At 41.0% G+C, this 72,089-nt stretch overlaps 1 protein-coding gene across 1 annotated transcript; it reads right to left on the reverse strand.

Annotated features, from left to right (window-relative positions):
* Nucleotides 1–3,842: 3,842 nt before the first annotated feature.
* JCAD (junctional cadherin 5 associated) lies at nt 3,843–45,024 on the reverse strand. The gene is made up of 4 exons (XM_032234611.1): nt 44,849–45,024; nt 14,795–15,115; nt 7,039–10,508; nt 3,843–5,646 (listed from the first exon to the last, which is right to left on the reverse strand). The coding sequence occupies exons 2-4, from the start codon at nt 15,073–15,075 to the stop codon at nt 5,612–5,614; spliced, it is 3,786 nt and encodes a 1,261-aa protein (XP_032090502.1). The 5' UTR covers nt 15,076–15,115; nt 44,849–45,024; the 3' UTR covers nt 3,843–5,611.
* Between the last annotated feature and the right edge of the window lie 27,065 nt (nt 45,025–72,089).

Here is a 72,089-nt window from a genome sequence, read left to right on the forward strand (position 1 = left end):
GAAAAGGCCGCCCAAAGGGTGTGATCTTGGGAGCTCTGGCCTGAGAGAAAATTAGGTCATTCCCCAAGGCTCACATGGTGGCACTAGGATCAAAGTGCAGGGCTGGACTTATGCTTAGGCCCAGTCAGATGCTGCAACTGATCACTTCTGCTCACTATGGCCTAGATGTGAGGAGAATGGTTTCTCTTTTGCCAGTAGAGACAAGTGAGGTAGTTTCTGGATTTTTTGACACATCGAGCTCAAAGGTTTTGCCATCATTGCCTTAGACAGTGATGGCGGTCATGCAGAAACATCACACATGTGTGTGCACGTTCACTGGGACCGCGCTCCGGAAAAGCTGAACTTCCAGGTTCTAGTGCGCATGCGCACCCGATGATCAGCTGGCCGGCAGGCATGCGCATGCCAGTTTTCGGCACTGCCACACACATGTACAGCTGATCATCGCACATGCATGCGCTCCAGAAACCCAGAAGACAAACAGGCAAGGCCATGTGTGCCAGGTGACATGGCTTCACATGCCACGTTGGGCACACGTGCCTTTGGTTCGCCATCACGGCCTTAGATCTTTCTGCAGGGGACAGAGGCGGGCATCCTTTGGTACCCAGTGTTCTCCCTTCCCTTCTTTTTTGCACTTTTAGAAAAAGATAGGAAGCAGGCACACTGAAAAGCAATGGCCGAATCATATTTATTTGTAATTGCGCACGGACACCCACACACCCACAGACACACCTCCTGTTTAGTTGCCTTCTTCCCTTTCCTTGCTGCACTCATTTGTCAAATGCCAAGCTAGAAAACTCTCAGGGCAGATCACCTTTTATAGGTGTTAACAACATATTCTGGTAGTTATAAGTTTGTTTCTGTTGTCTCATCACTCATCATCTAGACTGGGGACAAGAGTCTCTCTCTTGACTTTTGCTTGTACTAGGAGCTTCTTTGACAGCTGCCTGTAAACAGGTGAGCAAAAAATGCCCTTCATCTTTTCATGGGTAGTCCTAGTTGGCTGTGTTTAGATTTCAGAAGAAAACAGAGGGGCGTGTAATCATTCTTTTTACATTGTTATTCCAATGTTTTTTGTGATTGTGTGGCTTCTTTTTTCCTCCCCTCTAACCTTACAAAACCCTCCAGCCCTGGCACTGGTAACTCCAGCCATTGTTTTTGACAACTAAAAACAGTGCCACCTATGTAAAAATTCTCCCTTGTGGCCGAAAAATAACTTGTTTTGCTTCAAGATACAAGTACAGAGACTGCCATCCATATTTCTTAAATCTAGTTATTGTCACCAATTTGTCTTGGGGCTTGTTGTTTCTTGTTTGGGTTTCTTTGCTGCCCAGGATGGAAAATTCCTAACTGGTTTCATAAGTATAATCTTATTCTGATTTTCTTGGCTGATGGATGCCATGTTTATTCCTAATATCTGTCATATAATTTTCCTTTTAAAATATGGTGTTTGCTTAATTGTCCCCCAGCCCTTTTTACTCTGACTGTTCTAACAATGTTGCCAACAAGTTGCACACAATGGGTGGGAGGCTGTTTCACAGAACAGGACTTTCCTTATGATCTGAAAAACCAAAGATAATGGGATTTAGCATTTGTTCCACTCCCTTATAGAGAGGACTAACAGATAATTGAACACGTAATGGCAATTAGCAATAAGCTGCATCTGGTTTTCTTTAGTGGCTGTAGACATTTAACCAGTATTTATGGATACGTCCACTTAGATACCAGAAGTTTGAGTTCAGTTCCTTTATCTTTGAAGACTAAGCATAACTGCCAATCTTTCTATTCCCAATATGTAATTGCTTTGCTAAATATGAACCAGAATATTTTCTTTGCAAGAACAGGAGAGGGAAGAATTATTCTCAATAGGGTTATTGTGTCACCCTTCCCCCTTTCTCTGAGTAGTAGAAATTAAGGGGGAGATGCTGAAAGGCTGGGTTTTTTTTCCCTAGAAAAATGGATGTTAAAATATTTTATCTTGTGTTAGGAATACTACCTGCTCTATGTGCATAAAGTCTTGATGAATTAACAGTCATGACTTTGTCTCTCAACAAAAAATGTAAAATTCTTTCAAGAAAACATTAAACTTTATGGCGTTATTTTCAGCACATTTTGCAAATTCTAAGAGCTGAAATTATGAGATTAAGCAGCGAGTTGTATGGATCAAGAAATGTGATCTTATGCCAATATCTGGGCAAAATCCTGAGATCTAATTAAACATCTCAAATCCTTTCCAGAATTTGCTTTTATTTCCTTGTGCAAAGCACTAAGGAAAATTCAAGCTGGCCTCATCCTGTTGACATGATGGGACTACTTTATCAGTTCTAGTGACATAATACCAAGCCTATTAGATGCAAGAAAGCTGCTTTTCATGGGGGATAAATACCAGAAAAAGGAAGTGTATGTTTTTTCTTTCACCTACATGGTATGGATTGCAAATTATCCTCCCTCTCTGGGAGCCAATAGGGAGTTAATATGAACATAAATAAATCCTATGATGATGTTTTAAATGCATAAACAGTATCAATTAAAGTGAAGGGCAAAGAGTATTTTCTTCCTCAAATTATGTCTGATGGATGCGTCCTTTAATTAATCTGCACCACAGTAGGTCATAAAAGCAAGTATTTTTAGTGGTTTTAGGAAGTGGGCCTTAACATTAAAATGCAGTTAAGAATTGCTCCGTAATTACAATTGGTTGCTTCTCTGATCAACTGATGGTTCAAAAAGTTCATTTTGTAACTTATTTTCAGTAACTTGATTTACTTGGTTTTGGGCTACTTAAAACGAACAAGGAAACGTGCCTACTATTGTCCTTGTATAAATAATTCTCAACTTATGATTTTAATTGAGCCCAGAAGTAATCATAAGTTGTTGCAGTCATAAATCAAAATACACTTGTTGATGGGAAGTAATTTTTCAGATTTTTCACAATGATGATTAAGTAAATGCGACAGTCACTAAGTGAACCCATTTGTTTGAAGGAGTATCTTTTTGCAGGAAACTAGTCAATGACTTAAGTCGCAATCACGCGATTGCAGAATGCCACAACCAGTTGCTACCCCAGCTGACATGCATTCTTATGACTGGAGGTGCGGAACAACTCTTTTCAATAGCCAGAGGTGTCATTATGTGAGGACTACCAATAATAACTCCCTTGAATGCCCTGTCCCCAGTAAATCATTAGATCAGTGTTTCCCAACATCAAACACTTTAAGTGTGTGGGCTTCTGCTCCCAGAATTCTCTAGCCAGCATGCTGAAAAACAATGCATTGGATCCAAGCTGAATGATGTTTGTGAATATACCTTATGTACACACCTAATACTTAGCACCTGAATGACAATGAATACTGTATCCATGTCAATTGTTTCCAAAGGATCAAAAACCAAAAATATCTAGGATCCTTTACTGAACTATCTTTTTTTTTTAACCAGGTAAAATCTGGTTAGAAGCAAACAACTGGTATTTTTTACTGCTGAAAGTACAAAATAGAATTGGGAACAAACCTAAGTAAGAAACTATACATTATTTTGCTTAATGTATAATAAATTTTAAATATTGGATAAGTTTCTAAGAGCAGAGGTTTTAAATAAGGGGTTATATAGCTGCTGGAAAAAAAAAGCAAGCTATTTTGCCAAATAACAAAAAGTTCTTTGTGGGTGAATGTGTGTATATGTGCATATCTATCTCTGTGTGTACCTATTAATCTGAAATACTTAATAGATAACATGGTTTTGATAGAACAACAAAAAGACACAAAACAAGCAGGCATGAATGCTATTTCCAGAAGTATATTAGCAAATAAAAAGAATAACAAACAAATTAGATACATAAACATTGAGTAAATTAAACTGCTATTACTCCTGGAGAAATGAATAAGGTTTGCCCTACATCTAACTTAAAGTATCTTTTTAAGTGACAAAAATAATTCTTTGTGTGCTTACAAGTATCCGTATAAACCTATACGGATTGCCATTAAACAAAATAGATATAAATACAACATTCAAACATAAAGGCAGGGCAATTCTTTGAGTTTCTGTACCAAGATGGGTGCTTACAGATCAGGCTCAAGAGTTTCAAATAGAGGCACAAATCATAACATCAAAAAAAGTGGCACTGAGCATCAATGACTGAAATTACATATTCTTTTGTTGCTTATTGCTAGAGTTGCCATAAAGGCAAGTGAAAACAGGCGTTATTCCCTTGTTATTACATCGTAATAGTCTCAGATTTTCTCCAAGAATTAAATAGTGGCAAAGGACTCCTATTTCTATTGATGGGTACATTTGTAGTACAAGGCTTCAGTATTTGCAAATTTACAAACAAAATTTACATACTTAAGGATGCAAACATATTAAACTAATCTTTTTAATTTTTGGCAATTAACTTGGTGGAAAGTAATCAATTGAACCAACACCAGCAACATCCTCATCTAAAAGGACCAATCCAAGCAATAAGAAAATTAAGCCTGTCTAGGTTTAAGGTACCTTATTCATAAGACTATTTATATACACATAAACAAATATTATAATACACAGCCTCGCAGCTGCAGAGAAGGGCTAATGTGGAATGTGTAGAAGATGAACAAATAAATTCTTCTTAAGTAGTTTCTTTGAGAAACTCACCTAAGAAGAGCAGAGGGGGGGGGAGGGGGGAGACTTTACCAATGAAAGAATTGGTAAACTGCCTACATTATAGAAAAATTACATCACATTTTGCAATAAGGTTGCTTGGATTAGAAAAGGATGTGTGGTGTAACAAACAAGCAAGTTGGTTGGTGCATAGACTGTTGAGCCCAAACTACACAGAGAAAATATTCTACACAGAATAAACTACACAAGATTGAGGGGGCAGAACAGCAGCCCAAGTGGAGTTGATCCTGGTTTAAGTTGATCAGAGGGCGGCAAAGTGATCTGCCATATTTTGGGTTCACCTTCTCCAAAGGGTGCATTTGCCTGCATTGTCTTGGCATGCAAGGAGGAAGAAATTCCACTCAAAGCCGCTTCAGACCAAGTCCCAATTGATTTCACAGTTGGTCAGTCGGCATTCAGTCCTGCTGTCAGGCATCTCCTTGAACCGAAAAGGCAACAGTGGTTCTCTTTGCAACCCGTTTTTATGGCCAATGTTCAACAAGGCTAAGAGTGCAGAAGTTTGGATATTTAACTTAGAAATTCACATTCTTTCTTCAAAAATAATTTTCTTAATCTCTCCTGTTTACATTTTTTTTACAGAGGAATAAGCAACCCTTTCCCTGAGCCCCTCCCAAATTTTATTTACCATTCTGACTGAACACTATTTAACTCAGTTTAAAAATGGCCAATTCATGCCAAGTAGAGGCATTAAATCTTAATGCTTTGAAAAACAGATGGTTCCAGATTAAGAAATCCTTGTGTGCGTGCATACACACACACACACACACTCTCTCTCTCTCTCTCTTTTTTATGCAAGTTCCAGAAAGCATACATTCTCTATAAAGACTTATTTTCCTCCTCTAGCAGATAAAGTGTTTTACCAACACACTCTAAACATTGAGGCTTAAGGATATTTCCACATGGTGCCACTTAGCAAAATGCCTCACAAAGATTTGAAATCTCTTGAAATCCAGCTCTTTTTGTATCACACCCTTTCAACCCGGCTCGGATCATAGACCTCTGTAAAATAGGAAGCGAGCATGATTATTAGTACTAACAATTCATAACAATTATATCTATATACGATCTTTATTATTTCTTATGCGTCTATATAAACATATGTTTTTATTTTACCACTAAGGAATGTCAACAAAGGAATATTAATTAAAGTTTGCCTGCTGATAAGGATAGCAGAATGGAAAACCACTTAAAGGATCCAGAAAATTCTTAAAACACAACACAGTGTATAAATAGACACAATATCTGCATTGTGACTATTCTGGAAGTCAACTGTCTTCATTCTAAAATTATAGCTACTTTTTATAGTTACCTTAGAAGTCATTCCTTAAAAATATAAATGTCTTTGTAACAGGATCATCATTGGAGGAAGAGAGAAAAACTAACCGCATATTTTAGATCACATATGATTATTCTTTACCTAACAGATTGTAAAAATTAATTAAAGCACATGTCATTAAAGCATTCTGTTTGGAGCACATCTTTGAATCTTGCTCTCAATCTCGCCTCCCTCGTGTTACTGGAATCTCTCACCTTTGTTCAAACCCCAAATTCAATATCTAGCTAATACACAACAAAGTTTCTAAGGCATCCTCCCCAATTTGTTGTCTGCCAGGAATGTTAAGATTCCACCTCCCATCTTCTCTGTGATGTTTAGTCATCTTGCTAGGAATGATGGAAGATCAGATTAAAGCAATTCTTATACACTAAATAAATAAAAGAACTAAGCAAAATTAACTGATTCCCCTGGCTCAAAAGTAATACGGAACCACTGTTGGAATAAACAGTATGAAATAAGCAATAATAATAATAAAAAAAATTATATGGAACCATTTGGTTTTAAAAGGACCTTCAGCTTTTAGACATTTACAGAGAGTCTGAAGGCAACTAACAACTCTACAAAAAATATGAAAATGGAGAATCTAGTTTTTATGAGATCTCACATTCAGCATGTGGGGCAACTGTTTTTACTTTAAATGAAGCCCCAGATGATCCAAACATTTCCTCCTCTCTATTTATTTCTGGAAAGCATGAGCATTGCAGGCAAAACTGGAAGTTATTTGAGTTTAAAAACATAAGACTGAGCATGTGAAAAGGAAGATAGCAAATTCCTTCAGGATTACAGCATCTTCCACTCTAGGGTATTTATAATGGTGTATACCTGTAAAAAATAATAATCCCAAACCCAAAACAGCTGGTTTATCTGGTAGGGTACCTATCTAACTATTGACTATCTTCTATTTGCTTGCCAAAAATGAAATTGCAACTGCAGAATTCAGACCTGAGATTCAAACAGGAAACTACATTTTCTTTTTAAGACCCTTCTGGGAAAACATGTATGTATCTCCCAATAATGTGCTCACCATACAAATCCTGGAGAAACTTGTATCTTACCTGAGCTAGGTAAATCCTTTCCACTTTTCTTTGTATTCCTATTGCCTACACGTTCATTTTCATTCAGCGAGATTATACGCTTGGAAACGCAACTGCCTTGGGACAGTTTGCGGGGGAATTCAGTGTGGGCAGCGGCTGCATCATTTCCTTTCCCTTCTGCTTCTTTGTCTTCGTCTCTATCCTCACCAGAGTCGGCATTCTTTATACTGAGACGTCTCATACGGGAAACTGAATCAACTTCTTTCATCCGCGCTATGCGATCCATGGCCGCTCGGCTTACAGCAGAGGCCACTTTGCCTTGTTTGGTCAGAGTTACCTTTGAAGTACTTTTAGTTTTCTTTTCTACATTCGAAGGAAGTGATTTTCTTTCAGCAAGAATAGGCACAGCAGATCCAAGAGAGTGAGCACTGCCTTCTTGGTGTTTGCTAAGGTCAGGAGCCTGCTGAGAACACTTGTTTTCACGTGTCAACTTTTCTTCACCACTGAGCTGGTTTTTCATGGATTCCGAGATGTCTTCTCCAATGAAAGTACTTTTCGGCCAGCCACTCTTTGGCTTTCCTTTGGAAGCAGCCACATTTGTTTTCATTTCAGCTCTCGGTGTCTTTTTGTTTGACAATTTATTGCTCTGTGCCATGTTATCAGAATCAGAGTCTTCATCGGGAAGAATTTTGTTATTGGCCGTTAGGGATTCCACAGGTACCTCTATGCCCAGGATCCTAGATGCTCTTGCGTGAAGAGATTCATTTGATGGAATCTTCTTTGCAGAAGAACCAGAAATGCTCGTTCCTTCATTGACATCCAAGCCAACAGATCTCAAATTCGGCTCAGAGCGCCCTTGGTTCCTTCTTTTAAAAGATAATGGCGCTATAGTTGCTATTTCTGAAGGAGGGGTATTCCTGCCTGATGCCTTTTTCAGCTTATCGGAATCCTTATTCTTATGGTTTTCGGCACTTGTTCCCCTACAATTAATGCTGTTGAATGTTTTAGAATTGTCACTGACCGAGTGACCTGAAACGTTTGATTTCATGAGAGGCAGACCAATAGCCTGTTTAATGACCTTTTTTGCATTATTCTGTCTTTGATTTAGACCAACGTTTCCCTTTTTTTCCTTAACCGATTTATCCATTTCTCTTGCCTCTGATCTAACATTCTTAAGGTCACTAAACGCAGCTCTAGCATCTGAAATCTTTGAAGCATTTTCACTTGCAGGGGTGCTTTTATTGGTTCCCTTTTTAAACACAGGAGTGGCTGGTTTTACATTTCTCGCCTCTGCACTGCATCCATGGTCTTGGCTTATTTCATCCGCTTTATATGCTTTCTCCTCTGCCTTTTTCATTTTCTTCTCCTCTTCTATCTCTTGCTTTTGCTCATTCTCTTTACTGTCCTCATTCTTTTCTTCTTGCTTTTGAAGTTCCTTGTTAAAACTTTCCAGTTCACTTATTGCATCCCAAGGACGGCGGCTAACAGGCTTTAAGAGAAACTGCCCAAAGGCTTCTTTGATACTACAAGGCGATTTCGTTTCTTCTTTTTGGGCAAAACTGGGTTCGTTTTTCCGCACAGGAAGCCCGGTGGATATAGTACGCGACTCATTCTGGCCTGTTTTGGGCTTGACTACCATCTTAGGACACTCAGGCTTGCCCGGTTTGTTAAACTGAGTTTTCCTAGGAGGAGGAATTGGTCTATCTTTCCTGTAACTAGTAGGTATTTTACTTGGTGCCAATTCTGTAGTAGGTGAACCGTACTTTAAGAAGTGGCCATTGGTCAACGTATTTGACTTCTTGATTTGAGAAGCATGGGGGGGCTGCTGTGAGCCATGGAGAGGCTGATGACCTTTGCGGGGTTCCTCTCTGAAACTGGTTTGCGTTTCCTGGTCTTTATACCTATTGCATGGCAATGAACCAGAATACCCAACCTCTTTGTGCTTTGGAGGCTGCTTGCAGCTGAGATCATGCATTTTTTTGAAAAGTTGAAAATCTTGTCTCTCTGACAGACTTTTATTGATCATGTTTCCTGTAAGGGCTTGGAGCTCCAAATCAGAAGAAGATGTACTTAGGAAACTCTGTTCTTTTAGATCTCTATAGCTATGAGTTTCACCCTTCTCACTGACACCCTGGGCTGCACTCTTATTCCTATTACAATTTGGCATTTTCTGTTCATGTTGAAGTGGGACAGATACCAAGCAAAACATGGTTTCATTTGTTTTTTTCTTTAAATGGTTTCTGCCTTGAATCTCAGTTCCAGGTTCAAAGGTTTTCACTTTCGTAAAAACCTCCGAGGAGTATTCTGTTGCACCTGGGCTTTGAGCAGATGGCCATGATTTGGGGTATTCAAAGTTGAGATCATTGCCTGCGTCATAAGAGTCTCTTTGGGTGGACAAGGCACAACTATCCTGATCTATATTGTATTCCCCCAACCATCTGCTGCTACCAGGGACTTGGCTGCCTTTTACAATAATGTTTTTCGGGTATGGTACATCGGCATCTGAATTATTGAACTCCTGATCCACAGCATTTCTATAGAAGACAAGAGTTTTATTTGCATCTTCCGTTTGATCCTCCAACTGATAGTCAGCTGGATGTATTACCTTAATGTGCCGTATTCGAGGGTCATCAAAAGGAATATATTGAATAGAAGACTTGTGTTTGTCCTGACAACTCAGCTGTTTTTTACCATACAAAATAGGCTCTTCACCTTCCATTTGTAGCTGATTAAATGAAGACTCGGAACGAATGCAAATATTTTGCCCCACAACTTGCATTTCCTTAATAAAGCACTCATCATAGTCAGCCACTTCTTTGGGTACATGTTGATTGTTATTTTGCTGACCAGGAGATTTGTAAGATGGAGGAGGTATATACAGCGGGGGTTCCAAGGTAGCATCCTGATTCGTTTCGTCAACTTTGGTCACATAGAAAATGGTTTTACGTTGTTGCTGTTCATCTTGTGGCAGATTGGTTTCCACAACTCCCCTACTCTGTTGATGAAATTCATATGAAGGAGGCTTCAGAGGTCTGCCATATTTGGGCCTAGTTGCTGGGTCAGAGTGTTTCAAAGATTCCAACTCAGGCTTTACTTTATGCTGTTTACCGCTGGCTACAGCAGGAATTTCAGCATAGTTAGTATAATCTGGTGAAAGAAATCTTGGTAAAGACTGGGATTTATGGGAAGCTGCAATGTTTTGTCTTCCTGAATACACATCTTGAAGCGGCCTTTCTTTATTATCTGTATCAGGCTCACGTTGCCTTCTGTTGTCACCAGCAGGTTTCACGGTTTCCCGTTTGTTACTTGTCATATCCTCTAATCTTTCTTCAGCCTCCCACTGACTTTGATTTTCGGCTGCAGCCATTCCTCTTGTTTCATAGTCTGCTCTGTCAGGATAATCAAGAGCACCGAAATCTTGGCACTGTCTTCTCCGGTAGTCAATATTCTTGGAGTGCGAAGACCTACTTAGCTGTGATTGGTCATAAAGCCTGCAAATGAAAGGAAGTACCAGTGAAGAGATTTTTGTAAATGTTTTCTTTTCTCCGGATCTAAGTTAGTAAAGAATCTGAACCAGCCACAACCATGAGACACAGAACTTATTTTCCTTCATATTTCTTAAAAAACAGGACTTTTCACAACAAACCACAAAAGAGTTCAGAATGTAATTATATTTTGTAATCAACATGCATTAATAGATTAAGAGAGTTGGAACGAATTTTGCAGGTCATCTAGTCCATCCCTCCGCCCAAGCAGAAGACCCTAAATCTGTCTCTACTTAGGATCAAACCGACAACCTCCTGATTGTGAGGCAAGAGCTCCATCTCTCTTTCTTCAGCATCATGTATAAATGATAGGAAATTGCTGTGTTACACTCTACCACATAGACTGCCTCCCCCCCACCCCAATATAGCTTGTTAAAATTAACAAGAGTTACAGTTGTGAACCTGGAACAGATTTTAAAACATATATTTTTTAACTATACACATTCTTCTTTTCAGGGCAGCCTACCATCCAGTAAAACTTTATGCTATTTTGCAATCCTAAAATATCAATTGGGGACATGCATCCATGCCCAATTTTTAAGTTGTGGCAAACTGATAGTGCACAATAAAAAAAGAAGTCAGAATACTTTAGCAAAAATGGGGATGCATGAGAAGGTATACATCTGTGGTATGTCAAAATGGGGCTAGAACCTGTGCAGTTATATTCTGTGAATTATGACAGAATTCAGCATTTTCAGTGTATGCAGTTAAATACTTTAGTCTTTGTTCATTAACTTGACCTTCCAATGACCCCTGGAAAAAAGTTTTTCCTCAAGTTTATTGATATCTGTAACAAGAGTTTAAGGCAATGCAAGAAATCAACAGAACTAAAATCTCAGATACCATGGAATAAATTTTGTATAAACTAGAAGAGAATTTTTCCTCTCACTTTGGAGTATATGCTGGCAGGCATATTTATCTAGAAGGAAGATGTTAATTTAAAATCTTAAATTTAAGACAATTTCACCTCTAAAAACAAAAACAAGCAAAGAAACCAACCAACAAACCCAAACCCACCCCTTCTCTTCCACATGTTATCTTCCTAGCGTTGCCAATAAAATCAGTGTTGAAGATATTGTGTGTGAATGTATACGGCTATCACAAGCCATACTTTGCAAAAATAAAATAAAATGTGAAACAGCCAGGAAACTGTGTGTGTACCTCAGTATATAATACAAATACCAGTTCCCCATTGTCCATGTATCAAGCTCCCTTTTTTATATACAACATAATCATCCTTCAAGCAGAAACAAAGGATTAAATTTACCAACTAAACATCTACATTTTTTAAAATTAGCCAAACATTTCAGCATGGTGACTGTGGTCATTTATATTTCCATCCATTTTCAAAAGCTGCCCTCCCAATTTACTGCTTTTTTCAATCACTCGTGTGATTGAATCACTCATTCAATAATTATCCCTCAGACAAAATATACATTACACATCAAGCAAGTTCTCTGCAAATGTCTTGTAACAATTTAAAATGAGCTTTTTCTTAAAAACTGTGTGTAGCTACCATTTCTAAATTGGGTCAATTTTGCATGAAATATTTTTCACATTTAACTCCTCCTCCCCACCCCACAAAAATTGCAGTGAAAGCAAGCAGAGAAGAGATCAGGGCTAATATTTTTGGCTCTGACTATCTGTATTTTCTGCTTTAGTCTTTTAAAACAAGTTTATAAGTTTAAGTTTAATAACATTTATATGCCGCCCAATCCCATAAAACAAATATGAGCCACAACTTTGTTATTAGTTAAGTAGCTACAACAGAACAATCACATATTTCTCCAAATGGGCAATCTTTCGTGTGTAGGTTGTTACAATTGAAAAGTGCACTTATATCTAGCTGCAGGCAAGCACGGAGTTACAGCAACACATTGTATAAAGTGATGAAAAGGCCATTGGCTTAAATAGGACCTCCAAAAGTGGCTGATATTTGCATTAGTGAAATTCAGTTTGTGACTTCCTGCTTTTAATAACATCATGTAGATTTCTATATTAATATGTTTCTGGAGCATTTTTCTCCTAAGTCAACTTTACTTTTTACATTTCCAAAACGGCCCCCCCTCTCCCCACAATAAACCTACTAAATTTAACTGATAAGTCACACACAGATTGCAAATATTATAAATTGACAAATTAAATGATTTGGAAATTAGCTGCAATGTTGGCTCCCAATTCTTGTTTATTTCATTACTAATTATCTTGCTTTCTGGTAATACAAATCTCCCAGTCATTTGATCCATCTAGGAAAAGATTTGGCCAGAGTTGCCAAGATGTAATAAAACTGCTGAGGTTTAACTGGTGTATGTTTTTTTAATATAATTATATTTAACCTCTCTTTCTGAAGTTACAATTCTCTGTTTTCTATAATGTATCCTGTCTAATCATCAAAAGCATAAATTATGAATCTATTACACCATTTTTTACATAAAAGTCATGACAGGTTTTTAGTTACAATAAAAAAATATCAGAGTTCAGTTTCTGATATCATAGGAAGCCTTTTTTTTTCTATAAAAGGATTTTGGCATCAAATATGGTATATTTATCCTGCTATCTTTTATTGATTCATGCTTAAGATAGATGATTAAAAAATAGAAATAGTCTAAAATTTAGATGTAAAAGCATATAACAAGATTAGGAGTCAGTTACAACTTGGTTTTGTATTATTTATTTTACATGTTAACAAACATTTTTTGCTTCTTCTTGGAAGACCATCCTAATTCACAAGAAAAAAAAATCCTAATTCACAAAGAAAGGATTTGTTCCTTGACTTCATGGAGGACTTATGGGCCTGTAAATCCTGAAGCTAAAATAAAATGGTACTGAGATAATTATATGGAAGCCTTTATAATTGAGGTAGTCCTTGTTTAGCAATCACAATTGAGACCAGTCGCTAAGTTAGGAATGACCATGAATTTCCTTTTCTATATCCTTTGAAATGCGCATTCCAGTTCTGCAATAACTAACAAGGAATTAATGTTTCACAGTACTACACAAACAGCCTGGCATATTCTTCATTGTGTGCCTGCTTACTCTCTCGTAATCCCTTTCTCTTTAACTGCTCCATTCTGGAGAGGCAGAGAAAACAGTCAGGCATAGGAGAAATTGTTTAAAGAGATCACCTGTTTTGATAATCTCTAAATAGGGAAGAAAAATATGAGTTAGGCATAGGACTATAATGGCAAATGTGTGACTCAGATGCAGTGAAAGTCCTAACTGCATGCCTTGGGTTGCAAAGTTATTTTTTCAGCACCATCATAACTTTGAATGCACATGGAAGTTTGTGATTCTGTAATCAGAAGAAACCTCACTTACTAATTGCTTTCTGCAAAGACCATTCAAAAAATTTCACAGTCCTGAAAAAAAAAATTGCAACTGAGGCAAGAACACTCACCAATTCCGAGAAGCTATTTAGGAAATTCTTGAGGCCTTTTTAATATTTGTTTTTCTTTTTCATATTTTAATTAAATATTTTGGCTACACACAGAGCAAAACGGAGAGAACATGCTGCATTTTTGTAAAGGCTGCAAGGTAAAGATTTCCCTTGCATGTATGTGCTACTCATTCCCGACTCTAGGGGGCAGGGCTCATCTCCATTTCAAAGCCGAAGACAGCCAGCTCTGTCTGAAGACATCTCCGTAGTCATGTGACTAAACACCGAAAGTGCACAGAACGCTGTTACCTTCCCACCAAAGATGGTCCCTATTTTTCTACTTGCATTTTTACATGCTTTCGAACTGCTAGGTTGGCAGAAGTTGGGACAAGTAACGGGAGCTCATTCCGCTATCCAGCGCTGGGGATTCGAACCGCCGAACTGCCGACTTTTCTGATCGACAAGTTTAGTGTCTTAGCCACTGAGCTACCACGTCCCGCCAAAGGCTGCAAACTGTGGCCCAAATAGAATTACAAACATAACAAATTAAAATACTGCAAAGCTGGTTGTGTTTTTCTTCGGAGTTTCTTGAAGATATCTGGAGAACCGTCCAAGTGCAAATACATGCAAAAACATAACAGTACTTTATTAACTGTGCCTAAATTATTAATATTAAAGAGGTAGGGACCCAGATCACCTGGCCACACTTTTTCTCACTGTAATAAATGTGGTGCGTTCAACCGCTGAAGTACACGTGATTTCCTCTTAGGATGCCTTCAACACAATTAGGTCTCCTGGTGTCTGCTCTTTAACAATGTTTGACAAACAGCTGAGCAAATTAAAAAAAAATACTCACCCTCCTTGCGCATTGCCTGGACCTGGGAAATTTTCGTAGATTGTATTCGTTGTCCGTCCTCGGACGACGAGATTACTCTTGTCGTCATTTTGGTATCCTCTTGCTTTATTGGTCTTGGGTATGGCTCCAGGATGGCTTGGTAAACCATTCCGGGGTGCCTGACCAGACTGCCTACCGGTATCTTCATGCTGATCTCCATTACCTGGATCATCAGATGAATTGGTAGGACTTTTAGATTGCTTGTATCCGTGAGAAATCAGGAGATCTTTTACGCTGAACATACTGCCGTAGTTTTATTCACCACAATATCTCAGTTCGTCACTGAAAAAGAAGGCAAAGAATTTCATGAGTAAGTAGTAGAGTATCCTTGAGATACGACCAGTCACTTAACAACTGTTTGAAGCTATGACCTCCCCACCCCCCCAAAAAAGCTTCATACAACCCTGTTTCAAGTTTATGGCAGCTGCAGTGCCCTTGCAATCATTTGCCCTTACAACCATAGGGCCATTGCAGCATCCTCCCCCATCCGAGCTGTGCAGTGGTTAGAGTGCAGTATTGCCGGCTACTTCTGCTGATCACTGGTTGCTAGCAGTCTGGCAGATCGAATCCCACCAGGCTCAGCCTTGCATCCTTCTGAGGTGCGTAAAATGAGGACCCAGGTTGTTGGGGGGAAATATTCTCTGTAAACCACTTAAAGAGGGCTGTAAAGCACTGTGAAGTGGTATATAAATCTAAGTGCTATTGCTATCTTTCTATTTCCCCCCTCTCCATCCTGCCCTGATGAGACACCCCCCCCCCAGGGCTCCCCATTGCCTCCAGGATGCAGCCACCATTTCTAGGGCACTGATGGTTTCTTGCAGAAATGGCTGGTGTTTTCAGAGTTTTCTGCCCCGATCACATGGCTATTGAGAGATTGCAAACCTTTCCAAGATTTTTTCTGCTTGCCTGACTGCCTTTAGGCCTTCCTTCCTTCCTTCCTTCCTTCCTTCCTTCCTTCCTTCCTTCCTTCCTTCCTTCCTTCTTTCCATCCTTCCTTCCTTCTTTCCATCCTTCCTTCCTTCCTTCCATCCATCCATCCATCCACCCATCCATCCATCCACCCATCCATCCATGGCAGAGGTGGGTTTCTGCTGGCATTACTGCCGGTTTGGTGCATGCACAAATTTCCCTATGAGAGCGCGCGCACACACACACACACACACACACACACACTCATATAGAGAGATATAATTCTCTTCTACATGGTCACTTGGAGCATGTTTGCAATGCTTTTCTTCTTTAGAGCTGAGTTTTTTAATCAGCTGCTCAAGGCAAGCAACCTGCAGAAAGGTTTTCTTCGCTTCCTTCCTTCCTTCCTTCCTTCCTTCCTTCCTTCCTTCCTTCCTTCCTTCCTTCCCTCTGCCTTCAGCTTAGCAGTCACTCATCAAGGTAAGTCACTTACAGATTTTGTCACCCTCTTTCTGGGCATGCAGTAAATGTCCAGTTGAGAAAGAATCAGGACTGGAAGCAGAGATGGAGAGTTTAGGGGTTTTTTGGAGGGGGCAGGGGGAGTCCTTTTGTTGTTATTGCTATTTAATTGAAGAAATTGAGGTTTCTGGGGAGGGGTGGGTTTCTGCCGGCATTACTGCCGGCTTGGTGGGTGCATGATTTTGCATGTGCACATGTGTGTATCGCTTGCACCTGCGCCGTTCCCTATAAATAGGTGGGCACATGCACAGAGCATTTTAAAAGGTCAAAAAAAGAGACAGGGCAACTAGTTTGGGGGTGTGGTGAGCATGCCATCCCTACCAGTTCAGAGACCCAATCACCATTTCCACTACTGCTTCCACCGAACTAGTGCGAACCCGTAGGAACCCATCTCTGTTTCTGGGGGAAGGGGAAGGTCAAGCAAGGGACAAGTTTTGGAAAGCTGCTGCCTTTACAAGCAGCTGGCTGACTTTCCCAAAGCCTAGCAAGAGCCAGACATTTGCAGTCTACTGACAGCCAGCCAGATGTGGGTTGCCAATTTTTCTACTACCGTTCACTTGTGGACATGTGTAGAAGCATCTGGGTGGGTGGGTGGAGCCTCCCACCACAGCAATTACTGGTTCGCCCGATCCGGGCTGAAGCGGGAGCAACCCACCTCTGCATCCAGGTGATTGGGGCAGAGGCCCAGCCTACAAGCATGGCTTCATCATCGGCTAAGCACAGAGGTTGTTTGGAAGTCTCTCTGGCATGAGAACATAGCTCTAGGCCAGTGATGGCAAACCTTTTAGACACCAAGTGCCCAAACTGTGTGCGTGCGCATGCCCAAACTAAAAAGGTGCATGCACACATGCATGGACATGCATGCATGGACATGTGCGCAGATGCGTAGCAGAGACCCGAAGACCAGCTGGCTGGCAGGAGGCTGGGCATCCCTTGCAGTGAAGCAAGAGGCAAAATATTTTTCTTTCATGAGCTTCTGTTTTGTCGTTTGCAGGGAAACGGAAGCTCACGAAAGAAACGGCATGGAAATCTGATCTGTGGCAACGGCCAGCAGAGGGCTCTGTGTGCCATGTCTGGTACATGTGCCATAGGTTCACCATCACCATCATGTAGGCCCTGAGCTAGCAGGGCTCTTCCTCCCTGCTGGGCTGCTTTTGGCTTTGCAAAGCTTTTTGCTGCTTGTCTGCCTCCTTTAAGGTCCCAGCTGGGTGTCAGGCATCCCAGGAACTCCCCCACCTGATACTCCTCTTACACTATATGCTCATTTTAATAGGGGCACCTGGGAGAACAGAGGGGGGAGGGGTACGTGCAAGCACGTGGTCTTCAGGAAGACACAGTTTTCCATTCTTTGAAAATAATTTGCATCCACTTAGGAATCCCAATACTCAAACTCTGTTTTTCTACTGAAGGTGTTTTGAAAATTGTGCAGTGTCTGCTCTGTCTTTTATACACACAGGGAAGAGATTTGGAAGCATGCACGTGCGCGGGGGGGGGGAATGTTCTGGAAACAGGAAAAGTAGCTCCCTGATCCGCATGAGCACCCGGGAAGTGGAGCTTCTGGTTTTTGGCAGGCAGGCATGCACGAAGACAACCCAAATGGTGCACATGCATGCACAGAAATTGGAAGCTCAGCTTCCCGGTGCGTGCATGCATGCTGGGAGCTGCTCTTCTGGTTTCCAGCACTCCTGCAGGGACGTGCAGTCAGGGGAGGCAGGGGAGGCATGTAATTTGTAAGTAATTGTATTATTGTAAGTAATAAGTTTGTGTCTGTGTGTGTGTGTGTTTTACCTGCCTCTCCTGGCTCGTGGGCTGGCATTTTTTTTAATGTTTCGGCAACCCAAAACTGTTAAAGCGAGGAGGCTGACCATTCAGCAGGCATGTTTATAATCATTTTCCGTTTCCTGTCTAAGGAGGACCACTTTAAGTGTGGGGTGTCTTCATTAATATAATCTGCCCATATCTCCGCCTGATGCTGTTTTGTAGGAGAGGGGAGAAAGATGGGCTCTCCCTTGGTGTGGTAGAGCCCTTCCAAAAGTCCTGCCGCTGTGTTGCGGAATGCCTCTATGTCGGATACAGCGGCGGGGCTTTCCGAAAGCCCCGCCAAAGCCCCGCCGCCATGTCCGACATAGGGCAACTTTTGCCTGCTTGCCTCACCAGCCATAAACCTCACCGCACGTCACTGCACTTCTGCATGTGCGACCAGCTTGGCCAGCACACGCTGGAATCCGGAAGAACAATGGGCAATGGCTGGCATGCCCGGAAAGATGCCTCTGTGCCATAGGTTTGCCATTACAGAGCTAGGCTTAAGTTCCCAAACAGAGCCAGAACTAGCACAGAACACAGTCAATTTCAAATAATGGTATTGGGGGAGCGGGGTGGTCACATTTTAAACTACCTTAAAACAGATGTGAAAATCCAGGATGGAGATTATTTTTCCATCCTGTATTATTTTTCAACCATGAACACCTGGAACTGGGCAAGGACTCTGCACAAACGGAATGTGGGGCAGCTGGTTACTAGAACAATTCAATCACAAAATAGAGGATCCATATGGCAACCCGTAAAACAGCCACATGGCTGGTGGGTCACAGGTGCAAGGAAGAACTACGCTTTTCCTGGTGCTACATAAACTCCAGGTACGAGTGGAGCGTACAGCATCCATTTCCTGGCTAACAACACACTCATTTCTGAGCAAAAAATAGTACACAACACTGTCTTGGCCGTTTCCTTTTTTAAAGTGAATTTGTCTGTGGAAGTGAATAGACAAAAGTGCAATGCAAGCAAATCAGTGCCCAAGCTTTTCCTTCAAGAAACATAGCCTTCTATTTCCCTAGCCAAGAAATGTGTAAAGCATCCTTAGTTGACTTGGGTACCACAAAATCAAATGGATTTGCTGGCTGGAGATGATGGATACGTGTTAATTCAACCCAGAAGACATGAAGCTGGGAAAGGCTGATAAATGCAATTTTTTCTTTTTTGGAGGCACAAAAGTTCCAAGGAAAATTTTATAGTATAAGGACAGAGAGAGGGTGGGGAGAGACACCTTCATTTCAAAGTTATCATATACTTCTTATAAAATAAGACTTGAGGGGGGGGGGGAAATGGTTACAACATCTGAAAGGACCAAACACAGGCTAATATTGCAGTGAAACCAAAACTAATTAAAGGGCTAGCATAGTGTAGCTGCCCACTTGTTTACTCTCTGCATTTCTATACTGCTCAATTGTCCAAATTCTTTCTCCACTGCATAAAAACCAAAGTTAGAAAAAACACAAGTATAATATAATAAAACAATGCAAAACAGGTTATTTATTTTTGTAGGTTCCCTATTCAGTCTGTACATCTAAAAACTGCTTTTGTAAACTATTATTTCTACTTCTCAGTAGAAAGAACATTTTTCTAGAATTTTTGTACAACCTGGGAAAAAATGGGGAATAACAATTGGTTAGAGATAGTTGTAAACCGTTGGCAAACCTATGGCACATGTGCTGGAAGTGGTACACAGAGGCATGCTCTGGGCATGACAGCAGTTGCCCGTTGCTCTTCCGGATTCCAGCATGTGCATGCTCACCAACCAGCTAGTCTCCTTGCGCGTGGGAATCCTGGAAACCGTAAAAGCAGCTCCCCGGCATGCTTTTGGTTTCAGCATGCACATGTGTGCCAGCCATCTGGTCTTCAGGAAGACACACATTTTTCATTCTCAAAAAAAAAAAAAAAACTTGCATCCCAATACTCAAACTCTGTTCTTCTAGTCAAGGTGTTTTGTGCAGTGTCTGGTCTTTTATCCACAGAGGGAAAGGTCTATACCAGTGTTGGCAAACCTTTTCAGCACTGAGTGCTGAAATGGGAGTGTGCCGGGGGTGGGTTCCTACCAGTTCTAACCTCTTCTATAGAAGAGGGTCCACAAATCTACGGTGCCGCTTAGAACCAGTTCCAGCTCCCTTCCCCCCCACCCGTCCGCACATCATCAAGATGAAGAGCGAGAGGAGGAATTCTGGGAGTTGAAATCCACAAATCTTAAAGCTGTCAAGTTTGAACACCCCTGGGGTTTGTTCTAAAGGGTTAGGGGTACAAAAGGTCTTGTAACCTGACAGCTTTAAGACTTGCATGCTTCAAATGCCAGAGTTCCTGAGCCAACATTTTGGTTGCTAAGCAAGAGTGTTGTTAAGTGAGTTTCCCCACATTTCACAAGTTGGCCACGCCCACCCAGTCACATGGCTGCCAAGCCACTCCCACTCAGTCATATGACTGGTAAGCCACTCCTACTCAGTCACATGGCTGGCAAGTCACTCCCACAAAGCAGGCCACACCTACAGAAGAGGTTCTAAAAATTTTTGAAACCCACCACTGGAGTATGCGTGTGTGTACAGGGAAATGGTGGAAACCAGAAAAGCAACTTTCCATCCCGCATGCACAGACTGGGAAGCAAAGCTTCTGGTGTCTTGTGTCTTCCAATTTCTAGCATGCATGTGTGCACGAAGACCACCTGGCCAGCGTGTGTACATGCACCAGAAACCAGAAGCTCGGGGACAGCTGCTCTTCCGGTTTCCAGCACTCCTGCATGCACGGCTGGCTGCCGCGCATGCACATACTGGAATCCAGAAAAATGGGTGATGGCTGGCGTGCCCTCTGTGTGCCACTTCCGGTACATGAGCCATAGGTTCATCATAGGTCTAAACCAACTGTTTACAAGTATCTATAACCAATGGTTATTCTCAATTTTTTCCAGTGCGTGCATGCAGCTGATTTTTGCACGCACATGCATGCCAGAAACTGGAAAACAAGGTGGCTAATGCCCATGTGCATGCTGGAAACATGCACGTGTACATGTGCTCCGGGGAGCTGCTTTTCCAATTTCCATCGCTCCCCTGTGTGCACGCACGTGGTCCCATTTTGGCACTCGGTACTGAAAAGATTCACCAACACTGGTATAGACCTTTCCCTTGTGGATAAAAGACAGAGTAGACACTTCACAATTTTTAAAACACCTTCACTAGAAAAGCAGAGTCTGAGTTTGGGACTCCTAATTTGATGCAAGGTTTTTTGTTTTTTTTGAAGCATGGAAAACTGTGTGTCTTCCTGGAGTAGCTTTGTTTTGTTTGCCAATGAGGTCACAGATTTCAGAGATTTCACTTCCTCAGGATGCTGGCTATCTTCCCAGAGTTTCTGATTTGTGAGGGTTCAGCAAGAGGAGTTATGAAAAACTAAGCTGGACTCTTTTGGGCTACCTGTATCTGCACTGGTCATAATCTCCTAAGGATGCTTGACCCTTGCAGTACAGAGAAAAAGTAGCAAGATCAATTCTCTCTTAACAGATCTTGTCTTCCGTCTTTCTCAGGACATAGCAACAGCTGTTCACCAAACTGAGACAGAATGACACCGATAAAAACTTTTGAGATTTCTTCAGAGGAGCCAAACATAGAACCCTCTTAAGCCAGGGGTGTCCAAACTTGGGAACTTTAAGACTTGTGGACTCCAACTCCAGTTGGGGAATTCTGGGAGTTGAGAGTCCACAAATCTTAAAGTTCCCAAGTTTGGACACCCCTGGCTTAAGCAGTAAGCAACTCTGATTTTTCAGCTCATATTTCCCTCCCCTGCCCCTCCCATATGTGAATATCTTCACAACTCTTTCAGTTCAAGGATGATCCTACTCAGAATAATTTACAAGCTCCAGGCCACCTCTCTGTGTCCTCTAAATCCTCTCCCATGCTTCCACTTCTTCCCTCCCGTTAGGGTTGTAATGGGCTTGAAAGCACATCCTCCTTGACCCTTCCTGCTTATCTCCACAAAAATCTCAGCATCCTGTTTTTTTTTAAAAGGCTGACAAGTACAGACACTTTCCATCTCCTTTCCAGATGCAATTAAAGATTTTTTTAAAAAAGAAAATTATCTAGTCCAAATATACCAGACTTAAAAGTTCAAAAAATAACATGTTATCAGTGTCTATATAGATATTTTCATTTTTAATGATGTTGACTGTTGCAGGACTGCATTCAAATAAGGCAACAAGCCAAGTTTGTTTTCATACAAAATGAGGGAAGGGAGAAAGGAAGGAATCCTAATGCAGTGTTCGCTGGCATCCCCTACGGGAGTTGTTGCAGACTTCTTGAGTAGTTGGCATGACAGGGTGTGAGTTTCCTCAAAGCACATTCCTCTTTTCATAGGTTTTCCACAGCACATAAAAACAAATGTTAATCAGAACCCCTCAACATGAATGTACCAAAGTGGCTGCACTGTTCTTTCATATCAATCTATTGCCTATTTTCTCTAAACATTAACAGGGTTGGGAGACACATCAGAGGGACTGAAGTGAAAAGCATAATGAATTTCGTGAAGAAAGCAATTAAAATAAAACTTCAAAAGCAACCAATGGTGGTATGTATCTTGAGCCATGGTGTAAAGGAAAATTTAATCACTTCTGCTGTTATTTACCCTTAACCTACTAATAGCATATGGAGCGGGAAACTCATAGCAGAATTTACTAAACAAGAATGGTGCCAAATGAACTTCTTAGGATATAATATTAAACACAGTTCAAATTCAGTGCTTGAGAAAGCCTGTTTTAAAAAGCACTGCAAATTAGCACCAAATTTGCCAGGAAGATATTTGATGTGAGACATAATTAGTTTAATTAATTTGGGACTCACATTTTAGATTCAGACCCTCAAAATAACTTCTAAAGAGCTATCTGGAGGGATGCGGTGGCTCAGTGGCTAAGACGCCGAGCTTGTCGATCAGAAAGCTTGGCAATTTGGCGATTCAAATCCCTAGTGCAGCATAACGGAGTGAGCTTCTGTTTCTTGTCGCAGGTTCTGCCAAACTAGCTGTGCAAAAGCATGTAAAAAAGCAAGTAGAAAAATAGGGACCACCTTTGGTGGGAAGGTAACAGCGTTCCGTGCACCTTCGATGTTGAGTCAAGCCAGCCACATGATCACGGAGATGTCTTCGGACAGCGCTGGCTCTTTGGCTTTGAGACGGAGATGAGCACCACCCCTTAGAGTTGGGAGGACTAGCACATATGTGCGAGGGGAACCTTTACCTTATAAAGCTACTTTCTAAAAACTTCCTAGTTGTGTCGGAGGTAAACTCCTATAGCTGCTCATCAGTTGCTGACTAAACTGTGTTAAACTTATATCTGACTTGTATCTGAAAACTAGTAAATGGGAATTCAAACTGCAAAGTTATCTCTAGTTAATACCAGTCACAAACTAGATTATTGGGGAATTGCAAGATAAGCTTCAAGAATAAAATGACACATGGCTTTGGCAAAATAGAATGACTGACCAATCTACTTACTATTTCATTGATCAACTGTTTGGTTTGGGTTTAAGCAAATAGGGCACAGGTCCCCAAACTTGGCAACATTAAGACTTGTGGGCTTCAACTTCCAGAAGACTATGCTGGCTGGAGAATTCTGGAAGTTGAAGTCCACAAGTCTTAAGTTGCCAAGTTTGAAGACCTCTGGAATAGGGATACAAGCCTGGTGTCTTTCAAAATCTTGGCATTTGGCCATTGACTGGGTTGAAATGTTCTTCCTGCTGGGCAGAGATTAGACAATGGACACTGGTGGGACAGAATTCCCAGTACAACCTCTGCCCACATGCTCATTTGCCCACTTCATTACAGCCAAGTCCCAAAATGTTTTCACGGATATTATTTTCAAGCTGGGAGGGGACGGCATCATTTTGCCACTTGTGGTACTCCAGCTCTTGAATGCTTGCTCTGCATCCCAATCAGCTGCCCAAATTCAAGGTGAGAAAGGAGGAAATTACAGTATGTGTTTTGTTACTCTCATCTCAAGGCTACACAATTATCTTTATTGCCTACAGCAGTAGAAGTAACACCCTTCTCATTTAAGGAACAAGGATACTGGGATTCAAATAATTTAATTATTACTCTGCCCTAATGATTTCTTCCAACAACCAGTTCACCAAATTGCTCAGAAACTTAACAACTGGTTCTCACGAAGTAAAGCATCAAGTTTTGCAAGATTATATGGCAATTACAACAATTTATTCCAAACTACCTTCACCTGTGTGTGAAGACTCACCAAGATCACTTCTGGTTTACATACTGAGTAGTATGTAAACTAAAGAACAAAGAATCTCTTTTCTGCTAACACTGATGATGTCACCTAGGAATCCACAATAAGCAATATCCCAATCAAAAAACTACCAATGCAGACAAACAAGCTAACAAACCTCAAAGCCATATCAAGGTACCACTAAGCCCACTGCTATCAACATGAATACAGCAAGACATTAGAAAATGAGAGCAAACTCCTTTCCCTTATGGCATTGATGGTGTTATCTAATTGGATAATGAAACATCTGCAAGAAAGCAACCAAAACTTCAGAATATACCAAGGAATCCACAATAAACAATATCCCAATCAAGGAATTACCAAAGCAGACAAACATGCTAACAAACCATATATCGTAATCAAGGCACCACTAAGCCCACTGCTATCAACACTAATAGAGCAAGCCACTGAAGCCTACGAGAAAACCCCAATCCCTGCTAGCATTGATGTCGTTACTGATGCTGTTACCTAGTTGGGTAATAAAACATCAGCAAGAAACCAGGCAAGCTCAGAGAGCACCAAGGACTGCCAACTGAGACAAACAAGCTGACAATAAACCACAGCCTCATCAAGGAAGCATCAGAGCCCCTCCCACCAAACCCCCAGCAGGCCAAGCCACAAGTAAATGAGATAACAAACCCCAATCCCTACTAGCAGTGGTGATGTCACCTATTTGGGTAATGAAATGTCTGCAAGAAAGCAACCAAGTTTATGTGCACCTAGAAATGGACAGTAAACAATATCTGAACCAAGGAACTACTAATACAGATAAACAATCTACAAATAAACCAGTCTAATTAAGCAACTATAAGACCACTGCTACCAACACTGATAGAGCAAGCCCTAAAGGATAAGAGCAAACCCCAATCCTTAACAGACCTAAGGATGTTAGCTATGGAATGTCAGCAACCAAACACAAAGGGCATTTGCAAAAAAGCAAGCAAGTTCAGATTGCACCTAGGAATCCATAATAAGCAATATTCCAATCAAGGAAATCAATCAATCAAAGCCTAATCAAGGCATCACTAAGCCCACTGCTATCAACATGGATGCAGCAAGACATTAGAAAATGAGAACAAACTCCTTTCCCTACTGGCATTGATGATGTTATCTAGTTGGGTAATGAAACATCTGCACGAAAGCAACCAAATCTTCAGAATATACCAAGGAATCCACAATAAACAATATCCCAATGAAGGAATTACTTGATAGAGCAAGCCCTAAAGGATAAGAGCAAACCCCAATCCTTAACAGACCTAAGGATGTGAGCTACATTGGGTATGGAATGTCAGCAACCAAACACAAAGGGCATCAATATCACAGCCAACAATATCCCAATCAGAGAACTACCAGTGCAGACAAACAGGCTAACAAACCTCATAGCGTAATCAAGGGACCACTAAGATCACGGCTATCAACACTGATAAAGCAAGCCACTAGAAAACGAGAGCAAACCCAATCCCTGCTAGCACTGATATTATTAGTTTTGCTATGAAATGCCTGCAAGAAAGCAACCAAGTTCAGAGAACACCAAGAACTGCCAATGGAGAAAAATAAGCTAACAATAAACCACAGCCTAATCAAGGAACCATTAGGACCATTTCCACCAAAACACTGGCATGCCAATTCATAAATAAGCATATAAATATAAGATCAAAGACCACTATCACTGATGATGTCACCTAGTTTGGTAGGGAAACGTCTGCAAGAAAGGACCCAAGTTCAGAGCGCACCGAGAAATCCACAGGAAACTATCCCAATCAAAGAACTACTAAGGCAGACAAACAACCTAACAATAATCCAGTCTAATAATAAAGGAACCATAAGATCACTGCTACCCACACTGATAGAGCAAGCCACTAAAGAATAAGAGCAAATCCTAATCCCCAATAGCTTTGATGATGTTAGCTACTTTGATTATGAAATGTCTGCAAGAAAGCAATGAAGCTCAGAGGGCACCAAGGACTCCACAGAGAACTATATCCCAATCAAAGAACTACCAATGCAGAGAAACAAGCTAACTGTAAACCCACAATAAACCACAGCCTAATCAATGTACCACCAGGACCAATCCTCACCAAAACCTTGGCAGCACAAGCCACATGGGTAATAGCAAACCCCAATCCCTACTAGCAAGTGATGTCAGCTAAACAATATACCAATCAAAGAACTATTAATGCAGATAAACAAGCTAACAGTAAACCACAACCTAAGCAAGGAATCATCAGAACCATTGTAAGCAACAGAGCAAGGCAGTAGAATTTAAAAGCAAGCCCCAATAATTATTAATCCAGATGATGTTGGCTAGTTTAGTTAGGAAATATCTGCAAAAAAGCAACCAAATTAAGAGAACACAAAAGGCCTCTGAACTGCCAAAGAAGCTAACAGTAAATCACAGCCCAATCAAGGAGGCACCAAGATCACTTCTGCCAACACTGAGAGGGCAAACCAGTAGTATGTAAACTAAAGAGCAAAGAACCTCATTTCTGCTAGCACTGATGATGTCACCTAGTTTGGTAGTGAAACGTCTTCCAACAAGTTCAGATTGTACCTAGGAATCCACAATAAGCAATATCCCAATCAAGGAACTACCAATGCAGACAAAGAAGCTAACAGACCTCATAGCCTAATCAAGGGACCACCAAGATCACAGCTATCAACACAGATACAGCAAGCCACTAGAAAATGAGAGCAAACCCCTTCCCCTACTGGCACTGATGATGTTATCTAGTTGGGTAATGAAATGTCTGCAAGAAAGCAACCAAGCTCAGAGAGCACCAAGGACTGCCAACAGAGACAAACAAGCTAGCAATAGTGCCATGATGGCAAACCTATGGCACACATGCTAGAAGTGGGCACATGCACTGTTGCCAGCTGCTCTTCTGGTTTCTGGTGCATGCATGCATACTGGCCAGCTGGTCTTCGCACGCACCAGAAACCCAAAGACCAGCTGACCGCTGCACATGTGCACGCTGGAAATCCGAAGACCAGCTAGCCGGCATGCATATATATCCCAGCCAGCTTGTCCTCAGGTTTCCGGCGCTCCAATGTGCACTCATGCATTCCAGTTTGGGCACTTGGTGCTGAAAAGGTTCGGTCATCACTGCCACAGCCTAATCAAGGAACCATCAGGACTACTCTCACCAAAACACTTGCAAGCCACTGGTATATAAATGTAAGATCAAAGACCAAACCCTACTGTCACCCAGCTTGTTAGTGCAAGCAAGTTCAGAATGCTTCCACAACAAACTATATCCCAATCAAAGAATTACTAATGCATCAATGGTGGGTTGCAGGTTGTACGCCCCGGTACAGGTGTACCGGAGCCTGCCCAGAGCACCGGATACCGTTACGGTACGATGCTCCGGATGGCCCACCCCCCACCCCAAGCTCCTTACATGTCTTTTAAGGCCTCCACACTTCTGCGCATGCGCAATGCTCCGCTGAGCAGCTGGAGCATCGCGGAGGTGGTAAGACACATGTGCACACTGCACGCGTCCATGTGGATGCTGCTGGGCCCGTTCCAACCATACAGGTTGGAACAGGATCTGGAACCCACCACTGTAATGCATTCAATAACAATAAACCAGTCTAATTAAGGAACCATAAGACCACTGCTATGAAAACCAATAGAGCAAGCCACTAAAGAATAAGAGCAAACCTTAATCCCTAATAGTTGTGATGATGTTAGCTAGTTTGGTTATGAAATGCCTGCAAGAAAGCCACAAGGCTCAGAGAGCAAAAAGACCTCACAAGGTCTTTTTGCAAGCAAAATGCAGACAAACAAGCTAACATTAAACCACAGCCTAAGCACAGAGCCAGCAAGACCACTTATACCGACACTAAGAGGGCACTGATTCCAACACTGAATTAGCAAGCTACTAGATACAGTGCCACTCTACTGGCACTGATGATGTCATCTAGTTGGGTAATGAAACGTCTGCAAGAAAGCAACCAAGCTCAGAGTGCACCAAGGACTGCCAATGCACACAAACAAGCTAATAGTAAACCATAGCCTGATGATGGCAAACCTATGCGGGCATGCCAGAGATAGCATGCAAAGCTTTCTTTGTGGGCACAAGGGGGGGAGGGCTGTTGCCAGCTGCTCTTCCGGTTTCCGGTGCATGCAGGTGCACTGGGCAGCTGGTCTTTGCACATACTGGAGTGCCAAAAACCTGAACACCAGCTAGCCGGCACGTGCATGCGACCTGGCTAGCTGGTCTTCAGGTTTCTGGAATTCCGGTGCCAACACATGCGTTCCGGTTTGAGCGCTTGGTGCCAAAACATTTCACCATTAGTAGATAAAGAATAAAGTCCTCTCCCTGCTAGCGCTGATGATGTGACCTAATTTGGGGATGAAACCTCTGAAAGCAACCAAGCTCGGAGCAAAAATAGTCACTGAGCAGCCAAACAAACGAACAATAAGCCACAACTCAAAAAAAAGGAGCGCCAAGCCCCGTACTTTCCAACAGCGTGAGAGCGCAATCTATTAGTAGATAAAAATAAGAGCAAGGTCTACTCCCTACTAGCAGTGAAGATAATTCCTAGTTTGAATGATGAAACACCTGCAAGAAAACTACCAAGGTCAGAGAGCGCTAAGGACCGCAGGGGAAAAAAAACCACAGTATGATAAGGAACTACCAGTACAGACATAACTAACAATAAACCACAGTTTGCATGGACATTGCACGTCCACCAGGAGCTATACATGGACATTGCCACGTGGGGGGATACAGAAATCCCACTGGCTGCGTTAGTGATAAAACTGAATCCATCTATTTTCTTTTAACAGCAAAGCACGTCTAGGGACTGACTTCAGATTACAATTTGTCGATGCACTACTTCTAAGTCAAGATAAACCAGAAGAACCAAAGCAGATATTCCACGATATCATCTTGAACATTTAACAACCATTTCCAATAAAAAAAATATTAGGAACTGTGGAACAACTTGCCTCTCCAGAATGCTCCAACACTGGAAGTTTTAAAGAACATGTTGGATATCCATTTGTCTGAAGTGGTGTAGGGTTTCCTGCCTAAGCAGTGGGTTGGACTAGAAGACCTCCAAGGTCCCTTCCAACTCCGTTATTCTATTTTATCCTGTTTTGAACTAATAGAGAACCATAGGAACCATGAAACCAATTGAAGGCATTAAGGATGAGTGTGAAAAGAGACTGACCAAGAAACAAACATAAGCTAACCAGACACCCCAAGAAATATTGGAAATTGCCAAGAAAAGGAAAAAAGCCAAAACCAAGAAAGAAAGATTTCAAGTAGGAACTTAAGAATTTCAGAAAGCTGTAGAAGAGGTAAAAAGCAGGGATACAGCAGCATCTGTAAAGGCACGGAAGGTGGAAAAAGATGCAGGAAAACCAGAATAGCTGTAACAAAAATGCCAAGTTCCATATTTGAATCCACATGCTTAAAGACACCAGTGGACTGAGAGCAACTAATTCAAACATCAAAGATGAAAGACGTATTTTAATTCTGCCTGAATAACAGAACTCTCAAAATACTGGAGAAGATACTTCCTACTTACAAGAACCTCTAATACTAGAAGGGGAAGTTAGAACAACACTCCATTAACCAAATTTAAATTGAAGTTATTGTATATAAAACAATTAGTCCCTTTTAATAATTTAAACAACACAGCCAAAAGGCAAACAGAATTATTGTCACAAATGAAGCAGTTACCTCCAGAAAAATTTAAAAATTGTAACCAAACAATTCCAGCAAATTTAGAGACTGATGTAATGATCACTAGATTGAAAGAAGTTAGTATACATATCAATACTAAAGATTTAAAAAGTGTACAAATTATATCACACAATATCTTTAAATTGCTTTTAATAATTTAAACAATACAGCCAAAAGACAAACAGAATTATTGTCACAAATAAAGCAGTTTTAGCTGCAGAAAAAATTAAAAATTGTAACCAAACAATTCCAGCAAATTTAGAGACTGATGTAATGATCACTAGATTAAAAGAAGTTAGGATTATACAATGCAAATTAGAGCTATACATAGAAAGGGAGACGCTGGATGTTAAAATAGTTTTGCAAAAAGCTGAGGAACAAAAGAAAACTGAGAAAGCCAAAGAATTCAAGCAAAGAAGCCCAAAGCAGCAAGAAAGAGGTAATTTTCTACCCCAAGGGTTCTTTTTCAAACAGTAACTTGATTTTCCTGGGCCTTTTTTCCCTTGAAAAACTTGAAAAAAAACCAAGAAAGTCCAAGCTGTCTTTTGAAAAGCACCTTTCAGGTTGATATGACTGAGAATTTCTTAGCATTTTTTTTTTAGCAACAGTCACGAGGAGTAGGACTCACAAGGAGTAGTAACTGGAATAGCAGTAGTAGAAAAACGTTTGTTTGAATCAACCATGTCAAGTTGTGGAATGTTTTTACAAAAATGGGAAACCCATAAAATCTCATTTTTCTTACATAAAGTCTTTACACAGGACAGAAATCTCAGTCCAGACAGAACGTGATAAAACATATTGGCTCCATAATGGCAAAACAGCACTACAAGGCTGTTGTCACATGTTCTTTCAATTAAACCCAATTTAATGGGCTCCCAACCCAAAAGAGCCGACAAACCACAGGTCCATATGCGACACAAGCAAGGATTCATAGTTATTACTCATTACCCATCACTACACTACACTTCCCCACTGCTGCTCCAACTACTACTCCTTGTAAGTCCTACTGCTCTTAGAATTACTGGAGAAAACTATGTCTATGGGGACAAAATTGGTGCTTTTCAAAAGAAATTGGACTTCCTTGGTTTTCAAGTTAAAAAAAATAAAACACCAAGAAAGTTTCAGTTAAGTTTTGAAAAGCATCTTTGGGATAGAGAAAAGTACACTGTATTGCCAAAAGTATTAGCTCACAACTGAATATGATTATTTGGATGGGTGAGCAAATACTTTTGGCAATATAGTGTATCTCTGAAATAACAGAAAATATCTGTAGTTCAGGTTGGAGAGCAAACCCCTCCAAAGTTATATTTCTAGCCGCGCCGCTTCCACGTGGAAACATACCTCCTTCTCTTCTCCCTCCTTCTCTTCTCCGTATCACTCCTTCTCGCCCTCAAAGATGACCACACCCAGCATAGCTTTTATAGGTTGCTGCACCGGCTGGAGAGAAGGCTTAAAGAGGCAGGACAGCAATAACCACAGGTGTTGGCTATTTACTAGGCTGCCTGTTGTATAGAGCTGTATAGACTCTCCTTACTTGTTCAGCCACTGTGCCGAATATTTGTTAAGGAAATCTGGATTGTAAGAATAGGAATGCGGCTTTAAAACTGTAGGAGGAAACATCCACAGTCTGTGTTATGATGATGACTCTACTCTGATAACTGAAAATGCGAATGACTGGAAACTCTAGTGAGGAACATCAAGGATCACAATAAAAAGAGAGAGAGAGAGAACCACTAAACTAATGACAAAAGATGCCACAGCCACCCTTGGAATTGACATGAAGATACTGAAGTTATGCATAGCTTCTGCCTTTTAGGGTAAATTATCAATCCTGATAAATCAATCTTGAACCAAGAGAGAAGAAATACAGCCCATGCTTATACTTGGTAGGAGCCAGGAAGATCTTGGAAAAGATATTCAGATGCCACACCATGTCTATATCTCTAAAGATCAGAATTTTTAAAGACAATATTTTTTTTCTTTTACTATAAAAAAATAAAAAGTACTTTCAAGAAACATGTTAGAGTAAGGGTCCTGAGAATATTAAGATAAAGGTTCCCCTCACACATATGTGCTGGTCATTCCCGACTCTAGAGGGCGGTGCTCATCTCCATTTCAAAGGTGAAGAGCCAGCATTGTCCGAAGATGTCTCAGTGGTGAATTGGCCACCATGACTAAATGCCAAGGCGCATGGAACAGTGTTACCTTCCCACCAAAGGCAGTCCCTATTTTTCTACTTTAATTTTTACGTGCTTTTGAACTGCTAGGTTGGCAGAAGCTGGGACAAGTACGGTAATAAGAGCTCACTCCGTTAGGTGGTGCTAGGGATTTGAACCGCTGAACTGCCAATCTTTCTGATCAACAAGCTCAGCGTCTTAGCCACTGAGCCACCAAGAATATTATGGACAGCCAAAACAAACCCGCCCCCAACTGAATTACTGAACAAATCAATCCATGTGCTCACTTGAGGCACAAATGACCATAGCCAAATCTTATTTGTATACATTATGCAAAGACTTAGCTGTTTTGAGAAGTGCTGAGAAAGGTAGCAACGAAGAGGAAACCAGGTTGAACTCCATTACATAAAGATGCACTAGCACTGATGAGGTTACCTAGTATGGATCAATGAAACATCTGCAAGAAAACAAGCAAGCTTAGAGAGCACTAATCAACCCTCATTTCATTCCTGAGCTACAAATATTCTCCTTTATTAATGAATACATTATTGGCAGACCTGAAGCTGCAGGTTGGGGAAAGAGATGTACACGATCTCTAAAAGGCAACACTTACTTGCAGACATATGATAAATCAACCAACTTTAAAAACTTATGCTTTTCTTCCAACTTACCTATTTCCTTTTTTAAAATATGTCATGCTGGCTAGGGAATTCTGGAAGCTGAAGTCCACAAAACCTAAAGTTTCCAAGATTGGACACACAACCTTTTAGATTATAAATCAGAGAGTAGCTGTCATAGATTGATGGTTGCAAACTGATTTATGATATATTTTTAGTGAGGAACCTTTACACAACTCAATCTAGATAAAATATTAGATTTCAATGGGATATTCAAAATCTTTTCTGTTTGGTGCAGACTGTTTCCCTCTTTGTAATGTGATCCCAGTTAAGACTGCAAGAACTGATGAACCACTGCTTGAGAGGGAATTGATAAAGTTTTGTAAAGGTAAAGGTTCCCCTCGCACATATGTGCTAGTCGTTCTCGACTCTAGGGGGCGATGCTCATCTCTGTTTCAAAGGCAAAGAGCCAGTGCTGACTGAAGACGTCTCCATGGTCATGTGGCCAGCATGACTAAACGTCGAAGGTGCACGGAACGCTGTTACCTTCCCACCAAAGGTGGTTCCTACTTTTTCTACTTGCACTTTTACCTGCTTTCGAACTGCTAGGTTGGCAGAAGCTGGGACAAGTAATGGGAGCTGTGCTGGGGATTCAAACTGTCAGACTGCTGACCTTTCTGATCGAGGAACTCAGTGTCTTAGCCACTGAGCCACCGAGTCCTGACACCGCGTCCTATTTCATAACCTGACACAAATATTTTAGCTAGACGGCTTCTGAAAAAAAATAAATCAAAATGCGCAATTATGCCAAGACTCACTGAAGATGATCCAGAGGTTCTCTTACAGAATAATGGGGCAGAGAAGAAGGGTTTGTACAATTCAGCCAGCACTGCATGCTGTGTCACAATATTCCCCTCCATCAAACAGATAGAGGCAGACATTCTGGATAGGGTGTCAGTACTGTTAACCCTTGGGCAACATTTCATACTGAGCTGCTCAACTTCAGAAATAGTCAACCTGGGGAAAAAATAATACTCTGAGCGATTTATATGCAGGTGGCTATTTTAACCATCCAGGAACATGGTTTCTACTGTGAACTCATCTTAACTAAGCTCTTTGCAGAGATTAGATGTTTTTTCCCCGTTAGAGAACAAAAAAGCTCTTGTTTGTTTCCCCTCCCTCTGCAATCAGAAGAGCAGGGCCTGATTATTAATCTACAGAACAATACATCATTGTAGTTCATCAGAAGGAGGAAAAAAATACAGTTCTTCTAGGAATACCATATTATTGCTTCCTCGTCCCACGTACACTTCTGGCAATGGCTGCATGCCACAGGACAACGGTATGCAAATCAAGGGGTTAAGAGGCTAACACATGCAATTTCCATCCACTCTAGGCAACACAAAACAGACCACCCCATAAGCAAAACACGGATGATCTCATCAGAAAATAAAAGAGCTTTGAACCTCGTTGCTTTGTGGTTGACAAATGCTTTGCAGATTACAGGTTCAGTCTCAAGATTTACAGTCAAACATTTGGGAGGTGCTTTGGGGCAAGTGGGAGTAGTAGCACAGAGTTGGGAAGGGGAGACAATGTTGGTTTAGAATTGCAACCCAACTAAGTATAATGGTAGCTTACCATGCAAAACTATCTTAGCACAGTTCCAATCCATAATACTAGCAGATTGTGGGTAAAAAAAAAAAAACACCAAACATATGGATTAATAATTATAATAATATATCATCATGCAAATGAAGTTTACATTTCCCCACTAGCATCGTCCACTGTCATCCAACTATCCTCATGCCGCTCATGGTTGTCCAAATCAGAAAACAGTCTCCACAATAAGACTAGAATCAACTTTATTGAATTACTATACCTCTGATGGCAAACCTATGGCAAGCGTGCCACAGATGACATGTGAGGTCCTCTCTGCGGGTACGCAAGCCATCGCCCAGCTGAGATCCAAGGCGCATGGGTGTGTGCCTCCCGTTGGCCAGCGACTTTTAGGTCTCTGCTGTGCCTGCGGGAGACACATGCATATGTGCGGGTGTGTGTGTGTGCAGGGAGCACAGGGGGGGGGTCAGGCACACATGCGCATGGGTGCAGGGATCAGGATGCATGTGCATATGCACAGGGGTCAGGCCTATGGGGAGTCATTGTATTATAGGTGTTGGTCTGCACCTGCGCACCTTCGGCATCTGAGGGGGAAAAGGTTAGCCATCGTTGTATTAGCCTATGGTAAACAATCTTGCAAGCCTCGATTTTTCTTCCCCTCTTATAACCCAGAGAGACAGGGAGGAGCTGGTCTCATCCTCAAACCTTCACTTTTCCCAGGCTAAACCTTCACTTTTCCCAGGCTTTTTTTAAAAGATTTGTTTTTATTCCACCTTTATTATTTTTATAAATACCTCGGGGCTGTGAGCATATCTTATACTCCTGTCTGTTCCTCATTTACCCACAGGAACCTGGTGAGATGAGTTGGGCTGAGAGGAGGTGATTGGCTCAGGTTCACCTGTCCAACTTTAATGCCTAAAGCGGCACTAGAACTCACAAGATCCTGGTTTCTAGCTTCATGCCTTAAACTACCAGATTCTTTTGTAAACCATTTCGAAATAGTTTCATCAAGATTCTCTCAATGACTTTCCATACCAAGAGCAATGAAGACAGGTTTATACCTCTACAATAATGGCTGAGTGGTCTCAGAAATTGGTATAAAATATATGGGGAGACGATATCTTTTTTTCTTGCCATAACTCAAGAGAGTTGGCTGTGATGATACCTGTTTTCCAATTTTCTGACAGATTTATTCTCATGCCAAAAACAAAAAAAGGGACTTTGGCTTTACTACCAGATTTTCAGGATGCTTTAAGACATCCTTACCTAAACCTTTCCGGCTTTGTGGACCAGCGGAGGGGAGGGGAGGGAGTAAAGAGCGGATGGTTCCATGCGACCGGCTGGCATGCGTCTCCAAATGGAATGCATGTGCGCACATTCGCCCGCTGCTTGTGCAAATGGGGAGGTGCACACATATGCACACATTCACCCACTGTTCCCACAGTCCAGTTGCAAATAGCTCATGGCACTAATGGACCATGGTCCAGAGTCTTTGCACTCCTGCTTTAGGATTTTCTGGGGTGTTATTTTTGAATGTAATTTTGTGAAGTGATGGACGATACTAGAAATGTCTTTTCCACCACAGATAATTCTTGACTTACAACCATTTAGAATAGAATAACAGAGTTGGAAGGGACCTTGGAGGTTTTCTAGTCCAACCCCCTGCTTAGGCAGGAAACCCTATACTGTTTCAGACAAGTAGCTATCCAACATCTTCTTAAAGACTTCCAGTGTTGGGGCATTCACAACTTCTGGAGACAAGCTGTTCCACTGATTAATTGTTCTAACTGTCAGGAAATTTCTCCTCAGTTCTAAGTTGTTTCTCTCCTTGATTAGTTTCCACCCATTGCTTCTTGTCCTGCCCTGAGGTGCCCTGGAGAATAGTTTGACTCCCTCTTCTTTGTGGCAACCCCCGAGATATTGGAACACGTCTCTCCTAGTCCTTCTTTGCATTAAACTAGACATACCCAGTTCCTGCAACTGTTCTTCATATGTTTTAGTCTCCAGTCCCCTAATCACTTTTGTTGCTCTTCTCTGCACTATTTCTAGAATCTCCACATCTTTTGTACATCGTGGCGACCAAAACTGAATGCAGTATTCCAAGTATGGCTTTATCAAGGCTTTATAAAGTGATATTATAAACCATCTGTTTAGTGACTGATTGAAATTACAACGGCATTGGAAAAAGTGACCTATTACTATTGCAGTGGTGCTGCAATTACTATTGATGTGATCAAAATGCAGGTGTTTGGTACTTATGACGATGACCCAGTGGCAGGGATTATGTGATCACCATTTGCAACCTTTCCAACCAGCTTCTCATAAGAAAACTCAATGGAGGCAGCTTCATGATCACATGATTCACTTAACAACTGCAGTGATTCGCTTAAGAACCATGGCAAAAAAGGTTGTAAAATGAAACATGACTCACTTAGCAACTGCCTTGTTTAGCAACGGAAATGTTCGGCTCAATTGTGATCCAAGGTTGAGGACTACCTGTACAGATCTCTTGATCGTTTTGCATCCTTCTCCACGGCAGATTATGCTTCCTGATCTGGAAAAGGTCCATGATCTTATCTTTCCTTGGGATTTAACTGAAAGGGCAGAGGCGAGTTAGAAAGGCTGCAGACAGTAACAACTGTACAATAAAAGCTATAATAACATAGACATTTACCCCACAACCTAACGTATTTCATGATTAAGAATGACTATTTTAATTATTGTAATGTGAAATACACAATGGCTAACCTTTTTCTAAAGATGCACCAAAATTGTGTGCGCGCACGTTATTGTGCGCACATACACTCCCACCCACTTGCACACGACCCCCGCACCTGTACATGCCTGAGTGACACCACCACCCCAGTGTGTGGGGGAATTTTCACCCTCCCAGGCTCCGGAGGCTTTCCTAGAGTCTGGGGAGGCTGAAATACAGTCCAACCGGAAGTTTGGAAATGAACTTCCGGTTGGACTGTTGGGCCTATTTTTCATCCTCTCTAGGCTCAGGAGGCTTTTCTGAAGCCTGGGGAGGGTGAAAAACAGGCCAACCGGAAGTTCGGAAATGAACTTCCGGTTGGACTGTTGGGCCTGTTTTTCATCTTCTCTAGGCTCGGGAAGCTTTTCTGAAGCCTGGGGAGGGTGAAAAACAGCCCAACCGGAAGTTTGGAAATGAACTTCTGGTTGGACTGTTGGGCCTCTTTTCCGTCCTCTCTAGGCTCCAGAGGCTTTCCTGAAACCTGGGGAGGTGAAAACGGCCTCCCCCGCGTGCACCAGAGCTGAGGGCTCCTGTGCCCGCACATGTGCCATAGGTTTGCCATCACAGCCATATCAGAATTATGATAGTGTTATTTACTTAAGGTTTTCAGGCACTGCATGATAATTTCATCAGAATTATTTCCTTTAAAAAAAATCAGACACCACTTGGTTCCTATCAGATTGAATAAGAATGGCTGAAGAAAGGAGAATGAGATTTCTGCCACTTCAACAAGGCTCATCCTGGCAAGCCTCCATGATTAGATTCCCTTAATTAGTCAGACTAACAGTTTATTGCACATCCACTGTTAAAATCCTATTACAAATTAATAGAAATATAATAAAAATAGTGACTCACATTGTCATTTCAATGAATATTGTTAACATATTCAATATTGTTGCATGTGAATCCAATGAGATTTCAGACCTTCCATAACATGATTGGAGAAAAGAAAGAATGTCTTGAGTTCGACTATTGATCACAACATACTGGTGTACTTTCTCTGGCTATACAGGTAGTCCTCAACTTATGACCACAGTTGAGTCCAATGTTTCCATTGATAAGTAAACAATTGTTTAGTGAGCTTTGATCGATTTTATGACCTTTCTTGCCACAATTGTTAAGTGAGTCAGGGGACTGGAGGCTAAAACATTGGAAGAACGGTTGCAGGAACTGGGTATGTCTAGTTTAATGAAGAAACGGACCTGGGACTATGATAGCTGTGTTCCAATATCTCAGAGGTGGCCACAAAGAAGAGGGAGTCAAACTATTCGCCAAAGCAGCTGAGGGCAGGACAAGAAGCAATGGGTGGAAACTAATCAAGGAGAGAAGCAACTTAGAACTGAGGAGAAATTTCCTGACAGTTAGAACAATAAATCAATGGAACAGCTTGCCTCCAGAAATTGTAAATGCTCGAACAGTGGAAGTCTTTAAGAAGATGTTGGATAGCCATTTGCCTGAAGTGGTGTAGGGTTTCCTACCTAAGCAGGGGGTTGGACTAGAAGACCTCCAAGGACCCTTCCAACTCTGTTATTCTCTTCACCGCTTCTGTGCTGTGCTGCGCTATGCTTTGCTATTCACTAGTAAGATGGTTGTTGAATCAATCTGGTTTCCCCATGCCAGGGATATGAAAGGAGTCTCCGACTGGGCATATCCCAGGCATCCATGATGTCACAGGCTAATTCTTTCAACCCTGAAGCATCTTGACGCTTCCGACACTATTGCGATGTGAACAGCCTTGTTTATCAGAAGGTTGTAAAAGGTGGACACATGACCCTGGGAGAATGGCAACCATCATAAATACATGAAAGTTGCCAAGCACTTGAATTTTGATCACATGACTGATATGGGGAAGTTGCAATGGTCGTAAATGTGAATAATGGCCATAAGTCACTTTTTCCAATGCCACTGTAACTTTGAACGGTTACTAAATGAATGTAAAAGTTGAGGATTACTTGTACAGTAGTACAGAAATAACTTGCATTCTTCAGGGGTATTTTTATGTCTCCCTAGTCCCGTGAGAGCGAACCCGTGGCACAGAGGGTGGCTCAGAGAGCCTTCTTTGCAGTCATGTCAGCCGTTGCCGCAAACTGATTTTTGGGTCTCTGCTGCACATGGGGGAGAGGCGCACACATACACAGGGTGTGAAGGGAGATGCAGAGCGGGCAGCGCCCGTTCCGTGCCCCTCCACACCCTGCTGGACCCTAAACAGGGCACAGGGGGGGTCACACACATGCACAGGGGGTGGGGCACATTGCATTGTGGGTATGGACACACATGTGCTGTCACGTGCACACACACACACACGATTTCAGAACGCTATGACAAAGAGGTTAACCAAGACTGCCCTGGTTTATGCCACAGCCCTTTTCAAGATTAGCTAGGTCAGTCTTAAGATTGATAAATGCAAGGTAATAGTGACCAACCAGCTGTTACCTTCCCAGAAATATACAAATAATATTTAGTAATGTTCTAAAACAAATTCATGGGATGCTAGCGACAGCTGTATTTAATTCTAAAAAAGGCATTTTAATGGCAGTCCCGGAATGAGACTCTGCAAGTTTATCTATGTACTTTATTAAATAAAAGAACGTGGTAGAGTCCTGTGGGGACGATGCCATCCAGAATTCAGAGAAGAGGAAATTACACGTCAGTATTGCTTTCCTTGAGTAATAATCTTACCACAGTTTAAGGAAAGATAGGGAAATAAAGCCTAAGGAACATAAATCAGATCCTTCCCTGACACTCAACATTTAAAACGATCATTATTCCAAAACATAATAGTCAAAATTGAACTACATCATTTTCTGCCTTTTTTATGAAGCTGCAATCGATGCTTCTGCATGGCAATTAGTGGGAAGTATGTCTTATTTTGACTTTCCTGAGCCAAATTATCTTGGGTTGGCCTTGGCTTGAATGCAACCTTAAGATGGGTTGTTAAAGAGTAGTGAAAAACAAGATTTGTTTCTGCTTTTGACTATCCACCCAGATATACTGACCGCATATGCTGATCAAAGGAATCAAATCTGTCATTAAACTCTTTGATCTTAGGATTATGAACTTTTAAAACTTGGCCAACATTTGCTTGAATCTGTAGTTCTATCTGATTTTTTTAATGGAGTGCCTTCACATTTCCTTCATATCCATTATAAAGGTTATCTAAAATAGCAGACCATTTTATGCTCAGAAATCCAGAGAATGAGAGACCAAAAATACAACCATGTAATTCAACACAGTTGCAACTCCTATCTTAGGACAAAGCTTTAACTTAAGACAGCAAATCTATAGTTTGGGGCATTGAATACACTGATTATCTCTTGCAGTTTGAGCTCTAATTTCCCTTTACAAAATACCGTGAGCATTGCCTAGCTGTAATTAACAACATTTTGAAAACACAATGAAATCAAAACTTTTTCAATCATAGATAAGGTGTGGCATGGTCAAGTGGGTGGGTGTGGCCAACTGGGTGGGCGTGGCCAGCTTGGCACCACTGCACAAACTGCTGGCATGTTTCCTCTTTGCATTGGGTAGACCAGGCCGAAGTTACGTTGGCCTGACCTTTCCTCTTCGCATTGGGTAGACCGAGACGGCTCCATGGGCAGGATCCAACCACATTGCGGGCAAAATTTGGCCTGCGGGGTGGGTTCTGGCAGACACTACTGCTGGTTCGCTTGTGGGCATGCTGTGAGTGCACACTTGATGCGTGCTGTGCGCACATGTGCAGTGCAATAAAAATTGTTCTGCGCAAAGCAAAAAACAAGAAGGCAAGGCCTATGATGCTGCCTGGACAAGTAGTTCAAGAGCATGGCAGGCCTGGGTCACTGCCAGTCCCAGCAACCCAGGCCGCCAAACCATTACCTGTTCAGCTGAACCGGTCCAAACCAGTAGGAACCACCACTGCCTGTTGTAGCCTAGGTATTAGCATTCAGTGTGGGTTTTAGAACTGTGAGACTGCATGGTTTATTTTAACTCCAAACTTTATATAACTTTATATACTTTATAAACTATATAAACTTTATATAACCTCCCTGCCCCATAATTACCTAAGTATACTTATTTGGAAACCAAACGTTTCTATTTCTATAAGGAGAAGAGAACCAGTAAAAAAAAAACAAAAACACCAGAACTATCCATATCTTTCCTCTGGAATGTGCAGGAGTGTGTACTGAGGTCCCTCTCTCTGAAGGACTAAAGTTTTGTCTATTGCCAGACTCACAGATGCTCCAATTAGCCAGAGAAAGATGAGTTACATCTGCCTCCACATGTTCCGAAACTCCACTATTTAAAGTTGTATGCTGCTCTATTAAGCATTTGTTTCCCTTCAGAGGAGCCAAAGCAGGAATCCATATTTACTTTCTCCAGTATGTTGAGCATGAGGGACGTGGTGGCTCAGTGGCTAAGAAGTTGAGCTTGTCGATCAGAAAGGTCGGCGGTTCGAATCCCTAGTGCCGCGTAACGGACTGAGCTCCCATTACTTGTCTGCCAACCTATCAGTTTGAAAGCACGTAAAAATGCAAGTAGAAAATAGGAACCACCTTTGGTGGGAAGGTAACAGCGTTCCATGCGCCTTCGGCATTTAGTCATGCCGTTCACATAACCATGGAGACGTCTTTGGACAGTGCTGGCTCTTTGGCTTTGAAGTGGAGATGAGCACTGCCCCCTAGGGTCAGGAATGACTAGCATATATGTGCGAGGGGAAACTTTACCTTTTACGTTAAGCATCCTGAAGCCACAGAACTGACAACACTGCAGTTCAGGGATGGCAGCATTTGATGTGCTTTCACCACCACTACTATCCAAAGCATCCATAAAATTTCATTTTACCAGGAACATTTTAAGGAGTTGGTCTTGATCTTTAACTCCCCTGTTAGGAATCTATCCAGCCAGGAAGCTCTCCAGGGGAGACTCTTTTGAAGATGCTCCTACCCTTGGAGGCTCTTTTTTTTGGGGGGGTGGGGGTGGCAAATGGGAAGTTCCTTCTCCTGTGTTACATAGGAAACACATTCCTTAGAAGTTGCAATAATTTCCCAAACTCAGCCTTTGGAAAAATCTAAGAGGAGGCAGTTCATCTGTCATACTTTCAATTAATAAATTAAATGCTTGCTACGATGTTAATTTAAGACTCTTTTTTAAAAAAAAAACTTTTTAGATTTTTATAAAATGTTATTTCTGCTGGCTACCTTCAATACCACCAGAGTGGAAAGGTGGGATATACACAAATACAATGTATTTAGGTCAAATACCTACTTTAAAACAATGTATTTACAATAGAAAAAAAGCCATGAGATTAAATGTCTTCTATTAGCCCATCTGCCAGCAAAGGTTTTGGCAGAACTAGAAAGAAAAAAAATCTGTCCTTTGGTGGGTAGAGGTTCTAACTGTCCTTCTTAAGATGGACACAAGCTAATACTGAACATCAACTTTCTAATAGAGAACCAATGACAACCTTAGATCAAGTGGTCCCAAGTGAAAAAGCACCCTCAATATTTTTATATTCAAGTTATAATGATTGTATAGTACATCAGCATTGTCTTCCTGGCAACAGTACACAGATGGTATGTTACAATACCGCCTTTTGCACGGATCCCACCCCCTAACTTTTCAGCCTAGCCTTGAACTTTCTGGATTATGAATACTTATCCTTTTCTTGAAATAACTGTAGGCTTCTGATGGGTGTGTGATTTCTTCTATTGTGTACAAAGCCACTTATTGCCGGGGGGGGGGGACTCAGAATCTATAAAGCCACATTAAAAAAAAGGTAACGGTTCCCCTCACACATATGTACTAGTTGTTCCAGACTCTAGGGGGCGGTGCTCATCTCCATTTCAAAGCCAAAGACCCAGCACTGGCTCTTTGGCATTTCAAAGCCAAAGAGACTTCTCTATGGTCATGTGGCCAGCATGACTAAACGCTGAAGGCACAAGGAATGCTATTACCTTCCCACTAAAGGTGGTCCCTATTTTTCTACTTGCATTTTTACATGCTTTTGAAGTGTTAGGTTGGCAGAAGCTGGGACAAGTAATGGGAGCTCACTCCGTTACGTGGCGCTAGGGATTCGGACCGCTGAACTGCTGACCTTTCTGATTGACAAACTCAGCATCTTAGCCACTGAGCCATCGCATCCTTAAAATGCCACATTACCTTTGCATTATATATAAGTACCAATAACAAGTACTACTCCAAATTGGCACCCAAAATTGTCCCTGTCCCTAAACCTGGCCTAGATTTCTAGGAATTCCCTGGCAATCCACAGGAACTTACTAGATATTTGAAGCTGATACTATCTATTTTTATAGACTAACAATGGGTAGCATCAGGTTCAAATTTTTACCAGCTACTGTTATTATTTATTACTGTTGTTTGTTACATGGACATCTGGTGAAAGTTTCCAGAATTAAAGACATAGTTCAGCATCTCTCAAAAGGTCCAAGTTTCTTTAAAAAAAAAAAATCACAGAAAGCAGATTTACCAAATAATGGAATTTCAAATACAACCCAAGAAACATAATAAGCAGTCAATATTAACTTATCTTTAAGAGAAGAAAATTATAGCTCCCCCTTTAAAAAGATTGTTGGAAGTTTTCCTGCATTAGCTCTACCTACCTAGCAGGACTGTTTTGAGTATAAAACTAAGAAGAACAATCAGGATGCAGCATCCAGTTCAACCATGGAGGAGAAAACCCCCCAAGATTTACACTTATGTCTTCTGCTCAGAGGCACGTGACCGAGCACTCCACAGCTGTGTTCACATTACACAGGTACGCATGCTTAACTTCGCTCATCAAAATGACCTTTCCTAGTATGATCCTGCATAAGCTACCTACCGTAACTCCAGGGATTAATTTTAGCGCCAGCATCCCGTTGACCCAAAATGTGGTTGATTAGTTAATGGTCAGGCCAAGCCTGTAATATAGCTAGTTACGAATACTTCAGAAAGTTTCAGCCCCATCCAACAGACATACCCCTTGGCTCATCCAACGCCAGACAGATGGAAAAGGCGCTGCTACGAGCGGAGGAAACACCCTCTCCAAATCAGGCTCCTCTTTCCAAACCTGCGAGGACTAGGAAACCCAGTGCCGTAAACCCAGCAACTGCGATTTCCACCTACGAGCAAGACGGCTCCCGAAAAGGAGGACTGGCTCAAAAGTTACATCTACCACCACCACAACCCCCCTTTCACGAAAACAACTTCCCTTCAGAAGGTCAACCGTCTCATCTAGGGCGTTTTGAGCCGGGCAATCTGGCGCCCAAATTTGTAAATTTAGGAACGGAGAGGCGGGGGGGGGGGGGTAAGAAGAAGACATCAGCACTACCACCCCCAGTAACAACAAGCCCAAATCTGGACGCACGTGCGATTAGTAACCGCACCCTCTCCTGGATCTCAGAAAGAGAGAAGGAAGGAACAGAAAAGGAACAGGCAACCCATTTCGCTCCAGAAGTGCGGCCAAAAACTTAGCAAAAGAGGCCAGGATCGAATCGTTGCCAGTTGCGCAACAGCGAGGCTAGTTTGCAAACCGGACGGTAGTGGGAGAAAGAGATGTGTCCCCCGGGGAGTCTCCACAACCCTCGGGAGTTTACAGCCCAGCAGATCGCAAGAAGCGTCAAGAGTCCCCCCCCCCCGCCCCGCCGCGCGCCTGGCCACTTACGTGCTGGACTGGTGCTACTGCTGCGGCGGCGTTCGCGGCCGCCCGCCATCGTCATCCCGAACTCGGGAATCTGGCGAGGAAGCATCGCCACCTAGCACACCCGGTGGAGGGCGAGAGTCCGAGATGCCTGCGCGTCGCTCTTCTCTCCAGCGCTGCGCCGACTTTGAAGTGAGAAAGCGACTCGCGCGCCGGGCAAGGTTTCAAAGGCTACGCGTCCCTCCCCTCCCATCGTCCCTCCCTGAGCACCTTGTGGGGCTCCTTCGCCTGCTTCTTAGGGAAGGGACAAGAGCAGGAGGCTGGTGCGGCCTAAATAAACTTTGGGACAGGAGCCAAAAATTGGATACCTCAGGTTAACGCTGGGCAAGCGTCTTGTGAAACTCTCCAGTGCAATGCCCCAAGCTAATTATTTCCTCCTCAAAGTATTTCTTTTAAGGCTTTGTCCTAAGGTGTGAAGGAAGCTACCTAATGTTAGACCACCTGCGGAAAGAGCCTGCTTTGGTGGGAGACAACTTTTGGGGGATATGATGGCTTCATTTCTTATGAAAGCAGTCCCAAATCTCCATCTCAAATCTAGATTTGTATTAGACCAATCCTTGGGACATGGTGGCTAAGATGCTGAGCTTGCCAATCAGAAAGTCGGCAGTTCAGAGGTTCAAATCCCTACCACCACATAATGAAGTGAGCTCCCGTTACTTGTCCCAGCTTCTGCGTATCTAGCAGTTTGAAAGCATGTAAAAATGCGAGTAGAAAAATAGGGACCACTTTGAGTGGGAAGGTAACAGTGTTCCATGTGCCTTCGGCGTTTAGTCATGCTGGCCACATGACCATGGAGACATCTTTGGACAGCGCTGGCTCTCCAGTTTTGAAACGGAGATGAACACTGCCCCCTAGAGTCAGGAACGACTAGTACATATGTGCAAATGGAACCTTTACCTTGGGATGCAGCTCTGGTTAAGATCCAGTGAAGAAATACTTGACAGAAAGTTTAAATTGTATTAAGGGGCAGATAACAATTCTCCATGCCATGGCTCTAAGCAACTTATATAAACCTGTGGACTGTTTAATTTCAGCACTGGTATCTGGAAACAGACAGATGAAAGGGGGCAGTGGGGAATCACCAGCAATCAAGACAGGCCTACTTAAAGAAGTGTCATTTATCTATCATCAAGAAGGAAAAGAAGACAGATCAAGCCTCTCAATTACCACCAATTACCACCACCAAAAGTCTGTAGGCTGCTTAAGTCTTCCAAATGTCTGGAAGATGTTTCAGAGAAGATACAAAATCCTTAAGTATCCTGGAGCAAATCAAAACTGTGTAACTCAAGTCGTGTAGAGACAGCATATCAGGCGAGAATAATGATTAAGAATGTATAACATTAAAACCTAAAATAACTTATTGGGGATAATAAAACAGAGTAAAAGACTTATGTTTTCCAAGCCATGATGCAAAGAGAGTCTGTAAGAGATGTTGTCTTCGCACATCAATTTAGTGTCAGTGACAATGTCATTTGTTTATGCTGTAGAGGCATATCTCCCTCTTTGCCATCAAGCCCTTGGATGTACGATTTGCTACCCTACATATAAGCTCTTCTCATCTGCCTTTAACAAAAAATAAAATAAAAGTTGCCCAGCAGACCTGACAAATTTTCATTTTGTGCCCCCCCCCCCAATTACTACTAAGAGGCTGTGTCCAGGCAACACATTATGACACTACATTATGACACCAGACACATTTTAACCAAATTCTGCAAACCCAGACTTGACATATGGTTTGTTGTGTCCTGCAAATCCAGAAAATTGGGTTGAATGGACTGTTTAAAAATGAGGAGCATGTCACATGAAAACACCCAGAGTAAAAGGAGTCAATTAAGATAAGACAAAATGGAAGGGAAAGAAATAGCCAGCATTCAAAGCAAGGCAGTTAAAGAAGTGGCTTTTGTTTACATTGTATTGATGAGTGGTTGTTGAAACTCTACAAAGCTACCTTGTAAATGAATGCTTTAGAACTAGCATCAATGTGCTATGAAACATTGCTTGGCATATGAAAGAGCTGCTGCAAGGTTTCCAATCTCCGTATTGAGTGAAACAGCTCTTATTAAACATGATCTTTTATGAGATACCTTTTTCTGCCAAATGAAACATTGGGTCTGTTATTACTTTCTCGTATTAGCCATACTAGTTGTCTTCAAGAGAGTCAAGGCTTGTAACTGTTCTCTACGGGCATCTAAATTTGCAAATGTTTCTCCACCTTCAATTATTTCCTTCCTCCTGAAGCACGTTGGGCTTTAAAATTCTCTTATTTCCTTTTTTCTGAGAGCTGTCACTTAGAAATCTTCTCCAGAGATGGGAACCTCAAATCCCAACATTCTCCAGCCTGAATCTACACGTCTGGAGAAGGATGTATGACAATTCTCTGTGGCCAACTGGCCATAGCCAACTTGCCACAGCCAATTAGCCACAGCCAACTAGCCATGGTGCAACTCACCGTGGGAACAAGAGTTGAACTAATATCCAAGAAACAGTAGAATGGTTTCATTAAACAAAGGATGAAAAAAGTAACACAGAATGAAATGTGAATATGTTATTTATTTTAAATAATTAAATTGAATTGTTAAATTGTCCTGCAGGGAGTTGTCCCATGGCCAATTGGCTGTGGCAAGTTGTCCTGTGGCGAGTTGGCTGTGGTGAGTTGTGCCATTCCAACTGGAGAATACCCAACTTAGGAAAGGACTTTAGAAGCAGAGGTGGGTTGCTGCCGGTTCCGCCAAACCGGTAGTGGCAGCAGCAGGAGGCTCCGCCCACCCACCCAGATGCTTCTGCACATGCACAGAAGTGTTGCGCGTGCACGTGCATGAGTGAACCAGTAGTAAACCGGTTAGCAATCTACCACTGTTTAAAAGCTGTCAAACTTTGCGTGGATTCACTTTCCAATGTATAATGTCCAATAATATGATATTAATAGCTTATTATCTAATACTGAAGGTTGTAGCTAAACTCACAATTAACTTGCATTTCTTTTCAAGAAATGATCTTGCATTTCAGTTACTGTCTGGAAATATTGGAAGGGGGCCATGATTAGAAGCACAGCCTTCTCATGCCATAGACTTGTACTTTTAAGTGTACTAATTTGTCATCAAGATATTTTCCAGTCTTCTCTACAACTCTTAAAGCCTGTTTTTGCATTTCGCATATATATTATAACTAACAACACTTCAAGGCCACCATAGCGAACTCTTCACTTATGTAGCTTAATTAATGCAGCTATTTCCACATCCATCCGTACTTTGTTTAATCTTTATTTTTACAGTGCAGATATTCTGGAGCTGTTGTTAATATATTCTTGTAGGGGTGGGGGGAACCCCTTTAAAAACATTACAATAGCACTGAAAAAAACGACACATCCAGTTTTCACACATATGACTGCTGTAGCATCCACAGGTCACGTGATAAAAATTCAGACGAATGGCAATTCATATGCAGTTACTTTGAATGTATTTTGCTTCCACAAGCAAAGTAAATGGAAGAAGTCAAATTTGCTTAACAACTGCATGATTCACTTAGCAACTGTAATGATTCACTTAACAATTGTGGCAAAAAGATAAAATGGAACGTAATTCACTTTACATTGTCTTGTTTAGCAGTGGGAATTTTGGGGTCAATTGTGGTTGTAAGTCATTAAAAAGACTCATATTTCTTGGTAATTCTTTTATTTCTTTAAAGAAACATTTCTTTTTTAACATTTTCTATAGTTAGGGTAATGGTCATGGCTTAAAATGTCTCTAAATATTTTTTCACATATATAACTTTTAAGTTTGTAGATGCTAGAAAACCAAACAAATTATTTTTAAAGTGTCCTGTTTTTCATACTACATAGGCTTATTCTCTATTCATCACTAGTTGAAACTTTGCAAAACTTATATAATTTACTCAAAAACAGCTTCATTTAAGTATAAATGTTATTATGAACTACTGGTTAAAATATAATCTACAGATTTTTATGTTATTTATAAAAGACATATACAATCTTTCTTTTACAAGTTTAAGCTGCTAACAAAGCAGCAAAGACATAGGGGAAAAAAGCTATAATAACAATATATAAAATACAAAATATATATTTTAAGTTGATCAATGAAATACTTAGAAAATGTCCATAGGTTGTTCATACTGCTAGATTTTTTTCTCTCACTTATGATTTTCATGTAATAATTCTTTTATAATTATAAGTTCAGTTATGGTATTACATTTTGACTTTTATTTCTTTGAGGAATTTAAGTTATTTATTTCAAAATAACATAGGCATAACAAGACAATTATCATTTTATCCCATTGATATTCTGGCAGAGATTTAGTTCTTTATTTAGTTATTAATTGTTATTACATCAACAACTTATAGATCATGGAAGGAGGATAATTTAAATTTGTTCCTAAATTTTATGAGAAATTGCTATGGAGATAATGGTTTATAAGCTACTTTTGAAACATAAAAATGATACTGCACTTTGGATTAATTTATTGTTAATATTTTGGACATTTGATATGCTTAAAAATGAATGCCCAGATATAACTTAAAATACATTATGATTTATAGTTTGAGTCCAATGCATTGAAAATATCTGAAATTATTATCTAAATAATTAATAATGTAGGGAAATTTTGGAGGTTCCCAAATCTACAGTTAATTTTTATATATGGTTGAAAAATATTACTTATATAGAAATAGGAAACCTCATCATATGTAGAATAAGCGTCTGGAACTTTATTTATTTCTAAGGAATAAATCAGCTAGTTTTGTTAATGTTTATAGGGTACCCCAAATAATAGGTAACAGGAACTGATTTATACCTTATAGTCTTGCACAGATGTATTGTTTTGGTTACATAGATAAAATTTTCAACAAGATGTTATTGTGTTGCCAAACTATACTGTATAATAAAAATTTGGAATGCTTTGACCGCAGACTACTAACAATTCTGATTTACTCTAGTGCAGTGATGGTGAACATTTCAGACACCGAGTGCCCAAACTGCGCTCGCGCATGCCCAAGCTGAAAGGTGCGCACAGACATGCGCAGCAGTGACCCATAGACCAGATGGCCGGCAGGAAGCGGGTCATCCCAACACCGACAGCGTGGCAAGAGGTAAGTTCTTTTTCTTTCATGAGCTTCTGTTTCGCCGTTTACAGGGAAACAGAAGGTCATGAAAGAAACGTCATGGAGATCTGACCTGGGGCGATGGCATGTGTGCTAGCAGAGAGGGCTCTGCGTGCCACCTCTGGCACATGTGTCATAGGTTCACCATCAGAGCTCTAGTGGAAAGTTCCTGTTACATCAGATTTTAAACCCTTGATTGAATTATGCTTTTAAATTACATTAAAAATTATGCTTTGTAAATTATGCTTTAAGAGGACCTGACCTGGGGCACTCATATTACAGCACTGATCAAAAGGGCCCAGCAGAGATTATACTACCTGAGACTTCTCAGGAAGCAACAACTGAATGAAAAATTTCTGGTGACCTTCTACCTCTGCACCATAGAGAGTATTCTACTTACTGCACCTATGTAGGTTTTGCCAATTGCACAGTGACAGATAGGACAGTGCTCCAGGGGGCTAACGTTATTGTCCAGAGGATCATTGTTTGCCCTCTCCTCTCTTTGGAAGAGCTTTATAGCTCCCGCTGCCTTAAGAAAGTTCAAAACATTCTTAAACATCCATCTAATTCTGAGCATCCTTTTTTGAACGATTACCATCTGGCAGAGGGTACAGGATAATAAAAACAAAGACAAATAGGCTGAAAAACATCTTCTATCCCAGGGCAGTAACTCAATTGAATTCCACAGTATAGTGCAATAGTAATGCAATATTGGTTTTTCAATTTCAATTATGTAGCATGTGAAGAATATATGTTTGTGTTTTATTTTTTATAGTTATAATGTCCACTGAAGATGGCATTTAATTTTGTTGTACAATGTGCAATGACAATAAAGTAAACTAACTAATTCACTTTTGCTACGTAGGAACTAGCTTCCTGATAATGTTTTGGAAAATTTGATCAATATTATTCTATGGTCTCATTTCAATATGCTATATAAGAAGGGGGTGTTTGTTTTTTATTGTCTTTTCTGTTTCTTCTATTTGCCATCTCTTCTCTTAGATAACTCCATATACCAACAAGGACAGTTCAAGAAAACTTCTGATATTCCTGAATGTCTTTCAGGAGAGACCAGAGTTTCCTTCTAAATAAATACAAATTAATTTCAGCTTTGAAGTTATATTAAATACATTCATGTTCACCTTTAATAGTAAATTAGGGATTTCAGGCCAGAATTACGCAGACTTATATGATGACAATATTTAAAACTTTAAATCTAGGAGAAATTAAAAGAAATTCAACTTAGTTTTATACTTTAATCTTAATCTTTTTTAAAATAAGTTTTTTATTTTTAAACAAACATAAAACAAACAAACATAAACACACACAGAGTATGAAAACCCTCCTCCAATTATTTATAGTGTGTCGATTGGTTACAAAACTTTTGTGCTTCCTCACAGTAGTCTTCACTTGCAAGTTACATAAAGTCTCATATCATCAATCTAATATATATGTATACAATTAGGTTCACCGACAAAAGGGTGAACGACAAAACCGCGCCCAACTAAACCGCGGTGACAAAACCATGTGTTCTAAAGCGCTCCGACGAATGAGTGCTGAATCGCGCCGACAACAGTGTGGTGACAGAAGTGCACTGTAAAACTAAACCTAACCCTAAACCTAACCCTAAACATAACGCTAAACCTAACCCTAAACCTAATCCTTAACCTAATCCTAAACCTAACCCTAAACCTAACCCTTACCTTAACTTAAATTGCCCCTCTGTCGACTGAAATCGCGGTGTTGTCGCCGCGCTGTTGTCGGCGCGTTGATGACATTGCGGTTTTAGCGACACGGTGTAGTTGGGCGCAGTTTTTTCATTCGCCCTTTTGTTGGGTCATGATACAATTATTATTATTATTAAACATTCATTTACTATAACTGATTATTACATCCTTTTTATGTAAAATATCCTAAATTTAAAATAAATTTATGTGATGGCATTTCATTACATCATCCTGAAATCATATACATCTTTATATTCTATTTTATATAGAGTTGTTTATCTTTTATAACAAAGCTTTTCAGCATCCTCTCCATAGTCCTCATTTACAATTTGTGTAAAAATTCATATTATCAATCTAGTGTATATATATGCCTTATTATCATTATTAATAATTATTTGACTATAACTATTATTACTTTTTATACAGAATACTCTAAATTTAACTAAGTTTAACTTAAACTTAAATAATTAATTTTTAATTATAACATTTCATTTCATCATCCTGTGTCCTTCCAGTAATAGTGCAGTCATATATCTCTTGCTATTTGTAGTATTTGTATTCTAATTGTTTTCTTGATAAATCTTATTTGGATTTCTCTTGGCACCTTGTTGTTCATTGCATATCTTGTAAAAACTCGAAACCCTCTATCTGTTCCTTCCATCAGGTTGCCTTTAGTTATCACCATTTCAAACAAGTTTACAATAATCTTTCAAGTCAAGGCTTTCTTTTCACTCCAGCCCAGCTATTGATAGTACTCTAGAAGAACACCTGCATAAACAATCCGTACTCTTCCCACTATCCCTTTCAATATACAAAATCAGGAGCCTTGAAATATAAGATATGAAGTATAAGTCAGATGTTCAAAGGGAATAAGAAAAAAACAATGTTTCCAAACCTCCTGCCTCTAGGTGGCAGTGTTACTTATTTTTCCTCTGCTTTTACTCCTCTCTTTAGATTCCAAATTTAAGAAAAAAAATTCTTAAAAGAAAGACAATACAGCCGAGTGTTGAAAAAAGAAAGGCAAGAAATTCATAATCCACCAATATGAAAAAAGAGGAAAAATAGAAGAAGGAAAAAAGAAACCAGTCCAATTTAAAAAGTAAGGGCCATTTGTAAAAATTCCATCCATTAAAAAAAAAGTTAAAAAAGGATAACATCCTAAGTTTAATTCAGGCTTAATTCGCTGCTTACTCTCTTCTGTCTTCAATTTTAATTTTATTCTGTCTTTTTGGGTGTTCTCTAATAGTAAAAATTTATCTCACCATTTTGACACACATATTCTCCTGCTTTTCTTCCATTCAGGGGTTGTCCCAACCTTCTGCAGCTTAATGGCTGCTTCTCTGTTGCCGGAAAAAAGAGCTTCTTCTGGATAGCAATAGCAATAGCAGTTAGACTTACATACTGCTTCACAGGGCTTTCAGCCCTCTTTAAGTGGTTTACAGAGTCAGCATATCACCCCCACAATCTGGGTCCTCATTTTACCCACCTCGGAAGGATGGAAGACTGAGTCAACCCTGAGCCGGTGAGATTTGAACCACTGAACTGCAGATAGCAGTCAGCTGAAGTGGCCTGCAGTACTGCACTCTACCCACTGTGCCACCTCGGCTCCACTGCGCCACTTGGCTCAATCAGGGACTTTGCGATGACCCTGAGATCAGCAGGATGTGCCCTTCTCTATCACCATCTCTACAGGACGGTTAAGATCCAAAAGGACCGTCCAGCAGCAGAGATATCGACAGCAATCTTGGAGCTCCAAGATTGCATGTCGTATAATTGTGACATCAGCCCCGCCCTCCACTTTAATCTTAGTCTTATTGTGAGGTAGGAACCATATGAATTTGATCAATAAAACAAATAAAATTGTACTAGAAAGATGTATTAACTACCATATATTTTGGAGTATAAGGCACACCTTTTTCCCTCAAAAAAGAGGGTAAAAATCTGGGTGTGTCTTATACACTAAATACAGCATTTTTGGCCTCCCAAAATCCTGCCCCTTTCACCAAAATGGCTGTGCATAGCCTTTAGGAAGCTTCCAGAGTGCTCCTGAGGGCTGGGGAGGGCAGAAATGAGCATACAATGGGCCAATTTCTGCTCATTCCCCCTCCAGCCCCCAGGAGCACTCTATAAGACTCCTAAAGGCTATGCATGTCTCTTTTTTTGATGAAAAATGGGCCTGTTTTCACAAAAAACGGGCTGTTTTTGAGTGACCTGCAGAGTGCAAAAACTTTTCTTTTAATTTGCCTCTTCAAAATCTTGGTGCGTCTTATACTCCAGTGTGTCTTATACTCAGAAAAATATGGTATTTAGTACCAATAAATAGCTGAAGATGGTGCCCAAATTAATAATATATTAAACTATTAACAATTAGCAGATAAGAAAGATAGCTCAATTATTTCTCTGATAACTTGTATTAGACTATTTTGTTTCATTAAAATTATGAAATTTAAATGAAACAAAATATCCTTTAAATAAGATGGGAGAGTTTAAATAGGCGTTAACAAATAAAATCAGTTTCACAAAAACTCATATGCTATACGCTAGAGTGACATTCTTAAATTCAGTGGTACTTCCCTTAAGGAAAGGAAAGGCGATAACTTTAATAAGAGGTCAACAGTCATGAATCTATTTTCTAATCAGTAAGTGGAGAGTTCCTTGTGTTCAAAACCATCTCATAGTAAATCAACAAATGCTAAATAAAAAAGCTTGCCTATCAGAATATATATCTATGTAAGTCTGTGCTTCCATAGATCCATTCTCCAAGTCTTTGAAGGTAATCTTTGATGGTCTTCAAATATGCTTCAAAGTGCTACATTGCAGCAACAAATATCACCTCAACATCAATTCCTGTTGCTAAGAAATAACATACATTTCTTGCACAACCCATATTCTTAGTATTCTGTGGGTATTTATTTGGGGATATGCAACCCCCCCTATTAAAAACTTGGTTACTGTGAGGAAAAGTTGAAAAACCATCACACTATGTAGAAATACCAATATCCAGGACCTGTGGGATTGGAGGAGAGGGGTTTCTCTGCAAATGAAGAACCATATTTACCTCAGACTCCACTTCATGATGGAGCCCCTGGCATCCGCCATGACCTCAACTCTTAGTGGCATCAACTTATACATTGGTGTGACAGTAGAAGCCCTTCAGAATATAATGAAAATTGCAAAGTATGACTTCCACATCTTGGGCACAATAGAGGAAGACCATGGCTGGGCTCTTGGTTCTATACTTGTTTCATTATCTTTTTTTTTCTACCAAAGGAAGCTTTGAGGAACGATTATGCTGCATTTCTAAGAGCCGCAATGGTGCAGTGGTTAGAATGGAGCATTGCAGGCTAATTCTGCTGACTGCTGAATTGCCAGCAATTCAACAGTTCAATTCTCAAGGTTGACTCAGCATTCCATCATTCCAAGGTGGGTAAAATGAGGACCCAGATTGTTGGGGGCAAGAGACTGACTCTGTAAACCGTTTAGATAGACTGTAAAGGTTATGTGCTATTTTTTCAGAGAGGAGTGAGTCTCTCATTGCTGCCTTTATTGTTGTGGTCTTGAGGACTGGAGCACTGTAGCTGCTTTTCCCTTCTTTCGTTTTTATTTTTGTTTTGGTTGCAATCATGGTAATTTAGTGGGTTCGTAAATATCCCAGTCATTTATAGAAAATAGCATTTATGTTGTGAGAGCATCCTCTATATAAAACATCACTGAAACATTCATGCACTGGTCCTGTGATTGCTATGAAGAAAAGGGACCACATCACACACTGATGCCTTTTATGAAGCAGAACCATGAGCTCTTGCAGTCTCAACCTAATGCTATTTTAGATGTGTTGCATACCAGTATCTGTAAAGAAGTATCTGGAAAGGCCATCATATGCTTGATTGTTCTTGGAGAATCTGCAGAAAGCAGATTGTTTGTGTTTGCTTCTGCTCCTCGAGGATACCATCTTCCAGATCAGTAATTACCTCAGTTTTACTGACTTTATTTAGAGTCTGAGAAGAACTTCCTTTACAAATGTGGAACAATCCAGAAGATCAGGTTTTATGAGAACGAAGAAAGGGAGAGCTGTCACTACCTGTGATGCAATTTATGAAATCATCAGGAACCTTCTTGAGTGTGTGGCAGTACAAGCCTTTCAAAGTATAACGAAAGCGGCAAAGTGTGATTCCTGCCTCTTGGGCACAATAGAAAAAGACCATGGCTAGGATATCGTGATGACTCCCCTGGATTCTTCTCCAGATGCCTTACCAGTTCGGAGGATGAATCAGTTGCAGTCATGCCTGGATGGGAGTTGGTCAGTGGCTCTGAGCAGTCATCTGAGAGGGATTTGATTTGATTTATACTGCAGTAGGACAACCCCGAGGCTTCAGATGGGGAAAGCATATAGCTGCAGCCAGTCAGTGATGAGGAGGAGGAAGAACTGCCTTCTGCATCTGATCTGGGAAAATGTAGGGCAGAGAAAAGATAGGACCAATGGAGGTCCTCTCAATTACTGGCGAGGAGGCAGCCTCGCCCTTCTTGATGGGCTGCATCAGATGCTGGCTATTTGTTTAGCACAGCAGACAGATGGAGGCAATGCTGGGAACGTGTTCATTTTCTTTCTTTGTGTTACCTAGTTGTTGTGATCCCTGCCTTGCTTTGGATTCACTCCGTGCCTTTACTTGGAACATGCCTTGTCAGCCCTCTTGTGCTGTGGATTTAATTTTGTCTGGTGGGTTTATCAAGTGCCTTGTGGACTCATTGGCCATTGCTCTGTGGACTAGCATTGGTCTGCTTTTGGCTGGACTTAATTAAGACAGTTCTGGGTTTTTGGTGATGGGAATTACTCAGGAAAATTAATAAAACCACTAACCACTGTTATGTGTGTCTGAGAGATTGAGCGGGAAGCACAGATATGTTAGATGCTCAAGATCAACACAAGATCAGTTTGCTTCTCAAGGGAGAGCAATGTGCATGTGTACACCAGATTCCTTTCCAAGAAAAGTGATGCCAGACATACAATCTCCCTCAAAAGGTCAACTAGAGGAGGGAGTCTCTTATTTGCTGCCCTTGTTGATTCTTTTGTTGCTGTGATCTTGAGGACTGGAGCATTGTAGCTGCTTTTCCCTGCTTTTGTTTCAATTTTTGTTTTATTTATTATCATGGGTAATTTAGTGGATTCAGAAATATCCCAGCCATGTACAGAAAATAATACCCTTGTTGTGAGACCATCAAGAAAACATCATTGAAACATTCATGCACTTGCCTTGTGATTTCTATGAAGTGACCACATTACACACTGATGCGTTTTATGAAGCAGAACCATGAGCTCTTGGAGTCTCAACCTGGAACTATTTTAGATGTGTTGCATACCAGGGTCTGTAAAGATGTATCTGGAAAGGAGGAGGCCATCATATGCCTGATTGTTCTTGGAGGATCTGGCCTTTTCAAGCAGAAAGACTGAGAAACTGTGTTTGCTTCTGTTCCTTGATTTCACGACTTCTGGATTACTGACTTTGTTTAGAGTCTGAGAATAACTTCATTTACAAATGTTGGGGAACAGCAATGAACGCATCTTGTGGCAGCTTAATTCATCCAAGCTTATGTAGAATGAACCAGAAGATCAGGTTTTATGAGAATGAAGAAAGGGAGAGCTATCACTCCATTACTTGTGATGCAATTTATGAAATCACCAGGAACTTTCTTGAGTATGTGGCAGTACAAGCCCTTCAAAAACATAATGAAAGTGGCAAAGTGTAACTCCTGCCTCTTGGACACAATAGAGAAAAGATAGATGCTCAAAATCAACACAAAGAGTTTGCTTCTCTAGGGAGAGCAATGCAGATGTATACACCACGTTCCTTTCCAAGGAGAGGAAAGATGTAGAGTCTCCCTCAAAATGTCAACTAGAAGAGGGAGTCTTTCATTGCTGCTCTTGTTGCTTTTTCCGTTGCTGTTGTCTTGAGGACTGGACAAGAAGCAATGGATGGAAGCTAATCAAGGAGAGAAGCAACCTAGAACTAAGGAGAAATTTTCTGACAGAACAATAAATCAGTGGAATGACTTGCCTCCATAAGCTGTGGCTGCTCCCACACTGGAGGTTTTTAAGAAGACATAGGACAACCGTTTTTTAAAATTGTAGAGAGTAGGGTATTGGACTACATGATCTCCAAGGTCATTTCCTACTTGTTTTTCTGGAGCTTTCAAAGACAGCTGACCTGATAGGACCACAGAACTGCTTTTGAACTAGCATAGAGCTACTATATTACAAGTTTGACTCTGTTAGCTCAGAATACAAATTTGCCATGGCTCTTCACCCTGGTGTGTTGTGCAAATTCAGGCAAAGCAGATATTTTATGGTTCAGTGTGTCATACTGACTCACAAACCTTCATGGATGGAGTTAATATCATCATATGGTACAAGCACAGCTATCTTGAAAAAGAAAACATTCAAAAAGGGGTTGTGCTTCCAATTCTTTAATCCAAATGACTGTATTTACATTTCTTTTCCTTAGACCCTTAAATGCTGGATCAGATATGCTAGCATTTAGAAATATAAATTGGATTTAATAGGCTGGTTCAGGCTACTTATGGAATTAGATAAAACAGGATTCCCTTTAGAGCTGTGAGATTCGACTGAGTCTTGTGAACATTCTGAAGGCAATAGAAAGGCAAAATGCAAGAGAACACTTCTTCTCCCATATATCTAAGTCAGGCAGTTACGAATGCAGGTAATGAGCTTGATCAAGGTGTCAAACATGTGTCAGGTGATGGTAGCATCACCTGATGTGGTGGAACTTTTTTTCTCATTCACTAAATGGGGAGGGGCCAGCACATAATGCATCTGGCCTGTGGGCTGCAATTTTGATACCCTTGGGCTAGATCAAGGCCTATTCCAATCACAATGCTTTGGAGAAATGTTGCTTTATACATGTGGTTGGTTGTACAACATAAGTTAGTTATGTTTTGTTGAACCCAATTTTCTGGATTTGTATGACACCTAAACAACATTGTATGGATTTGCCCTACACAATAGACCTATATTTGTTTAGCTGGAGTTTGGTTATATTATACAAACTATTTTTTTGCTATTTCCCGCTTTTTAGTAAAAGTCAAGTCTCCATTTGATACCTGGTACTTAAGTCAGTTTTAAATTTAGCCACCTCGTTTGCCCCTCTATGTTGAAAATTCGTTAGGAATCCATGCTGTTTTGTAAATTTTGCTAATTGAGCAATAAAAGTCATAAATAATTATTTCAGTGTAATAAAGGAAATGAGCTCTTTTTTAACCCAAAATCTATACAAATTCACCTTGCACAACCCTTCTTATGTGTAGCTTTCTGAGCTTTAGTAGGCTTTATTTCCACAGAAGAAAGCAACTACTCATGTAAAGAAGGTATTTTATTGTGGCAAATAAAAATAATAAGCCTTTTTTGTTTCTATTTAAATCGGCATTTAAAGGAACCTAGCTACAAAGCCTAGGCACTGAATTAGAGAGCTGTTTCCTATTGGGATTATTTTCTGTGCTTGCAAATTAATTCTGTTTTGCAAAGAAGTGATTGCTGTTTCTCGATACTATGATGATTAATAGGCGGCAAATAACATTAATTTTCCTAATTTAATTTTACATTTGGGACTTGAATCAAATCAGGCACTTTTGGAGCCAATCCAACTTTATACCAACTGTTGTTGGATTTGTAAACTGGGACCAGAATTAAGTATTGAGATCTGTAAGCTTTCTAGGTTTTCTAAAAATACCCTTATTCCAGTATGGATAAACCATCAATGTTCCAATATAGAGATAAAGTGCAATTTGCTCACATTTGGAAATGCATTATTTGTTTCTTTAAATAACTGGAGATCAGAACCTGAATGCGCCAACTATCTTCAATAAACAGTATCCCATTTCAACAGATTAGCTAATTTGAAATTATACCTTTGTTATTCTAGTGATTGTCTATGAATATATATACAACTTGTTTCTTTATGTTAGGATAGTACCCACTTTGCAGACTTAGCATTTATCTTAACAGGCTTTTCAGCAAAATTAACATGCTCTATTGGCATTCATAAATGTCTGTTTATGTCGTCGTCAACTTACAACAGTTCATTTAGTGACTGTTTGAAGTTACAACGGTACCGAAAAAGGTGACATAACCATTTCTGATATATGATTTTGGCATCCTCCCCATAGTCACATGATTTACATTCAGGTACTGGACAACTGGTTCATATTTATGACATTTGCAATGTCCCAGGATTATCTTTTGCAACCTTCTGACAAGCAGCCAATGAGGAAAACCAGATTCACTTAATGACCACGTTACTAGTTTAACAACTGCAGTGATTCACTTAATCACTCCCATCACTTAACACATTTCTCACTTAGCAACCAAAATTTTGGGCTCAACTGTGGTCGTAAATTGAGGATTACCTGCATTAACACTCTAATACAATTTATCTGCTTCTTTATTCAGTGTTCAGCTAGTGGTTTTGAGCTACCATAATGTAAAGTAGCATTATGGAAATGGGAGAAACAGCTGCCAATGTTACTCAAAGCTCAACGCTTCCTTTACCTTCTGACCACACTAATAAGATGGGAGCATTGATTTCCCTTTATATGAGCGTCACAAAGGAATGAATGGCTGAGAAACTGGTGCAAGGAACTGCTTTGATCCCCTAGCCTTGCCTCTTCACTGGAATTTAACTATCTGGTTGGGTGATCTGACAGAAACATGTTAAATGAGTTCATATATACTGCTGGATTTTGCTGTCCATATGAAAAAAAAAAACGGGAATCTACGGAATAGCAATTGTGGCACTTTTCAAAGAACAAGTATGCTTTATTAATTAAGTTATTCAATGTGTAGAGCTTTCACTGCTGCTTCTATCAAATGTTCTCTCTCTCTTTGGGATTGGTGGCTTCCTGAGCCTTGTTTTTGCAACCCTCAAATCCCTCCCCATGAAGAAGTACCCAGTAGGACAACTTCTTTGTTTTAGGTAAAAACATGAATTATAAATACATTTACCATAGTTTTATAAACATACCAAGGAAGGAGAACATCCCAAAATACTTTACTGCCTAGCTTCAATTGCAAAGAGTTGCCTTCAATTGCAAAGAGTTGCCAGCATTTTAAATAATTAGCATTATTTCAATAAATTCGTCATTGTGTAATTATTCAACCTTTCAGCCTAGTTTATATGCAAGTAGTGGTACAGTTACTGTGACATTGGCGGCATGCTGGGCTTGGAGTCCAACATGATGGCAGCGGTGGAGACAGGAGGTGTGAAAATGGGAAGCCTCTGGCCTGCCACTGCCTCCCTGAACGCCACCGCTGTCACCAGCCAATTCCGCTTGGAGCCCGGCGCAATGATAGCAGGTGTGAAAATGGGAAGCCCTGGCCGCTGCCATCTACCCCACTGCACTCTCCCAATCCACTGGCTCACCCTCTGGCTACCCATGGTGAGTTGACCATGTGGAGTTGTCCTGTGGCAAAATTGCAGCAGCATGTTAGTATCAGCAATATGCGCGGCTGAACCACCACTCGCTGTTCTTTCAGGTCAGGAAACCAAGAAAACTTGTTGCTTTCACCCCAACTTCAAAATATCCCACAGTGATAAAGGGCATAGTGATGGCGAACCTTTTTGTTGTTGGGTGCCAAAAATGCGAAGGCGCACACAAGATAACATGCACGCGTGCCAGCACCCTTAATGCAAAGTGTGCAACCACATGCGCATTCGCACATAAACCCCCCTCCACGTGAGGTGCACTGCTCGCCTACAAGCTGACCTTGGTGTTTCCTCTGGGGGGCTGGGAGAGGCTGTTTTTGCTCTCTCCAGGCTCCAGGGAAGCCCCCGGAAGCCCAAATATCAGCTTGAAGGCACACATGTGCACTGGAACTGACGGCTCGCGTGCCAGCAGATATGGCTTTACTGTGGCACTCATGCCATAGTTCACCATCACTGTGACATGGCATTGTATAAATTTGATAAATACATAATAAATAGTATTGCCAACGGTTTGTAGTTGCAGCTGGCAGCACCCAGAAGTGTCCCGGGGAGTACACAGGGTTGCATTAAAGTATGGTACTGTATTCCTCCCAAAGTAATAAAACATAGTGGTCTTCCAGTAGACCATTATACTATTGGCTAAATTATGTTTTGCATAGGCATTACATAGCAAATGCCTAGACAGAAACCAAGTGTGTGGTTTCTTCTGTAGGTAAAGGTAGGATGTCCATGCCTGGGGTAATATCAACTAGTCAATACAAAATTGGTAGATCCCAGCAGCAGCATCAAGATGCTGTCAGATGATTAAGGGACTGGAGACTTAAGCATATGAAGAATGGTTGCAGGAACTTTGTATGTCTAGTTTAATGAAAAGGACTAGGAGAGACATGATAGCAGTGTTCCAGGGGCTGCCACAAAGAAGAGGGAGTCAAACAGTTGAAGTCTGGACTGACGGATGGACGACAGACTAGCTGAGGTAACAGGAACAGCGTTTATTGCAACAGAACAGCAAGCAAACAACTTCAGCACCTTGCTCTGCTCAGCTATTTATACGGGAGCTGTCAAGCAGAGCAGCCAGTTGAAACAGAGTAAAAAGCCCGCTTCCATCCCGGTGCGTCTTATCCACAAGCCTTTGGTTGCCAGGCTATCAATCGTAAGTCGAGAACTTGCGGCCGGTTGTAAGTCGAAGACTCAAGTCAAGGACCTTACACCTCTCCCCCACAAGTAGGTTCATGAGCACTTGTAGCACATGCGTAGTTGGCTATATAGGCAGGGCACCAGTGGACCCACCTGGAATCTCTCAGTTGCGGCTTGTCGCTGAACAGGGTAGGATATCCGTGTTACAGCTCCAGCCCAGCAGGGGAGAAGCTCCAGGTGACATCACGAGGTCCCAGCCATGGAGGTAGACTCAGCTCCTGAGATAAGTCCAGTGGCGGTGGTTGAGGTGGAGCACAGTCTGGCTGACAGTAGGCGGAGGCTGGTTGTGGGTTTTCATAGGAGTAGCCTGACTGGGGGAATGCCTCAGTTGGAAGGTAGCGCCTCAATTGATTAACGTGGCATGCCATTCCCGCTTGTCATGTAGGACAACCTTGTAGAAATGGGCTGGTTAAATTGGTAATTGTGGTTGGCACTCACCTAGGCTTCCCTGAATAATTCCTGGCAATTCCTGAAGTGGTCTGTGGGAGCCCCAGCTTGTCAGGCCATAAGTTGCCATAGTGTGGGTGCAGCTTGTCCAAGGTGGTTCTCAGGTGTCACCCCAGCAGTTCTGCAGGGCTTTTGTTGGTAGAGGAGCATGGTGTTGAGTGCTGGCCAAGGATGTAGGTTGCCATTTTATCTGGCCATTCTCCTCGGTCCATCTGTCCAAGTGCTTCTTTGGCTGAGCGGATGGCTCGTTCTGCTCGGCTGTTACAAGAAGGGTGATATGGAGCGGTGAGGGCATGGCAGATCCCTAGGCCAGCTAGGAATTCTTGGAAGGCGCCTCCACAGTCCATGCAACCTCCGGCCTGAGGGCGAGAGGGGGTAGGAGCAGGAGCCCATCTACTTGGCTGCATCTTGAAGCGGTCGACTTGGTCTTCCTCAAAGCCATCTAGAGGGGCCAGTTTGTCTATTAGGCAGATTCTTGGGGTTGGTGAGATATACTGCTGGCATTTTTGTATTTTGGCCGTGGACCTGTCAGGGAGCTCTGTGGCTCTGGCTTTGTCCACGGGGGTTTGCAAGTTGGTGTCAGAGTGGGCCAGCAGTCTCTGCTTGAGGCGGATCTCTTGCACCCACACACGAACTGCTTGAGGAAGGAGTCATCCAGATCGGGAAATTTGCACTGCATGGCTCCTGTTCTGAGGGACGCAAGGAACTGGCTGATGGATTTAGTGTTTTTTTGGATGCATGGCCAGAAAGTATAGCACTGGGCAATGTGGGAAGGTGTAGGAGCGTAGTGGTTCCGAAGTTTAGCAATAAGAATGTGCCATGAGGTGTGGACCTTCAAAGGTGCGGCCAAAACTCGAGCAGTTGTGAACATGTCAGGACCTCAAGAGCTGAGGAAAACCCACACTTTCTGTCCTCAGGCAGCTGGTGATAGTTATTGGCTATCAAGAAGCATTCGAATGGTTCCCAAAAAAACAGCTCATGATTCACTGTTTAAACCAAAGGGGCAAAATGAGGAAGTGATTCCATATAGCCTTCTCCCAAGAAGCTGAGGAGAAAATGAGAGAAAATTTTCCTCTTCCTCTTCCTCTTCCTCCTCCTCCTCCTCCTCCTCCTCCTCCTCCTCCTCCTCCTCCTCCTCCTCCTCTTCTTCTTCTTCTTCTTCTTCTTCTTCTCTAGCTGTTCATGCAGGGGCTTCCTCAGAATCCCACCCTCGTTGCCAGTGTTGAAGTCTGGACTGACGGATGGACGACAGACTAGCTGAGGTAACAAGAACAGCATTTATTGCAACAGAACAGCAAGCAAGGTAACTACAAACTACTTCAGCATCTTGCTCTGCTTGCCAGCTATTTCAATGGGAGCTGTCAAGCAGAGCAGCCAATTGAAACAGAATAAACAGCCCGCTTTCAGCTGGCCCGTCTTATCCAATAGGCGCGAGCCTTTGGTTGCCGGGCTGTCAATTGTAAGTCAAGAACTTGTGGCCGGTTGTAAATCGAGGACTCAAGTCGAGGACCTTACACCTCTCCCCCCCCCCCTAGTAGGCTCATGAGTAGTTGTAGCATATGCGTAGTCGGCTATATAGGTTGAGGACTTGCAGCTGGTCGTAAGTCGACTCAAGACCGGTCGCAAGTCAAGGACCTTACACAAACTATTCGCCAAAGCACCTGAGGGGAGACGCAATGGGTGGAAACTAATCAAGGAGAGAAGCAACTTAGAACTAAGGAGAAACTTCCTGACAGTTAGAACAATTAATCAGTGGAACAATTTGCCTTCACAAGTTGTAGATGCTCCAACACTGGAAGTTGTAAAGAAGATATTACATATCCATTTGTCTGAAGTGGTGTAGGGTTTCCTGCCTAAGGAGGGGGTTGGACTAGAACACCTCCAAGGTCCCTACCAACTCTGATGTTCTATTCTATTCTATGATGCAACAAAATATTGTATACTGGAACACCTAGGAATATTTCAGTTGTCTCCATGGTGAGTTGAAAATGGGATAAAGACCACAGGATGAGGACATGTCAGCTAAAAGTGGTTAATAAGGCATTTTCATATCAAAGTTAGTAGAACATGGAGATAAGCCCTCATGAGGATGGACTTACCTACAAGTAGTTTAGTGTTTAGTTCTTCTCCAAACTTTTTTGCTTGTCCATCAGCTGTCCCAACATTTTCTGCATATTAGGATCCTTAGGATTTGATCGCAGTTCATACTGTACTTCATAGCCACAGTGAGTGCTCTATGCATTATGACAGGGTGGATTCGGGAATAGGCTTATCTTACGGTCCAGTTTGACTAGAATTTCCTCCTTTTTGCACTCCAGTCCTGAAATCCCACCTGCTTTAAAGCTGCCAGATTCCACCTGAAAAATTGAATCACAGAAACTTCATTTAACGAATTCCTGGCTACGTACCTGTTTAGAGGATCTTCCATCTGACGTCTTATCAGGTTTTCTTATCCTTCAGGCAAGAAGGAAAGAAGAAACTGTTTTGCTGGCAAATGCTCTTCGATTTTTGCAGCTTTTGTGCTTGCAGGGAAAGGGGGGCTAGCCCAAGGCAGAACGGATGTCCGTGCTGGGAACTTCAAACTGCCTTGTGCAGGACAAACTTCAATTTTGTAAAAGGCTTTCTTATCCAGCTGTGTTACAAGATGGCGATTTTATAGCTTCTGCGTTTGATATATGACACACTCAATCAGTTCTATTCTCCTGAAGACTTCTCCTTATTAACTGTTAAAAGTCTATAAATAGTATCCCATTTAAAACCGAGGGGAGCAGAGACTTTGTTTGTTTGTGCGTTTTTTTATAATGGCTCCCAAATCGAAGCATTTCCTTAATAATACATCGCGTTTCCTTAATAATACATCTCAAGACATTGTTACAAAATTGCTGCCCTTGCCTCCCACGCCCTCTACTGGAGATCTCTTAATGCAAGAATTTCTTTTTGAAACCCTTAAAGAGTTCAGACAGGAAATTAAACAACTTTTATCGGACTTATATGATAAACTGGACACCAAGATTGCTCAAACAAGGGAAGATACGATCAGAGTTATGACTGTTATGACAGGCTATGTTTCTGAAATGGAGGACAAATTGGAACTTTTGGAAAAAACTAATTCTAATTTGACATCTAAAATTCAAACGTTACAACAGGAAGTTGAAAATGCTCAAAAACAACTCGTTATGATAAATTACAATAAGACTGCGTTTGCAATAAGAGTCAGAGAATTGCGTGAAAAGGAACAGGAGAATTTGAAACAGACCTTTTTTGAAGCTTTCAGACGTTCGGTGGGAAGTCCGGGATTTAATTTTGATTGGCAGATTCAAAAAATTTATCACCAGAACTCGTGTGTAGCAAAACAACGACAGCTTCCGAGGGACATAATTATATATTTCACCACAAGAGAATCCAGAAATGCGATAATACAGAAGTTCTACAATAACAGGCTGCGAATCGATGGACAGGACTTGATTGTTTTTAAAGAAATACCATCTCAAATACTAAGAGCAAGGAGAGACTACACTTTCTTAACTGAAAAACTCAGAGATTCTCAGATACAATATAAATGGGAAGTGCCATCTGGTATCACAGTCACATTTGAGAACCAAAAATATCGTCTCAATTCTGTTTGCGAAGCCCGAGATTTTTACTACAAAACTCTGAAGGCGGGACTTCCTGATTCACCCGGACTTGGAGAAAGACAAGGAGAAGGAGAAGATAAGCAGCGGGACACGTGGCTACAAGGCGGAGGGTGTTGCTTTCCCTTTCCGGAAGGGCAGAAGAGTAAAGAATAAAGATCCAGCTATGCCTTTAAAATACTTCTTAAATTTTTAATTTGAATAAAATTTCAGGACTCCTGTCTGGTATAAAATGACAAAGCTGTATACCGATGAAGAGATATTGAGACTGAAAGAAGCGGTGCTGAATTTGGACATATATTGTATGGGACTTATATAAGACTTGTTTGAATCTTAATTTAAACTGTGCATGATCTATTCTTTGGGGCGAGGAGAGCGGAGATCATAGTTTTCTTGGATTGTGGTTCGGGATGAATGGAGTCAGGTGCGTGGGGTAGATGGAAGGGTAGTGAAAGTTCAATTAGATTATCTTGATCCAGAATGTAAGCTGATTTTTGTATAAATTGTTATTTGAATACAAGGTTAAGAAAGATTATCTGGAGAGTCTACACGAGGGTGGAGTAAATATGAGAGGAGCAATAGATGAGGATAAAATATATATGCGGACACGGGTAAAGGCAGGATGGGAGGTATAGAATTTATATGCGGAAGCAGGTAAAGACATTGTTTAAGATTTTAAAAATAATGAGAAGCTGAGTTTAATGTTAGAGAGTATATTGACTTCTCTTTCTTGGGGGGGGTTCCCCCCCTTTTTTTTCTTTTTATTATTCTTTTCTTTTTTGTTCTTTATTTTTTATTATTTTTTATTATTTTGTAACTTCTAATCTATTTGGTTTCAATATACTCCAGACTTTGCTTGATAAAGAACGATGCCGGGAATGGGACCTGGGAACTCGGAAGGGGGTCAGGGAGGGGGGTTCAGGGGGTGGGTGGGGGGGAGGGTGGAAGTATAGACTCAATTTTCAGAACAATGAATGCACTTGGATACTGTTGCTTTTTTTTCTTTTTTTCTTTTCTTCTTTCTTTTCCTTTTATTTTTCTTTTGTTTTAGTACAAAACAAATAGACCAATGAATACTAGAAATACACCGAAGCGAGGTGTAGAGGGAAAGAAGAGGGGGGAATTAAGAGGGAGTGAGAAGGGAATGTAAGGAGGGTGAGATGGTGGGAAGGGGAGAAAGGAATGGCTGAGGGGGAGGGGAAGTAGAAGAGGGAATTGTTGGAAGGGAGAAATGAAAGTTGGAGGGGTAGAAGGAAGGGTGTATGTAGGATAGAAGTGTTATGAGTTGTTTATTGCTTCTTCTTTTTTTTAACTGCACAGTATTTAAGTGATTGTATAAAGGAAAATGAAAATGTAATAAAAGAATCTTTGATTAGAAACCTCATTTAACTACGTATCATCAATTGCTTGCCACCTTTGCACTCATGTCAACAACTACATGGACAAATAGATAATGACTGAACTCATCCTTTCTATTTGTGGAGATTTCTAGTCATCAGGTCATAAATATCTCAAAGGTGTTTTTCCAAAAGGCAAATGGAGTGCTTTTTCATTGAGGAAGAAGAACAAAACATTTTCATTTCTCATCCAAGAACTTTCATCAGTTGTGATGGGCAGGAATGGAAGGATAACTATCGACAGTTGAGACTGGATACTGATGAGGAATGGAAGAGTAGGTTCTGACCAGATGATGGGGGGTGGAGGGAATGGAAGGATTGCATTTCTTTGCAGCCATCTTGTTGTTAGCACTCTCCAAGAGCTGTTGAAGCCATGTGTGTGGGGGGGGGTATCTGTGATCTTGGGGTCATCTGAACCAGGGTGAAATTGGTTGTGAATCTTCTTGGAAAAGCTGCAAGGACTGTATTGTAGATTGTAAATAGATGGTGTTTTCCTCTCCTGATATACATGGATTCTTTTACCCGTCTTTCAAACCAATGGTTCCTCTATCCAAAATGTGGACTTTGCTGTCTTCAAAACAGTGACATTTGTCTTTCAAATGTGAAGCTTGTCCTGATGGGTTAGATCTCCTCTGTTGTGCCACATGCTTGTGAAGTGGTTGTTTTGTTTCACCAAACTTGCCCATATCTCACTGCATTTGTATTGTAGAGATTACATTGCTCAGTTTGTCTCTGGTGTTTTATCCTTGGGGTGGACAAGCTTCTGCCTTACTATATTCTTGGGTTTAAAGTGTACATGTATGTTGTGTTGGTTGAAATCCTCCTGAGCTTTTCAGATATTCCTGCAAGGTATGGAATAACAAGACTGCTACATTTGTTGTTTTCTTCTTGCTGTAATGGAAGAGCTCCTGCTGGATCTTTTTCTAGATTTGATGAAGGCCCAATTAGGATAATCACAAGTTCCGAAGTACTGTATATACTCGAGTATAAGCCTAGTTTTTCAGCCCACTTTTTGGGCTGAAAAAAGCCGCCTCGGCTTATACTCGAGTCAGTGAAAAATTTGCCCGAAATGGAGGAGAAAAAGGGGTGGGGCCATGCCGCTGGGTGACACTCGTGAATGGCCCAGTGCCCCTGTGAGTTTCCCCTCCCTCTGTGTCAGTTTGCCGCGCAGCGCGCACCGCACCATCCCCCCTCCTCACGTTCTAATGTAATGCAGGGCTGTCTTACGATTCCCCTTCCTCCCCCTCCTGCCGCTCTGCAACGATGTCCCACCTCCTCCTTGTTATGGCAAGCAGCCACATAGCGATGTCCCACCTCCTCTGGTACAGTGATCCAATGATAGGAATCACTGTGCCGTGTGTCATAGGAGGCGGGACATCGCTCCCGCGGCTGCACGGGACATCATCATCACAGCGGGACATCAGCATCATGAGGTGAGTGAAGTATTTCATTGAATACACCGCTAGTTTACTGTTTTTCTTTGAAATAAATATTCAAAAACATTATTGGTATCTATTTTTATTTTTGAAATTTACCGGTAGCTGCTGCATTTCCCACCCTAGGCTTATACTCGAGTCAATAACTTTTCCAGTTTTTTGTGGTAAAATTAGGTGCCTCGGCTTATATTCGGGTCGGCCTATACTCGAGTATATACGGTATACCTTCCTGTGTTACAGTTATTTTTCCTTTCCTTCTTTATTGGTTTTACTTTGCTATCTTTACTTTATTATCCTTCCATCTCCCCACCCCCCAATCATTCAGTCTCAACTGTCAGTACCTACCCCTTCATCCGTTGTGATTCTCCCATCACAACTGATGAAGTTTCTTGGATGAGAAATGAAGTGTTTTGTCCTTCTTCTTCAAGAAAAAGCAGACCTTTTGAAAAAGCACCTTTGAGATGACTCATGCTTTCATTTTGCAAAAATGAAGCAAGTTTTGAAAGAGCGTTATAGCGTTATTCTCCTTGCCTTCGCAAACATACTGATTTGTCACCTTTTCTCCTTTGATGTGCCTGACATTATATTATGCCTATCCAAGAATTTCATTTCAGAAGGATCACTTTTATTTAAAATCTCAATTTGTGTGCAGCTGAAGAATAAAAGAAAGAAAAATATCACATAATGTTATACAACTTATGTCCTATACCTGATAACTATTGTGATATCATGATCTCTCCTTATAAGGGATCACAATTCCTCCTAAAATTACCAGGAACCATGGTACAAGCAAATGCACTGGAGAATAAATGTATATTTATGTTAGTGTAGCAATTTTCTTTGTGATATAAGGGTAGGGATCTGGCATCAATTGGAATGAAATATCAAATGGTTACAATTTACAAATTTTTGTAATGACATTTTCCCCCCCTGCATGCTGGAAGTAGTATGAATATCTTTTCACCTGTTTCCCAAAGGATCTTGCAAATCATTGTTCATTGTTCCACAATTCATATGTTCTTTAGGGCACATTGGCTAAGAGACCAATGTATAAATCAGAAAGCTCAGTGAAATCCCATATTTCCTAATAATTACTACTGCTACTACTACCATTCATTCAGTGGTAACTAGAGCACATATCATACTAAGCCAGGTGATTGTTGCTTTCATGTGATTGCCTTGGTATCTAGTTAATATATATATGATGTGAATTTTTGATGCTGGGACAAATAGCTTGTTAGCTAAGATTCTGAAAGTTATTTTGGCTCTAGATCTGGTTGCATGAATACTTTTGATGCAGATGTTTTCCACCCACTACTTGGTACATAGGATTGGTCTATTAGTCCAGAAGTACAATAATTTTAAATTTTATTGATAGTTTATTCTTTCTGGAAGTTGTAACTGGCAGCTGTTTTCAAGTTTATGGCATTGAGTAATTTTATTTTCTCCCAATAAATCCTTAAGCAGATCTTATATCAGTGCTAACTGATAACTTGCTTATTTGGGATTGCTTACATGTCAGATTGGCTTGTTTATTGTTTATACAGAAATAGAATTTTGCATTTTTCCAGCAATAGGATGTGTCAATATTCTAGCAAAATATTTTGTGGGATCTTGCAATAGGGAGCAAAGCTCCATTTCAATCTGCATTAAAAAAAAATGATAGCTGAGAAATAAAGCAATGTTTTTCTCTTAGATCTTTCCCAGCAGGAAACAATTATGGCTAATACCAATTTCCTGCAGAATTTCATAAATCCTTCCTGGTAGAGATTTTACCTTTCAGTCGTCGTAGAATATAAATCACAGCTTTTAATTAGAACTTTGGTTGTCAAAGATGGTTGCTGTTCTTGTTATTATTAATATTGGTTTCTGAAAATGGGAATAAATATACCTCTTATCAAGAATGGATCGGCTTGATAGGCTGGTCAGAGAGGACATAGAACCAGACATTGCTGCAGTCGGTTGGCACCCATGTGGCTGCACACCCCTGGATCAACTATCCAAATGATTTCTTTCAAAATGCACTCAGTTCACTGAACTGCAAATAGCAGCTTCCTTGCTGCCAGCTCTTGCTCCTGCAGTTTATCATAACACCTTCCTTGGCACATTAATTGCTTCCAAGATCCAGATACAGAACTGTTTTTTTCCCAGTCAATTGGTTTGAAAGAGCAATGGATTAAGTCTGTAACCCATAAGCCATCACGCCTTTTCTGTCCCCATCCTTCCCCAAGCAGCCATTTTATACTGAAAATCACAAAGAAGCCAAGTATTACTTACTTTTCTGATTCTTTCCAACCTGGAGAGAAAACTATATTGAAATAACTCTATAGAGGCAGTCAGGAGACAAAATTGGAAGGGTGGGGGAGCTAAGCAGGAACTTAAAACATGCCATCCACGTCTACCCAACCTCTACCTCCCTGAATGGCTGCTGGGGTTGAAAAGAGAAATGACCATAGAAATTGAATGCCTAGAAAGTTTTCTCTTTGGCTGCTCTTTTCCAAGACTTGGAAAACTTGGAATGTGTGCAGAGAAAAGCAACAAAAATGATTAGGGAACTAGAGGCTAAAACATATGAAGAATGGTTGCAGGAACCGTGTATGTCTAGTTTAATGAAAAGAAGGACTAGGGGAGACATGATAGCAGTGTTCCAATATCCCAGGGGTTGCGACATAGAAGAAGGAGTCAAGCTATTCTCCAAAGCACCTGAGGGTCGGACAAGAAGCAATGGGTGGAAACTAATCAAGGAGAGAAGCAACTTGGAA

Source organism: Thamnophis elegans, chromosome Z (assembly GCF_009769535.1).
Source record: "Thamnophis elegans isolate rThaEle1 chromosome Z, rThaEle1.pri, whole genome shotgun sequence".
NCBI lineage: Eukaryota > Metazoa > Chordata > Lepidosauria > Squamata > Colubridae > Thamnophis > Thamnophis elegans.

Coding starts and splice junctions, on each gene's coding strand:
- JCAD (XM_032234611.1), bottom strand. CDS start 15,075: ATGTTCAGCGTAAAAGATCTCCTGATTTCTCACGGATACAAGCAATCT. Junction 10,509..14,794: donor CCAGGCAATGCGCAAGGAGG/GTGAGTATTTTT, acceptor TTTCATTTGCAG/GCTTTATGACCAATCACAGC. Junction 5,647..7,038: donor AAAGGATTTACCTAGCTCAG/GTAAGATACAAG, acceptor CCTATTTTACAG/AGGTCTATGATCCGAGCCGG.